The 72,089-nt window shown below is 42.2% G+C and overlaps 1 protein-coding gene across 1 annotated transcript; it reads left to right on the top strand.

Annotated features, from left to right (window-relative positions):
* Positions 1-14,531: 14,531 nt before the first annotated feature.
* RYBP (RING1 and YY1 binding protein) lies at positions 14,532-69,549 on the top strand. The gene is made up of 5 exons (XM_035106631.2): positions 14,532-14,980; positions 16,295-16,420; positions 54,027-54,209; positions 54,660-54,758; positions 58,596-69,549. The coding sequence occupies exons 1-5, from the start codon at positions 14,949-14,951 to the stop codon at positions 58,846-58,848; spliced, it is 693 nt and encodes a 230-aa protein (XP_034962522.1). The 5' UTR covers positions 14,532-14,948; the 3' UTR covers positions 58,849-69,549.
* The last annotated feature ends 2,540 nt before the right edge of the window (positions 69,550-72,089 follow it).

Here is a 72,089-nt window from a genome sequence, read left to right as displayed (position 1 = left end):
CTTGCCAGTGCAGTTCCAACAATTGTAGCAATGTTTCCAGGGGCACTGGGGGAATGTCTACCTTTCCCACCCCCTACAGTTTTTAATTTTATTTTATGTTTGTCCTCTTCCTCTTCCAGCTGAGCTTGCATTAGATGTGGTGGCAGTTCCACCAGCATAGCAGTGGCACAATCTCCGGCCCCTGCGTAATGAAAACGTAGGATTGCTCTACCTGTTATTGGGATTGCTTTACATATAGGAAAAATTTATGCAATTGGTGTCCCTATATTCCACTTCCAAAATATTGGATTAGCCTCTACAAGGTCATGAATGTAGTCACTTGTTTGTTTTCTACATGGAAGTTAATATAAATTGATGTAAAACCATCTAAAAACACACATAGTTAAAAATGAAATACAGCCACTTTCACTTGCCAAAGTTCCAGCAGAAATTCAGTGCAGACGTAAAAGCAAAGATAGGGTTTCAGGTTGCAATCCTAATCCTATGCACAGTTATGTGAGAGTAAATCCCATTGGACACATACATGTCTGAGTGGACATGTATAGGAATGTGCGGCTAGTTGCAATTAACCTTAGCTAGATCAGGGCTTTTTAATATTTGTTGCTAATTAAAAAGCACAATGATATTGATCTCCTATCTTCTAAAATTTCAGCAGCGCTTTATGTCATCTTAATAATGTTACTATTTTCAGTTATTATTATCCACATTTTAGACATGGTTAGCCAAGGCTGCGAAATTCTTGCTAGGAACATAGGAAGCTACTTTATACTGAGTCAGACCATTGGTCCATCTAGCTCAGTATTGTCTACACTGAACGGCAGCAGCTCTCCAGGGTTTCAGGCAGCTCAGCCTGGAGATGCCAAGGATTGAATTTGAGACCTTCCGTATTCATTCTTCCAATCATTTTATTGGTATGCTGCTTTTCCACACCCACACCATACTCAAAGCAGCTTACAAGAAAGAAACAGGGATGCATCATTTCAAGCAGACATTACAAAAACAGCTTCATAATAACATACCAAAACAATAACATAGCAAAAAAGTGATAACAAAGCTAAACAATAATAACAATGATTTCATAATAACAGAGCAGAACAGTAGCATATATAACAACACACCGAAAAACCACATCCCAATACTGTAACAAGATTACTTAAACAACACGCAGCATCCAATAGCAAAAATAACGGTGGAGCGTCACGCTTTCACCTTATATGCAAAGCAGATGCTCTACTACTACTAGGGCCCTTCTGCAGTGTGAGACCAACCTATTAAGGAGATGACATGCCTGATATTTGCTTGCCTGAGGTTCCAATTTCCAGAGCCTGGATTGCTTAGCAGCCTGCTCTCTTGCTTTTCTTTTTATGGCTGGATATGCAGGGTCAGTCTTTGAAGAAAGGATCACAATCATTAAGGAGGGCTCTGTGATGCAAGATCTGAACACCTGAAAGATAGAAGCAGCATAATATCGAGGGAACGTCTGCAGCTCAGTGGCAGAGCACCTGCTTGTATGCAGAAGGTCCCTGTTTCAGCCCCCAGCATCTTCAGTTAGGAATGGGAAGAGAATAGTTTCTCCTGCGTTGGAGACAGTACTGAGCTCAGCGGACCAATGGTCTGGCTCAGTACGAGGCAGCTTCCCACGTTCCTAATTGGTGTGATGCCCCTCCCCACTGCTATTTTTATGGAAGATTCCATTCGTATTTTTTAAAAAATATTTTTTATTCATTTTACAAAATAAATCTCAGATTTAACACACTGATATTCTGAAATTAAACAAGATTCTTCTGAATCCTAGGACTTCCCTCCTCCCCTCCGTGGGTCCCTAGTATATCTAAGTCAACTGCATATTATAATTTCTCTACATAAAAAATTCCTCCAAAATATCCAAAGTCTCTGTAACACTGCAGGAGTTATTAAAAGCCCGCCAAAGGGCTCAAGTGATTACAGTGTTCCTTTAAATACATTTTGTATTTGTCCCATTCCCTATTGAAGTTCTGATTTTCCCGGTCAATCTCGCCATCTCTGCATAGTCTAATAGTTTCACCTGCCAGCCTGCTTTTGTTGGCATCTTCTCCTCTTTCCATCACTGGGCAAGTAACATCCTTGCAGCTGTAGTTGCGTACATGAATAGTCTTCTTGTGTCCTTTTGTATGTCTGCACCTAAAATTCCTAAAAGGAAAGCTCCTGGTCTTTTGACAAATGTTATTTTAAACAAATTTTTTTTAGTTCATTATATATCATTTCCCAGAATTCCTTAATCTTTTTACAATTCCACCACATATGGTAAAAAGTGCCCTCTTTTTCCTTACATTTCCAACCTACATTCAAATTAGTCCTATACGTTTTTGCTAACCTACTGGGTGTTAGATACAAGCGGTACATCATCTTCACATAATTTTCTTTCAGCATATAGCACTTTGTAAATTTTAGATCGCCTTTCCATATTTTCCCCCATGCTGCTAACTGTATATGGAAGATTACATTCATATCCCACCTTTCCCCCAAGGACCTTATGGCAGTACAGTCATACCGGTAGGTACCTCAGTTTAAGTACGCCTCGGTTTGAGTATTTTCAGTTTAAGTACTCCGCGGACCCATCAGGAACGGATTAATCCACTTTCCATTACTTTCAATGGGAAAGTACGCTTCAGGTTAAGTATGCTTCAGGTTAAGTACAGACTTCCGGAACCAATTACACTCATACCTCAGGTTAAGTACGCTTCAGGTTGAGTACTCCATGGGCCCGTCTGGAACAGATTAATCCACTTTCCATTACTTTCAATGGGAAAGTTCGCTTCAGGTTAAGTACACTTCAGTTTAAGTACTCCGCGGACCGTCTGGAACGGATTAATTCACTTTCCATTACTTTCAATGGGAAAGTTCGCTTCAGGTTAAGTACAGACTTCTGGAACCAATTGTGTACTTAAACCAAGGTACCACTGTATACTAGCCATGATGGCTCTGCTCTGCCTCCACAGTTGGAGGCAGTAATGCTTCTGAATACCAGTTCCTGGAAACTGCAGGAGGAGAGAATGTTTTTGTGGTCAGATCCGGCTTCTGGGTTTCCCACAGGCATTTTGTTGGCCACTGAGAAAAGAGGATGTGGGCTAGATAGGCTGTTGGCCTGATCCATCAGGCTCCTCTTGCGCTCTTACATTCTTTATATTGTACGGTAAATTGCCCTGTGATTCTCAGATGAAGGGTGGTATGGAAATTTAATAATTAAGATAAATAAAAATAAAAAAATAAAAAAATTCCTTCCAGCAGCACCTTGGAGACCAACTAAGTTTGCCATTGGTGTGAGCTTTCGTGTGCATGCACACTTCTTCAGATCCATGCACATGAAAGCTCATACCAATGACAAACTTAGTTGGTGTCTAAGGTGCTGCTGGAAGGATTTTTTTTATTTTGTTTCAACTATGTCAGACCAACACGGCTACCTGTTGTTGTTGTTGTTGTTTAGTCGTGTCCGACTCTTCGTGACCCCATGAACCAGAGCGCACCAGGCACTCCTGTCTTCCACTGCCTCCCGCAGCTTGGTCAGACTCATGTTGGTAGCTTCAAGAACACTGTCCAACCATCTTGTCCTCTGTCGTCCCCTTCTCCTTGTGCCCTCCATCAGCTACCTACCTGTAACTAAAAATAAATAAATGCTCTTGTGTCTTTATGCAATGTATGGTACACGATTCTCCCTCTCATTTTTTCCTCGCTGCAATCCTTTGAAGATGATTAGGCTCAGAGACAGTGTCAGACCCAAGCTTATCCAAGGCATGTCACAGCTGAATGGGGATCTGAACCCAGGTCTCACTGGGCTTAGTCCATCACTTCACCACACTGGCTGTCCAGTGATGAGGAAAACCAAGTTCCTGGATAGATCCTCAAATTTCATTTAAGCAAACGTTTAGTGAGAATACTCACCTGCCAAATCCCTCATTAGCAGCTAGAAAGATGGTGTTTCTAAGAACGCGTGACAGTCTAAGGCAAACATGGAAGTGGGGCTCATATTAACCACATTGGCCAATGAAGCAAAGCGTTCCGAGCTAACATTTATAGTTGGCACCAAACTGCTTGCACAAATACTGGCATTGATTCCTTATATTTCATAGGAGTTTAAAATAGCCTGTGTGGGCAGTCCAGGTGCAGGTAAATAATCCTCGGATCTCTGCAGTCCTGTGCTGGTGAGAATCCAGACACAACACAGAAGCAATTAGCTTGATGTTTGCTTTGAGGAAAGCATGTTTTGATGGCAAAGAGAAGCCCCCTGCCAGCTGCATTTTCCAGAGCCACATACATTAGACTTGGGTTTTATTCCATCTACTTAGCAGAAGAAAAGAAGCTGTAGCAAGTGCTATCAGGTGAAGGGACATGAAATTTTGGGGTAGTGGTGAGGGAGAATCTCAGTGGTCACTACCAAGGGACACTTCCATATGTCCACATGGATCATGTGGATTCACATGGCAACATATTTACTAAATACTAAATTGTAAATGTGTCAGATGCTGCCCTTCTAGTTTGTCTGGAAGGTTGTTATGGCATTATTATTATTTTAAATCTCTTTATTAGAGCTGGGTTTTGTTTAGATACAATGTGAGGGTGGGGGTGCATTGTAAGAATGAAATTAAATTCTATGCCACTCAAGTCTGATTGGTTGAAGGGTAGTTACAGGTAGGTAGCCGTGTTGGTCTGAGTCAAAGCAAAATAAAAAAATTCCTTCAGTAGCACCTTAAAGACCAACTAAGTTTTTATTTTGGTGTGAGCTTTCGTGTGTGCATGCACACGAAAGCTCATACCAAAATAAAAACTTAGTTGGTCTTTAAGGTGCTACTGAAGGAATTTTTTTATTTTGGTTGAAGGGTAGGCTGGCTGGGATATAAATAAGCCTCTTCTGCTACTGTTAGGAGAGACCAGGGGATGGAGGGAGCCAGAGATGACAAAGTAGAGTGAGCATGGCTAGGAATAAGGTGAGGGAGAAGATTGGTGCTGGAGAAGAAGCAAAATGGGCAAAAGGCTATTTGAGGCTAGGGAAAAGAGCGAAATTGCTGACTTAAGCTCCAGATTAGTAGTGAAGCCATATAAGGGTGTTGAGCAGTGATGAGAATTCACTAAGAAGCTTCTAAAGCTGACAAGAGTGAGAATTGCCTAGAAGTTTAGCTCCAAGAAAACCAGCTGAGCTCCACAGTACTTGGTAGTGAGATTATCATAGAATCATAGAATTGCAGAGTTAGAAGAGACCCTAAGAGTTGTCTAGACCAACCCCCTGCAATACAGGAATCTAAACTAAATCATCCATGACAGGTGGCCATCCAATCTCTGCTTAAAAACCTCCAAGGAAGGAGAATCCACAACCCCCTGAGGGAGCCCCTTCCCCTGGGAAGAAGGACTAAGGATAACTGGCATATAAATTAAATAGGGTTAGGGACTAAGTTTTATCAGCCAGCCTTATATAAACCTTTGTGACTGTCATTTAAAGTTACAGTAACCTTATTATAGTATATCCAAGTAAGGCTCATATAATCAGTAAAAAATAGAAGTATAGTGTTCACCTTATCATACCCTTATTGTTTATAATAAAGAATGTATTGTTACCTTTAATTAAGCCTGGCTGGCTGCCTAAATTGCAGCAGCTACTCAGATATAGCTAAATACATTGGTAAACAAAAAAGTACATTGGTGGTAGTAGTTAGATGGTGAATCAGCTGTGATAAATAAATGCTGGCTCTCCATGTCTAAAATAAAAGGTGGACTTGCTGCAGCCCTAGATGTGGCAGAAATCTTACAAGCAGTGACCAGGGTGTCTAAATTTCAAAATTAATCTTTAATAGGTAGCCCAGTGAGGAAGAAAAATATGAGACTCCTGCACCTTTAATACATGTGTAAAGAGGAAATTTCAGCATGCATAGCTTATATGATAAGAAACACCTGCTGAAATTACCTCTTCTACACATATATTAAAGGTGCAGTAACTCTGTCATTTTTCACCTGGTCTTTCTACTTGAGGCAGTATTCACTAATTGATTTATTTATAACCTATCTCAGCCCCATATGTTAATTGTTGAAATTAACTATAGCTATGGTTGCCAGACTCAATAGAGGACAGGACTTCTGTGCCTTTAATTGCCCTGCTCTCTTTTGAGTCTGGAAACCTTAAAGAGAAACCAGCAGACCCTTTGTTTAATTTCCAAGCAAAGGGTCTGCTGGTTTCTCTTTAAGGTTTCCAGACTCAAAAGAGAGCAGGACAATTAAAGGCACAGAAGTCCTGTCCTCTATTGAGTCTGGCAACCCTAACTATAGCTGAATGTTAAAACCTTCCATTACACTGATTATGCCCAGCTTCTCCTATAGTGCTGTATCTCTGGCCACTGAAAGCCAAATATAAACATATTACACTGCTCTCAGAGTGTAAGGGTTGGAGGGTAGCGATTAAGAATGCCACTCTGTTCTCCGCTTGTCCTGACTAGGTACAAAAATAATAAACTTAAGCAACTGTTCTATATCAGTCATAGCGGATCATATGTGCATTGAACACTTGTGCATTGAACAATACATGCTGAAACAAGGAGTTCCTCTTTGGCTAGGAAGACAAGAAAGGAGATTCCGACTGAACATCAGGAATAACTTTCTGATGGAAAGAGCTGTTCAACAGTGAAACAGACTCCCTCGGAAAATGGTGGACTCTCCTTCATGGGAGGTTTTTAAGTGGAGTTTGGATGGTCAACTGTCATGTGTTCTTTAGTTGAGATATCCATATTTCAGGGGGTTGGACTAGATGACCCCGGGGTCCCTTCCAACTCTACAATTCTATGATTATTTTGTCAGTGGTGTTGTGAACTGACCCAGAAGTGCAGCTGCACGGTTAGCGCTGCTCATGGGCCACCGTCACCACTTCCAGAAATAATATTGCATAATGCTGTTGCACGATTTGAAATGGGACAGACAAAAAAGAAGCTGTTGTGGAGTTAAGCCTGGAGATAGCTCACTTCTGATACATTCTGAAAGCATTTTGGTGACTGCCAGGAATCTGCGAGGAGGGTGCAATCTATGTGCCCAATACTGCAATATCTGACATCATGTATGGATGGACTTGCACTAAACATAGATGCTAGTATCCATATCAGTGCAAGCTATTCCATTAAGCATATCTTTAGGAGTTAGGTGCCCAACCAAGATCTTGTCGGTCCTTTTTCATGCTTGTATGATTCCATCACACCCTGTTAGTATCCTTGTATTTATTTTTTACGTTAAGATTACCCCCAGCAAGTAAGGAAAAGCAATTGCATGAACTTTGGCAGAATAGGGGAAGGGTTTAAAAGGTCAGCATAAATCAACAGGAATGGCAGCACTTTATAGTATCCTGTAGTAACTGAAAACCACTGATGCAGAAGTGTGACCTTTGATAACAGCCACATGAGATCACAACAGACCACCTTATACCAGTCTAACGTCTGTTCTACGATTGCTGGACTTAAACTTACCTGATCAAGCTACCAGTTAAGAAAACAATACTCAGATGGAATGTGCTAATTCCACATTTAAAAAGAGCATTACATAAACAGGAAAATTGCCGTATTATGCGCATGTTTTAACATTACACGAAATCAGACTGGTGGGATGGCTTGGCAAGCTTTCTGTGTGCGACATTACAGTATTTGCTAAGAAACCAAGAGGTCCAGGGAAACTACATAATTCAACTTGCAGATTCAGGAGAGGAAAAAGAAAGCTGAATTTTGTAGGAGAAAACATCAACTTTTGAGAGAATAATTTTTTCTTCAAAGAGCATGTAGGGCATCTTAGAGCTTATTACAGTTGCATTGTTTTTGTACAGACTGTCATTGAATATAAAGGAGAGTGTGAGTTACTTTTTTAGCTAGCTTCCACCCCCTCATTTGAACAAACAACTTGACATTTTTATTGTTAGAGTGATTCTATCCAGATCAATTACTGGCTGTGCATTCTCATTGCTGTTTTTCTCTGTATTATTTAGGGAATTTCTTTCTTCTGGTGAGAAAGTCAGTGGACCTTATCGGGGGTCAGTATTCTTTAGAAGACAGACCTGTGGTATCTTGTGAAAATATGTTTGTTTGTTTTTTACATCTTTATGGGCCACTGAAAATAACATTGGGGTAGCAGCCAAAGTACTATCTCCAAAGCACAATTAGTACATGCCTCGGATAGTTCCAAGGTCTGTTTATTTCAAACTCCAAATTCTGTTTCATACAGTGGCTTGGCCACCCAAATGCCCATGAAAATCTTATAAGCAGGACACGATCAACCGTCTCCTGTTATTGGTTGCAAGTATCTAGCTGAAGTGTCCTGCCTCCAAATGTGGCTTGAATAGTTTGCTAGAATTTCTGCATGTTTGTTCTAACGCACTATTTGTCCTAACTCCAGAATTTGTATTGGGGGGGGGGGAGAATAGAAGTGCTAGACTCAGTGCAAACCATCTGTTGCAAGTGATGCCTTCTATTTGCTCATTTATGGCAACCACTGCTGCAGTACTACCCAGACAAAAGCTCTCTTTCAAGGTTCATCTTCATCTTTTCCACTTCTAGCACTTTCTCTGCCTCTCCTTCCCGACTGCTCTGGCAAACAACCCTCACCCTGACTGTTAGGTCCAATTGCGGACGACTCTGGGGGTGCGGTGCTCATCTCGCTTCACTGGCTGAGGGAGCCGGCGTACAGCTTCCGGGTCATGTGACCAGCATGACTAAGCTGCTTCTGGCGAAACCAGAGCAGCACACAGAAACACCATTTACCTTCCCACCGGAGCGGTACCTATTTATCTACTTGCACTTTGACATGCTTTCGAACTGCTAGGTTGGCAGGAGCAGGGACCGAGCAACAGGAGCTCACCCCGTCGCAGGGATTCGAACCACCAACCTTCTGATTGGCAAGCCCTAGGCTTTGTGGTTTAGGCCACAGCGCCACCCACATCCCTAATTAGCTGCATAGATATGGATAATAACTCAGCTTCATATACATAGCAGGAACATTGTGCTTCCAAATGATTTAAAACATTTGATTGATTTACAGTGCAAACTACTTGCAGTGTTTCTAGTAGAGGTCTCCAACAAGTTTTTTCTGCTGGGCCAATCCACCAGAATTGTTCTGTTCTCCCCTCCCGGCTCCATCTCTTGTCTTGGATGACCCAACCCCTCTCTTACCCCTGTCTTCCCTTTTCTTGCCCCACACCATCTACTCTTTGATAGGTCTGCCACCTTTACTTTTTTCCACCACTATAATGTTCCTAGACTCCAGGAGCCCATGTGAGAAACCAGGTCCTCTGAGGATCAGTCAGAAGAACTAGCTATATTTAGCCTGGAGAAAGGAAGATTAAGGGCTCTTTGTTGCCCCAGAGGGGCAGAACTAAAATGAGTGGGTAGAAATTGCAAGGGGAAAGCTTTGGGGTTGAATTTTAGGAGAAACTTCCTAACTTCCCAAGAACTGCTTGACAGGGAAAGGGAAACACAGTGCTTTGGGAGGTGGTGGGCTTTTCTTTGCTGTAGGTACTTAAGCAGAAACTGGATGTCCACCTATCAAGAATGCTGCAGTTGCAAGATTCCTGCACTGAGAGCAGGTGATTGGACCAGGTGACCTCCAGTGTCCCAACTCTAAAATGGTGTGAATCTAGGACTTTGACTTGCCTGCACTCGTCTGCAGCATAAGTGAGCAAGCAGGCCAAGGGTTGCCTAGAATGTTTCTTACAAGCAGGTGCGGTGAATGAGTAAACAGGTTCTGCTGTTCCTCATGTGCACTTTCTCTCCCTCCCCCCATCTTACTATACCTCTCTTCTCTCTTTCCTCCTTACTCATCACCATGAAGACACTTGTGTTATTGCATGCCAGGGCTGTAGCAAGCCAAGCAGCCTTTAGAACTGTGCTAGAAACCAAATAAAATTTCATCACGGGAGGCTCAGAAGAGAGGCTTTGTTTTGTACTCTAGCTAGTTCTCATTTTTGTGGGTAGGAATAAAATTTTTCACAGATCAGATAGGTTAGTGTGTGGTTTGTTCCATTTCTTTGCATCATGAGGCCTATTATTAAATTTGAATCAGGAAGGTACTTCTAATATGAGGCATAATTGTTTACTCTTTCTCTGTGCTAGGAAAGTGCATGTGGCTTTTGAGAAATGTAAATGCACAAACTGAGTCATTTCAGATTCAGATGCGAGCTTGTTTTTGAAGGGAGGTATAGACTGAGCTTGTTAGCCAGCAACTGCCCTATACAGTACTTATTTATTACATTTCTGAGTCACATTTTCCAAATCTTTTCCAAGAGTGCTCAAGGCAACCTGGGCATCTTAGGATGGAAAGGGATAAATGCAATGAAGCTAACTACCTTATTTCTTCCATACTTTCACTTTAAAAAATAGGAAAAGCAAGATACTACAGCTGTAACATCTGAGTTTGGGTCTGCCTTTCTTCCTGACTGGTTACATTAATTATTTCAAGAGGTTCAGGAAGGGGAGGAAATGATTCAAGCTTCTTCTTAAAGAAGTTCTTGAAACATCCTTTGAAAAATGGGATCATCCAGTTTTGGGACAAAAGTGGCTCCTGTCCTGTTAGCACTTCAAACAGGATGCCTTCCCCCCCCCATATGCTCATTCTCCTCAAAATTCTGCAGGTAGAGGGTGGGTCCCGTGGAGAGCGAGAGTTCATTGGTAGGTGTCACCTGCCTCCCTTCCCCTCGCTCCCTGTCACTGTCCTCATCACTACTGTATTATCCTCCCCAACCCCAGGAGCAGCCCCTCCATTCCTTGACACAATTGGGCGTGAGAAGGAGGCAGTCAGCTCCAAATGGTGGGTGGGTCACTGTTGGTGTGACTGACGAGGAGCCCAGCCAAGTGTGAGTGACAATAGAGAGAAAGGGGAAGAAGCAACTTCCTCTCCTTCCCTCGCCATCTCCTTCCTTCTCTCTCGCTAGTTCCTCCTCAGCCACCACTGGTGCTGGTCTAGCATGGCATAGGTCCACCACTGCTTGACCCCCTCCGCTACCCTGACCTGACCTCTCCTCCCTCCTCCTCCACGCTTGAGACTCTTCTGCCGCCAGCATGGGCAACCCGGCCCATCTATGTGAGTCAAGGAGAAGAGTAGGGCTGGGGTGGTGAGGGATGCTGAATGTGGGGAACCCCCCTCCACAAAGGGAGAGGTGGGGATTTGGTGTCATGAGTGTGTGTGTGCCCTCCAATCTCCACCCCCTTTGACCTATCCTGTATTTTGCCCGACCAAAGGTGGCAACCCTAATTCACTACTATTTTTTTGACCTGGTTGAGAAGCCCATTTTAGGCTTCTTTCATAAATAAAGTTTCTTAGTTTGGAGTCCTACACACACAACTGTTTTGTAGTAAGTCCCACTGAATTCTGTGAGATCATATTTAGCATTGGGGTGCAATGAGTTATTTGAGAGGGAGGGAGATTCTATTGCATTTTTGTTTTACTTGAGGGGAGCAGGTAGAAGGTATACAGAAGATAGACCTGTAAAAATAATAAAATGGTTATTTCTCCCTTGGCCATCCAAGTAACAATTTTTCTTTTTCTTCCCAAAAGATGCGAGTCAGTGAGGGAGACATGTCTGCCTGTACATATCTGCTACTGAATCCCACTTAAAGCAACATTTGGCTGTGGATCAGTGGTCTCAGCCTGCAGCAGAAGCAGACTGAAACTTGAACTAGCCACTCAAACCAAAGCCAATGGGTTCTTTGGCAGCCTCAAAAGGTTACCATGGTGTAGGCCACATCAGATATGCACAGAAGCCACATATACTGGAATGATAAAGATAACATGTCACGCTGGCTCAAGAGGCTGTGGGCAGTCTACAGCAGTGAATAGTGTCCAGAGCTCCTGGAACACAGTGGGATCTGGCAATTTCTGGATATGTTGCTGGTGAAACTCTGACGTTTGGTGGCCTTACAGGTGCCCTTTGGATTAATCAAGCCTTTGTGCAGCAGGGGTATGGAGCCATGTGGTTCCTCCTACCTCCTCTTGATTTGTGGCAGAGTATCAACCATTGCTTTGTGTAAGTTGCGTACCAACAAGACATATTTTCTTCTCCACAGGAAGAGGATTGTCTCCAGGGTGCTTCAATATGTCTCCAGTGGGCCTGTGCTTCTCTTCTTCTAGAGGAGAATAATGAAAACCGTATTAACATTGGAATGGGAAGCGTATTCCTGTCACTGGGACTTTCAGAGGATGAATGCACTCTGCTGCCATTTTCTGTAGTGTCTACTTTCCCTCTGCTTGTGATGAGTTTATTTTTGGGGTGGTGGTGGTCACAACTTCTCTGAATGGTTTATTTTCAAAACATGGAATGAGCAGTGATGTTCATTATTTCAGCTTCTGGTGATTGAATCAACCTACACAACTAAAAGGAACACAGGCTAGCAGAGCAATCATGTGCTACACCTTTCACTGTCTTTTGCTGAAGGGAAAAACAATTTTAGGATGTAAAAAGGAAGTGCACTGGGGGAGTGGGTATCTGCACCGGGAGAATGTCTGGAATAGTATTTTCTTCTGGGGATGTGTAGCTCACTAAGAAAACATGACACTTGGTGATAATGCTCATTTCCTGTTAGGTATGAAATATACCCAGTGAGTATATCACATTCTCTACTTGCATGTACTGGCAGAAAGGCAGTACAGTGGTACCTCGTGTTAAGAACTTAATTCGTTCTAGAGGTCCGTTCTTAACCTGAAACTGTTCTTAACCTGAGGTACCACTTTAGCTAATGGGGCCTCCCGCTGCCACAGCAGCGTGAATTCTGTTCTCATCCTGAAGCAAAGTTCTTCAGGAGTCTGTAACCTGAAGCGTCTGTAACCTGAAGTGTCTGTAACCCGAGGTACCACTGTATATAAATGTAAATAAATACCCATATATATATTTAAGAGATGTGGCCCAAATGCTCTGGGAAATGGAGAAGCATGCTGTTCATGTGAGATGCTAGCTTGATGACACTCTTTTTTTATTTCATGTGTTATTTTATGAGGGTTAATTAAGGAATGCATGTAAGTGGCACATTCCTCCTGCAGTAGGTGGCAGACTGAAGGGGTTCTACAAGATTATATTTTGGGCATGGGGCAAGTCTCTCACTTACACCTACTTGGTGTAAAGAGACATTTCCTATGTCCAAAGTATCATCATCTTGTGTTAACAAATCTATAATAATTACTGCACCCTGGTACCATCTTCAAAATCACTAGTCATGGTTAGAATCCACTCTTCACCTATAGGCATTAGTCTGAGTAGGCACATGTGATCTCCTTGCTTGGGGCAATCCTATTTTGGGGGCCCAAAATAGCTCCCTGGTCATGACGACAAGGTTGTTTGACTTGTTTGTCCAGAATAGGGCTTGTAATTTTGAACGCCACCACACAACCTTCATCTGAAGCAGCTTGCAGTGGTGTGTTAAAGTGCAGGTTTTGCTCAGGATGATGTCCACAGGTTTTGCAGGCAGAATGGAGAAAATATTCCTGTTAAGTGCAGTGATCATACAAACTGAAGTCGGGCAGGGTAGAGATTTATAACCCTTTAACCACTTCCGACAAGATGCTTCAGTGGTAATTATTCCACATGTCTGGCACACAATCCTGAGAGGGTTTATTTAGAAGCGAGTTCCGCAGTACATTCAATAGTGTTTGCTCCCAAAGTGTGTTCAGGATTGCAGCCCAAGTAACCTTGAGTGTGCAGCCTCCTGAGAGTGACACACAGAAGGGCAAATGTTGACACATTCTTCTTGCACTTGATAAGTGGCTGAAGAGACATAGGCTGCCCCTTTGGGTGGCTAATAGACCCCCCTACACCTGAGCATCGCGACCTCTCTCCCACTTCTTTGTGGGCGACTGTCTTAGGGGAGGAAGCAAGAGGCCTGCAGGCGGACCCAAGTTTCACATCGCACACCCTCCCCGTAGTCTGTGTTCTCTTTCCCTCTCCGAAGGGGAGCTGGGAGAGGGGGGGACTCAAATGTACACGGGCCATTTCCTACTGCAGTGTGGGTGACGTTATTCTCTTTATTGGACCCCCCCCCCAAGCCGCCTCGCTGTTCAGGGGGCGAGTTTATCCCCCCCAGAAAAAAAACCAACCAGGGGGTGACACACTCTGCGGTTGACAAGGGCGAAGCAGACACGGGGCCAGATTTCGCACTCCACGCGAGTGGGCGAGCGGCAACTCGGGCGGCGCGTCATGCTTCTCGCTCGCCCACCGCACCCCACCCCCGCGTGACTAATCCACTTATATGCGTGTGCGTGTATACACGCACACGTCTGAAAGGGGGGCCGCGCTCGACGCGAGCGGCTGCGACCGAGGCGGGGTCACACGCTGGCCTTGTGGGTGGCCAGGCGCCGCCCAGCGACGGCGACACGCTTCCCTCGCTCGCTGGCTTCTTCCACCGCCAAGCCTTGGGAGGGAGCGGCGTCCCCGCAGCCTTGCCCTCGTCGCCGAGGGAGCCGTTCCTCCTCCCGGGACGGAGCGGGGTGTGCGTGCGCTGTGTGCACCGAGGGGCTCGGTGGGTGGGTGGTGGGTGCTTGGAGGAGTGTGTGCGTGTTTGGGTTGTGGGGTGTGGGGGGGTGTGGGGAGAGAAGAGAAGCTGCACGTTCCCCTTCCCTCGCCCCAGCGGAGCCCAAGGCCGGGCTGCCCGGATTGGCCGCGGAGGGCCGCCAGCTCCGCCCGCTGTAGCCGTGCTCGCCTTGGCTGGGAGGAGGAGGAGCAGTGGCAGCAGCGGCGGGGGGAAGAGAGGCCGAGGAGCCGAGGCTGCGCTCCGCGCGCTGCCTAGTCTGGAGCGGGGGAGCCTGGCAGCGTCAGGAGCGGCGGCGGTTCAGGAGCAGCGGCGGCAGCAGCAGCAGCAGCAGGAGCAGCCCGGATCCTGCTGGTCTTGAGGAGGAGCCAGCCCTGCGAACCCTCTGCTCCTTGCGCGCGAGGCAGAAGAGGGGGCCACCCCCCCCGCCGGCGCCCCAACCGATCCATGACCATGGGCGACAAGAAGAGCCCGACCAGGTAGGAGAAAGCGGGGCCAGCGAAAGGGGGGGGGGAGTCGGCAGAGGAGGTCGGGGGGGGGGAAGGCTCCCTTCCCTAAGATGGAGACGAGCGTGGCGGTGGGGACAGGAAGGAGCGCGCCGCGCGGGTGCCAGCCGAAAGCACCCACCACCCACCCCGCTTTCTTAGGCTCAGGGGAGGCGCTCGGAGTGGGGTGGGGGGTGGGGACGGCTAGGCCCCGGGGTGGCGGAGGTGGTGGTGGTTGTAGTAGTAGTGGTGGGAGTCGTGGTGGAGGGAGGGGGCTTTTTAAGATGGAGGAAGTAGGTAAAGAAGGGGAGAGAGAGAGCTTGTTTGCCTTGCCTGCCTCCCAGCCAGGTACAGAAAACTCCTTGTTTTTCCAATTGTGCTGGGAGGCGAAGCTATAGGGGCAGGAAAGCCAGAGAGAGCTCCTTGTGTGGCTAACTGCTGGAAGGAGGGGGGGACGGACGGACGGGAGGTGTGTGTGTGTGTGTGTTGGAGGGGCTTGCTCTGTTTTGTGCCCAGGGTGGCTCTTAAGATGGAGGGAGTGTGTAGAAGCAAAGAGGAGGAGGAGGGCGAAGTGTTTGTGTTTCTCTCTCTGTTGGTGCCAGGGCTAATCTGGTGTTGGAGCAGCTATGGCGGCTGCTTCTCTCTCGCACACACACATACAGCTCCTCGTCTCCTCACACTGACTTCTTCCAGACAAAGGGAGATTTAACAAGGTAAAGGAGACAGACAGACAGACGAAGGGGGCGCAGGGAGGGACACGCCTACAATCCTTTAAAGTACAATCAAGCACACACACACACACCCCTCACTCACACAAGCACACCCCAAGAGGGAGGGTAACAAGCTCAGATACCTTCCACCATCTCCTTTTCCCTGCCCTTCCAGATTCAGTGGGTAGTTGTTGTTGTGTGAAAATTGATTGCCTTGAGATTGAAGGTTGGAGGGGGAAATGTTCCCCTTTCCTCTCTTACTACTACAGGGGTATGTATGGTATGGTATGGTATGGTGTTGGGGAAGGTTGGGGGGGAAGGCATGAGAAACGTGTGTGGTGAGAAGAGAGAACAAAGTGGGATTTTTGGCTTGATGGGTGCTTTGTACGCTTTCCTCACTGCTCCATCGAAAATTTGATTACTTTTTAGGCAAGGAGCAAAAAATATATATAAAAAAATCAGGCAGGCAAAGCAAAGCGGAGCATAGTATGAAACAGCTTTGCTTTATGATCTCGTTTCTAACATGTTTTATTCTTTACTTTCCTCCTCCTCCTTCTCCTCTCCCCCCTCCCCTTTCTTCCTACACATACTTCTCAAGGCCAAAAAGGCAAGCAAAACCTGCAGCGGATGAAGGTTTTTGGGATTGTAGTGTCTGCACCTTTAGGAACAGTGCTGAAGCCTTTAAATGCAGCATATGTGATGTCAGGAAAGGCACCTCTACAAGGTACATTGTTCATATTCTAATATGCTAGTCGTCCCTTCTCCTCCTGTAACTAACTGTAATGCTGCTGACTTGTTGATTTACCATGGCGGTGGGAACGAGAAATGACTCCCTTTGAAAGAATGTTTAAACCTGTGTTTTGTGTTACAAGTGTTTATGTACACATTAAAAACAAGTGTTTGTAGGTACTGTATAAGAATTATTTGATGCTATTTGCTGTATGTCATGTTTGTAGGTAAAAAGAGGGCTCTGGGACTTTAAGATCCTTCAGGTTTGATTGGAAGCTGGGTATTTTTCTATGTCATAGCCTTTTGGCTGTAGTCTGAGGAGTGCCTTTTTTGTTTTCTGAAGAGACACAACCGAAGTACAACTTGAAAGTTCTGCTTTGTTCTAATAATAATGACTTATTTTATGTAAAATAAAGGAACTTTGGAAAACCATTTTCCTGCAGAATAATACTATGGTTATGCATACTTGCAGAGACATTCAAGTTATGTGTAGGAGTGCTGCCATATGACATCTAACAAAGGCATTTATGTCACAGAAACATAACAATAATGCAGATTTATGAGATATTGAGATAGCTTTTTTGATTACGGTAACTTGTATGTATTAGTGATGGATTTTCCCCCCCAAAATGTTGAAAGTGTTAAGTATGAGTTAGGTAATTCTTTCAAAGTTTTAGGCTGACAAATAATCTTAACTGAATTGGGTGTTCTATTTTGTATGCTCTCCTTAGTACTTTTGGAAAGTTAATCAGCTTTGTCATGTGTTGCCTGCTTTTTATGTTAGAAAAATCACAAAATTTTACCATGAATAGACTTTCTAATGTGAAGACTGCAGAATGGCAGACAGCAGGTTGTGTTGTTGATTGGGAGCAGTTGGTAATGTATTCCTTTAGTATTTTGAGCATGGCAGAGTTAAAGCTGAAAATGCATGCTTTCAATAAGAAAACCTTTCTGGATCATTGAGGCTTCTTGTGGCATAGGTGAGTTAGGTAGGTGTCAAACATCCACTCGTGTACATAACGTGCATGTCTTTTGAGTATTTCTACACTTTGTACTGTTTTGAAGGACACTGATTTTAAGTCTAATATATATCACGGTCTAGAACATATGTGTGTGTGTGTGTGTGTGTGTGTGTATGTATGTATGTAGACTTCAGTCATGTTCATTTAGGCTTTAGTATTGTCAGTGAATCCACTTGTGGCTCTTGCATACAAACCTGTTGATTTCTTTTGGGGTTGTATTGTTCTGTACCTACCAGGGTACTTGCAGCATCAGCATATTGTAGATTGTGTTTTATAAGGCTGGGCAACTGGAAGTTTGTGAGCTAGATGTACTTCCTGTGTCGAATTTAATTTTAAGGTGTAGTAAAAAGTTTCCCACCAGTTTCATTCTTGCAGACTAGAGCAATGTTTTTAAGTTGTATGAAATAAGCTTTGAACGTCAATATTAGATCTCTTTCTGATTTGTGTATATATAACATTTATGTTGTATATAGTGCTTGAGATCTGTAATTGGGAAGGCCTGACTGTTAAGAGTAGACTTTATTGGGGAGCTGTTGTAGTGCTCATGTGGGAGTCAGTTTTGTGAGGCAAAATTTACTCCAAGCCTTCATTGTACAGTTTGCAGAACAATCCTCACAATGGATACAGACGTTGTGCATCCCCTTTTGTGTAGCGTAATTTGAATAGTATCCTTATTTGTTAAAAAGCATATTTTTGTCTCTTAAGGAAAAACAACCTGTCCTGTAACATGCCTGGGGAGGGGAAGAGACAATAATTTTAATATGGAAACCTTATCCCATTCAATTACATATTAAATTAAATTATTCAATTAATAATGTAAAACTTTCAACTTAGGCATAGTTGTCAAGTGAGCATTAGAATTAGAAAAATGTTTCGGTACTTTCTCTTTATGTGTTCTCTGCAGCAGAAAGCTTATGTTGACTTATGTTGAACGGCTTAGGGAGCTGGGTATGTTGAACGGCTTAGGGAGCCTGGAGAAGAGAAGGTTAAGGGGGGATATGATAGCCATGTTCAAATATATAAAAGGATGTCATATAGAGGAGGGAGAAAGGTTGTTTTCTGCTACTCCAGAGAAGCGGACACGGAGCAATGGATTCAAACTACAAGAAAGAAGATTCCACCTAAACATTAGGAAGAACTTCCTGACAGTAAGAGCTGTTTGGCAGTGGAATTTGCTGCCAAAGAGTGTGGTGGAGTCTCCTTCTTTGGAGGTCTTTAAGCAGAGGCTTGACAGGCATATGTCAAGAATGCTTTGATGGTGTTTCCTGCTTGGCAGGGGGTTGGACTGGATGGCCCTTGTGGTCTCTTCCAACTCTACGATTCTATGATTCTATGACTTCTTGTTAGGTTTCTAGCTATATTTCTGCCTGTATGAGTGCGGTTTCACCAAAGTCAGTATGATTGCATGCACTTAAGATATGGATGGGAAACTTGTTGCTCTCCAATACTGTATGTTGGACCATAGCTCTCATCAAGGCCAGCCAGGGAGACGGGAGTTTAAATTCAACAACATATGGAGGGCTACTAGTTCCCCACGCCATATTTAAAGTACGCTTTCAGTATGTCACTATATGCTTTTAAAGTAAGTGTTTATCAATGATATTTATGATATTTTATAATAAATGTATAATAAAAATGCATATTTAAGTATTATTTATAAACCAACTCAATATTGGACATAAATTTGTAAATAACTCAAATGCTAGTAACTGAACACTATCTCTGCAGTGAGTTTTGGTTGTGGCTTGGGAGTTACTGTATATGACGCATGTTGGTGTTTCAGGAAACTGCTTTTTTTTCATTGACACTTAATGTACAACAATGCTATGGTTTATGGTTTGCTATTACTCAGAATATTTGTATCTGATGATACAATCTGTGTGCATGCTTGTATTGTAGAAAATCTCAGTTGCAAATATCTACTAGGCTTGCTTAAGGACCAGTAAGTCATTCCTCCAGAATATCAGCAGCAAGATACCTGTTTTTGAGTGATACTGCTAGGGATAGAGACATGAGCTGGAATGTCCAACAACGGAAATCATTTATTATTTATCTAAATACTTGAATAGGGAAGGTAAGCGCTCTGAAAAAAAGATGATTTGCACCACCTTCTATAGTCCAGGGCATCTAAATATTCTAAGAGTATTGAAGGATTTAAGCGCTCATTCTGCATTATTTTCTAAGCTAACCATATGAAATTGTTAGGATAGGATGGTAGCAGTAGCCTTGGTGGCTAGGTTTATTTTTGATCTGGGGTTCAGAATATGTCTTTTGTGCACCAGCTAATAGATTTTGGATTCAGTTATAAAGGTTACTGTGGATTGTGAGCTGATTAATTTTTGAGATATTGTGTTTTGGGGAAGGAGGTAGGTGGTCATGACCGAAAGTGAAAGTCTCACTTGGTTTTCTCACTCAAGAAATGATTCTGCTGTTTCTGAGTTATTTTCACATGAAATAATGAATGATGTGGCAGAGGAGTAAAATTTACTTGAAGCTGCACCTGGGAATAGTTTACTGAATGTACCTGATGCACTTTAAATTTCAGAAGCATGGCTTGCCATGTGAAAAGGATCTTGGGATTGTAGTCAAGCACAACCTGAACATGAGTCAGCAGTGTGGTGCAGCTGCAATAAAAGCTAATGCAATTTTAGTCTGCATTAATAGACTCGCAGTTTTCAAGTCATGGGAAGAAATAGTTCCATTTTGTTTATTAATTACACTTGTATGCTAACTAGCGTTGCCAGACTCAATAGAGGACAGGACTTCTGTGCCTTTAATTGCCCTGCTCTCTTTTGAGTGTGGAAACCTTAAAGAGAAACCAGCAGACCCCTTGCTTGGAAATTAAATAAACGGTCTGCTGGTTTCTCTTTAAGGTTTCCAGACTCAAAAGAGAGCAGGGAAATTAAAGGCACAGAAATCCTGTCCTCTATTGAGTCTGGCAACCCTAATGCTAACCCATAACATAAAGAGATCATGGCCGTTTACAATAATTAAGAATAAAAACAAATTATATACAAAAACCCCATGAAATCAAAAGTAACATTATTTTGCACTAGTCAGATCTCATATAGAGTGCTGCCCATTTCTGCATACTGTCTAGGCAAATAGGAATGAGTAAAGAGGAAATCAAGATGGTCAGTGGTATGGAAAGTAAGTCCTATGAGGCAAAATTAAAGGAACTGAAAGGTGATACAAAGAACTTTTCAAATACTTAATGGTCTGTCCCATAGAACAGGACAAAAACTTTTACTCTGCTGTTCCAGAGGGCAGGACTGTATCATAACAGGCTCAAGTTGCAGGGGGGTAGATTTTGGTTCAACTTTGGGAGAAACTTTGTGATGGTAAGAACATTTCGAACAATAGAACCAGTTACAGTGGCATGGAAGGCTCTGAATAGCTGAGTCAAGGAGCAAATTCGTAAAAAACTAAAACAAGCAACATTAAAGGTGTGACTTGCGTAAACTCAACAACTCAGTCAGTTTTAACAATAGTTCACATCATTCAAGGAAAGGTAGGCTCTCTATGGAGTTACCCCAATAATTTTTATTGTTTTTCATGTATTTTGTTTTGCCTTTTCGTACAGTATTTTCTGTACAGCTGCATGCAGTCCAGAAAAGTTCTACTGCAGTTCTATACCACAGATCTGGAAAGAAGCTCTACTGATCTCAGTGGAACTTATTTCTGAGTAAACACATACAGGAGTGCTATTTGTGGCTAAACCTTTGCTTCTATTTTTTCAGCATCCAGTTCTTGTTTTCTTTAAACTCCTTTATTGACCACATTCCTATTGTTATCGAGAACTGCAAATTGTTTTCTGTGATTAGTTTTAATAGTGTCGGCTTGCTTTTTGTGCAGTGTGTATGTTCTTGCTTTTTGTGTGATGTGCGTGTTCTTGCTGTCAGCTTGTCTTTTTCCTTGCAATCTTATCTTTTGAGCTATCTTGTTTGTAAATCCAGCTTAGTGGTTCTCTGTTGACACAATCAGTAAACTGAATGGGATTCTTGTGTTCATAATTAGTTTCATGTTGCTATAACTATACCAGGAAAAGTGGCACTTTGCAGTTGTTTTTAACTCTGTAGCCCATCCAGATGCAACATCAGTGGACATGTTTATTCAAACCAGGGGTAGGCACCTTGCCTGGGCTGGTTTGCTACCCCTGATTTAAATCCAGGTCTGCCCCAGTCATATAAAAAAACAAGGGGCAAGAGCCCAAATTCTTTGAAAAATGGTGTGATTGAGAGAGAGACAGACAGTATGTGTGCTTATCCATCTGCTGTCTGCAGCTTGCCTTTCCACAGTCTTCTCTTTCTCATCATACTTTCCCCCCCAATACCAAAACTGAATTTCAATTCCAAGTGTTATTTCAGGACAGACAAAAGTGCTTGGGGGAAGAGAGGTGGCTGTGAATAGGTGAGCAGTGTACTTTAGAAGGGGTCACCTCCACTCATCTGTGTCATAGTTTTGATCCAGAAGTCAGATTTCCCACCCCCTTGCATTGCCCATGATTGAAGCAGATAGTTTAACTAAAGCAGGAGTAAGGGACCTCTAGTCTGCTGGCAAATTGCTAACTGTTTGTTCCTTAGGATTCTCCCCAGGCAATGCCCCATATCATTCTGCACTTGCCTGAAGTGCTTTGGCCTAGCCTGCAAAACTGGACAGAGCAACAGATGTGATTCTTACCTTTTACATTCCAGCCATGCAGAAGCTACAAGTTTCTATACACCCCCTCCATTTTTCCATCTTTCTTAAAAGAGAAGCAAAGAGACAGAATAAAAATTCGAGCGCACATTCCAGTTTGTAACAAATGAGACCTATTTTCCATTTTCCTTCTCCTACATCTTAACCACCTTTTGTCTTTGAACTGGAATGGTCAGGCATTAATTTCCATTGAGTGAATTAAGATTTTTATTGAAGCTGATCAAATATGCTAAGGAACCTGACCTTAAAATGGTTGTGACCAACTTCCTTGATAAGCACAATGTAAGTAAAAGTAAGGTACAGTGCTGCTTTAACAATCCTGTCCTTTTTATATAGTGCTATCAATATACTTAGCATTGCAAAGAATAATATTTGGAAAAAAGAAAGTTCACTCCCCCAAAGAAGTTCCAATTCATGTGCCAGTAGTTAGGTTAGAGCTAGCAGGAAAAAGAGGATGAAGAGGTAGAACATAAAAATGGATATATACCGATAATTGATTGCGGCACAGTTGCCTGTACAGTTGAAAGCAGAGAACTCAAGTTATTCCCAAGTTCTTGGTGTATCTTGCATTTTTTTTATCTCTATAATCAAGACTTTCTGATTATCTTATGTGCACATAAGCTAGCTGTGTGAACAACTATCTTGGAAATAAAAATTCAAAGGTGGAAAAGCATGGAAAAGCAAAGAAATGGATTTTTAAGCATGTGGATTTATTTAAAAGGAATAATATTCCTTTTATAATATTCCTTCTATATTCTTAATAATTAGTAGGCAAGAATGTCCTTTTTGTTTACAGCCTATCTCTGCAAAGCTTGCATGCTTTTTTTTACTTTAGTAAAATGTAAGAGCATTCCTCTATGAATAAAATAATTTTTAGAATTGGTCCATAACTTGACTTAGGGAAAGTAGGCAGGAAACCTTCTGCCTGTTTCTAGAATCCTTATGCCTCTTTTATGTATTTCTTTTTCTAATGAATTTCCCTACACCTTAGAATAGTTCAGTATTAGAAACTTCCATTATTCTAGGTGCATTTTGTGGCAGAGAATTTAATTAGCGTGAGCAGTTTTTGAGCTCTGGGCGCAGTACTGCGCCTAAGATTTCAGGTTAAAACTGCAGAGTGGAAAGGAAAAGGAGCACCTTTTTCTGCCTCCCCACTTCTAGCTACTGTCTGAAGACTGGAGAATAGACCTTCTGAAGAATATTATGGGGGTGGGCAGGGGAAGGACTAGACCATGTGAAAAATGAATATAATAGTTTAGCTGCAGTTCATTCATTTTCAGCTTTGTATTCTTGTTATTAAAAAGTGTTGTTGCGCCTGTTACCTAGGTTTAAGGTGCCATTTAGCTCCTAGCTTTCATATCCCCTTTCCGAACACTGCCTTAGATGGGGCAGTGCTGGAAAGGGGAGGGGGAACTACCTCAAACAACACCTTGGTGTCCCGAGAGGCTGCACTGTTGTGTGCAGGAGGTTGGCAGAATGAGTATCCAGAACTACATAGCTCTCTTGGAAGTTATAAAGGGGTGTGTGTTTGACATTTTGCCCCTTCAGATAGCTTTGGAAATAAATGAAAACGAGCTCCTGTGTGTTTCTTCCTTTCACTGTTCTGACAGTTTCATTGTTCAGTAGGCTACTCAGAAAGCCATAAAATTCACCTGTGGAGAACTTAGGTCTAAATAGTCTTTCACTTCAATCCTTTTTTTAAAAAAAAAAGAAAAGAAAAATGGAAGCCGGTCATGTGACTTAGAAGATAATAGCTTTTTGCTATGCAATTTGGTTTAAAAAAACTGCTATATCACTGCATGTGGAGATCCCCTGTGATGTGCATTTGTCTTTAGATTTAGTCACTGTGTGTCTCTTTCAAAGTGTAATGCTTAAAAACAGTGAAACCCAGTGACCTACTTTATGAGCTTTCATATGGTTCTGTAGGTCAGTGGGTCTCTTTGCAGAATGTAGGTCATTTGGAAAGGTGTGTGTTCCTTCCATAACAAGTAGCTTTTGACCTGCCGTGAAATTTACACAGGTTACATGTGCAGCTTCAGGGTTCTCTCCTCCCCCACCCCTCCCCATAGATTTGTTTTTTTTACTATCTGGTCCTGACATGTTACTCTGCTGTATAGCAAATAGCTGGGATGTAATCAAATGTATTTTTAAAAGGTGGCATGTTTTAGACAAACCAAGAGAACCTTTGTGTGTGTATATTTTGCTCAATAATAAACATAAACGATATAGTGTCTGTTATACAATATCCTAAGCAAATGCCCAATGTATCTGAGAAAGGGGGGGTGTCCTATGATGTTTGTATTGTTAGGTTTTCAAACTTCCTGAACAAATAAACATTGAATCAAATTTATTATAATCTTCAAAGCAGTTTTCAAGAAAGCATAAAAATGTTAATTCAGTTTAAACAAAACCTGATCGGTAAAACATCAATAAAAATTAACAATAAAACCTCAGAGCAGTAAAAATATAAATAATCAAGGAATAGATAACCAGCTTCTAACGAGATTTAGGAATGCCTGAAAAAAAAAGTTTTCCTTCGTGCTGAAAAGATGCAGAATTGGCCTCACTGAAAGGCCAAAAACAGAGCACCACATCGGAAAAGGTTTCTTCCTTCAAGTCTCATATCTGATATCTAAAGGGAGGGCACCAAAATCATAGTATATAGGCAGGCTCTTTAGTTCAGCTTCTTGATGAGCTTATTTTGTATTGGAAAAAATTAACACCTACCACCCTTTCTAGTGGTTTAAAAAAGTTGAAGAAATATGATATTGTTTCTTTATGATTATTTGGTGTCTTCATCCTTTATGGATCTGGAATTATACCCTATAAGTCAGGTGAAGAAGCCCAGGACATGAATGTAAGCACAGTATAGTTTAGTTATCAAAGAAAAGCTCCTGTTGAACTTTGCTGTAGTTCTTATTTGACTGGAACCCCCCCCCCCCCCCCAGTATATTTGTATGCTGTGTTTCTGGGCTAAGTTTCATAAGTTCCTGTATAATATTTGATAAGACCTGGAGAAGTCCTAATCATTAGGCCTTGATTTTGCTTACTATAGTCATAGGTTTCATGTAAGAGACACCAGGACCTGAACTGGAAAACTTAACCTTGGCAGTGTTTGCTGGATTTGGCAGCTCGATTGCAGGTTAGGTTTGACTCTAGCAAGAGGGTCTGATGTGGTGACTTTTATAATTGGCATGGCTCTGCCGCCAAAGCAAGCCGCCGGTCCTTGCTATTACTCTTGCTAGATATAAACTTCAGCAACAGCAGTTTGGAGATCCTTGCCTAAACAGTACAGTAACTTGGATTCTGGCTGCCACTGTTTATTGCCTTTTTGCACCAATCTCAGTCCATCTTCTGTTTGTGTTTTTGGCTTATCTATGCCTACCTCCAATTCCTTGCTTCATCCTTCTTTTTGACAGATTCTTTATCTATGCTTTCATTTTTTGATTCCTGCTTCACATCCCAAATGAACCTATGGTTATTGGTTTTGGTTCACCCCAACAGTCTCCTCATCTGTTGTTAACAGACCGTTTGGCATCTGACTCCTAACTACATGGATCACATCTTGCTCCTCTCCTCATGTGTTCTAGAACAGCTCAGTTCTCAGATTTTTGTTGACAAGCATGTAATAGGTTTTAGTGGAATTTAGTGCCATGGATTCAGTCTGAGAAATTCAATGGGACAGTCTTCCTTCCTTCCCTCCTGCACGCTGCTCTAGGGGTTTTCCTGACCCACTTGGTGGAAAGCCTTGTTGCGCTAGTGGAAGTCCTTGCATGGCTTCATTGAACCTGGCTCCCTTCTTAGAACTCCATGTTTCTGCGTACTTTGGGCTGACAATGTCTCAGTTCTTGGCAGCCTTCTCAACTGTGTGATTTAGATTTTTACAGGCTTGATGCAACTCTTATTGGCATCTTCCTTTCCATTGTACAGAATGGAAAGTGCTTCATTAGACTGACGTTACCTTTTAAAGATATATCTGCATTGCCCCCTCCCAAATACTTTTGAGTTGTATTCAGCATAGTGCTAACCATGTAATTCTGCTTGCCCAACAGAGCTTCCCCTCTTCCCCTTGCAGGTCCTCTGAATCTGTTCCAGGGATTTCTCCAAGTTATGCTGTTAACTTGGAACATAGTGCAGTATAGATTGAATAGTTTGAGTGATAGCCATTGATGGTCATATCGATATTTCAGTGAGTAAATGTGATGAAACATTGGGTGTCACCCTTTGTGTTGTTCGTTTGAGGGCTGCTTATAATTCTGTAAAGCTCAGGGGTCCAAAAACTTAGACACATTTTTCTTAGATTGAATGTACAGTTGTACCTTGGCTCCCGAATGCCTTGGGAGTCGAAACGTTCTGTCTCCCAAACGATCGAAAACTGGAAGTGAGTGTTCTTGTTTTCGAACGTTCTTTTGGAAGCCATACGTCCGACGGGGCTTCTGTGGCTTCAGATTGGCTGCGGGAGCTTCCTGCAGCCAATCAGAAGCCACACTTTGGTTTCTGAACGTTTTGGAAGTCAAACGGATTCCGTTCGACTTCTGACGTACAACTGTATATGACTTCTGTGCATGGCTGCCAAAGGTAAGTTTTCTGTTTATTCACTTATTCTGTTTATACTGCTTATGTTGTCTGGCCAGCTGCATTGTGACATTATTAATTTTGAAAGTGCTTGCCTAGCTGAGGACTTTCTCTTCCTAAGATTTCAATAGAAGGGGCAATACATTGATGGACGATGGCCCTGTGATGGAGTCAATCAGCCGGCACAGTCTCTTGTCCCTTGGGCACACTTGTATGGAGTACATCATTAGCTGAAGAAGGGGAGGCTTTCCTCTGTAATGTTAATGCCGTGTATTAGCTCTCTTGTCCCTGTGCTACTATTACAGAGCCATTGCAGCTCCATTGGGGACAGGGAAGGAGAGCAAGTACATAACTTCATCTGGTGTCATGATTATTTTTAGTGTTTTATTTAACTGTACATCAGCAAACCTTATATAAGTTGCTGTTATCTTCCAGACTCTTTAAGCAGAATGGAACAAAGTGAAAAACTTAAATTAAATTGATCAGAGATGTTGTTGCGTGGTAGGCAACATTTGCATGTTTCAGTGGCATTTTGAGCAATATTTTATTTGTCCAAATGTTGCAGGATAAAATAAAAGTGTAAGCCAAGGAAGAGAAATGTTGCCAGCACACTTGTGTGCATTGAATGTTGTCTTGAGAGGCGAGACTGGCAAGCTATTTGCCTGGAAGGACTTGTTATACATTAATTAAGTTGGCAAGGTGCTAGCTAGCTGCAAGACTCGACTGGGCTGTTTTTTAAGAGTAACCACTGCCTTTTAATTTTTTATACTCAAAATATCTATTTCAAGACAATGAATTTTTTTTAAAAAAACCCTACCTAATTCATTTAAGAGCAAGAGAGTAAATATCCTGATTATTTAGAACCAGTTGACAGCCTCATAAGTAAATAGGTTTTAAAGTATTGCATAAGATGATAGGTTTTTCTATTATCTAACTTGTTGAAATGGCCATAGATTAAGGATTCAAATTGACCTTGTATGAATGTATTAAATCAGTTTATCTTCCAAAATGGGATAAATACCATGTGCCCACTACCAGAGTTTGAAATTATCCAGGTGCCATTCATGTTTTGCTACTGGTGCAGTCCAATTGCACATGGAGGTTTCTGGGCACCAGGTTAGTGACCACAGTTCAAAAATGTCTGCCTTACTCCATAGTTAGTAGCATTTCCATTTCCACTATGTGGGTTTCTCCTCCCTGCATACTGGGACATGTGAATTGTTGTAAGAGCAAGCTACAGTCAAGCAGTGTAGTTGAGATCATAGAATTGTAGCTTTGAAAGGTATCCTGGGGGTCATTTAGTCCAACCCCTTGAATTCCAGTGTGGCAACCTAGCACCAAGGAATCATTTGGTGCCTAGCATATATACCTGAGTTCCTAACACTGCCCACTACAAAATTTCAGTACGTATACCTTCCAGGTGTGTGTAGACAGCAACAGAATAAACCAGTTTGGTGAGTGGTAACAGCAAGGGGGTTTGGTGGATAGGAATTCAGTCATTCATTTAATGAGAAAACAGTTGCTTGAGAACAAATGCTGCTTAGCTCGTAGCTGTTTGGTTGTGGATGAACTTGCCGGACCAGGCTGATGACAGATTTAGCATTTATCCTGAGGAAAACTTAGTTTCAGATAATACATGCAACTTTTTCCTCATTATTATTTTTTAAACCTGGGTTTCTAAAAAGCAAAACATTTAAAAATACATTAATCTAAAGCAGCTGTTGTGAATCTGTGACCTTCTGGTCACAGTTGGGACTGCAGCACTCATAATCCCTGATGACTGAACATGCTGACTAGGGCTATGGGGAGCTGGTTTAATGTACCTCTGTGGCAGGAACATGTAAAAGTGAGCTCCTTCACACTTCAGAGAGCAGCAAGCAAAACCATCATAAAGATTACTATTTGTTCTAGTTACAGGTAGGTAGCCGTGTTGGTCTGAGTCGAAGCAAAATAAAAAAAAATTCCTTCAGTAGCACCTTAAAGACCAACTAAGTTTTTATTTTGGTATGAGTGCATGCACATGAAAGCTCATACCAAAATAAAAACTTAGTTGGTCTTTAAGGTGCTACTGAAGGAATTACTATTTGTTGTGTGACTTAATACTACATTTTAAAATGCCTCAGTATTTGGGTTGCATTTCAAAAAATAGTTCAGAACAGTAAAAATCATTCTTTATCTGGGATGCGAGAATCCATGGCTCTCCAAATACTTCTGGAGTGTATGGGAGAGCTTATTCCCAACTCTGGCTAGTTCAACATCGGGGGGGGGGGGGGGAAGCCATTTTGGCTCCTTGGGGTAGATTGCCTTTTGAGTACAGTCTGGAGGCTGCAGTTCACATTGTGCCTAGGGTGCTTATATATACTGCTTATAACCATAAATCTGAACGAATTGCACAGGTTACCTGTTACCTTCCAGCCTTAATTCAAGGTGCTTATAGTGATAGATAAAGCCATGGGGCTCCAAATATCTGAAAGAATGCCTCTTCCTGGAACAACTTGCCCATGCATTAAGATCTGCCGAAGGGACCCTTTTTGTGGTTGTCCCACTGTAATAAAAGGGGTGTGTATGTCTGCGAGAGGGTCTTCTCTGCTATGGCACCAGGCCTGACCCCCCTTCAGATGTGTGACATGCTTTATCCTTACTTTCATTTCAGGCAAGCACACTGTAGATTGAGACACTTGTGTTGTGTCCTGCTACCAAGTTAACTTCATTGACAGCAAATATGTGTATTCATATGCTCCTAGTTTTGAATATTGTTCAGCAGTTGATTTGAATATTTTGGTATTTCCTTCCCTGGGAACTCTGGGGGGAAATGGTTTATAAATAATTATAAACCATATATTATTTAAAAAATAATAAACATGTGAGTGACTGATAATCCCATTTTTATATATAGGAAGTGGGACTTGAGACAGTGACTTGTTTAGAGCTATGCAGTGAGTCATTTGAAGATGTGGGGCTTGAATATGTCTCTCTCACTTTATTTTGTACTACTTTTCATAATTAGTATATGATGCTTTTAATTTTTCTTGAAAATACTAAGGTCCCAAACTAGGGCTAATTAGCTTTCCCTTTTGGGAAAAGATAATTAATGGCTCCAGCTGTGCTAGCCAGTTCTGCCTCCGTTGTTGGTATCAATGTACCTCTGAAAATAAGTTGTTGGGAATCACAAGTGGGGAAAGTGCTGTTGCACTCAAGTTCTGCTTGTGGAATTATTATTGTCATTGTCATTATCATTATCATTATTGTTTTCATTTGAATTTGTATACTGCCATTCATCTGAGGATCACAGGGTGAGTTACCAATATAAAACCCAAAAATACATAACATAGTACAGTGGTACCTTGGTTTATGAACACAATTGGTTCCGGAAGTCTGTTCATAAACTGAAGCATTCATAAACTGAAGCGAACTTTCCCATTGAAAGTAATGGAAAGTGGATTAATCTGTTCCAGACAGTCCGCGGAGTACTTAAACTGAAGCGTTCATAAACTGAAGCGAACTTTCCCATTGAAAGTAATGGAAAGTGAATTAATCCGTTCCAGATGGGTCTGCAGCATTCGTAAACTGAAAATTTGTAAACTGAGGTGTTCGTAAACCGAGGTTCCACTGTAACAAACACACACACACCCCAGTTTAAAAGGCTATTGGTTGTTTAATTAACCAAAGGGCTGGGAGAAGAGGAATGTTTTTGCCTGGTGCCTAAAGGTATGTAACAAAGGAGCTAGGTGAGCATCCACGGGGAGAGCATTTTGTAAGCAGAGAGCCACCACAGAAAAGGCCCATTCTCAAGTTGCTGTCTTCTGGGCCTCTTCCAGAGGAGGCGCATGAAGAAGGCTCTCAAATTATCATTGCAGGGTCTGGGACAGTTCATATGGGAAGAGGAGGTCCTTGAAGTAATTGGCAGCCAATGACAGAATTGGTATTATATGTGCAAATTATCTTACACCAGTGAGAAACCTGGCCGCTGAATTCTTCACCTGCTGAAGTTTCTTCAGAGGCAGCCCCACATATATAGTGCGTAGCAGTACTGGAAATTTAACCTAGAGGTGGCCAGAGCATAGGTGACAGATATAACCTATCCCTTTCCTATAGGCACTTGTTTGGCCACTGTGAGAACAGGATGTTGGACTAGATGGACCTTTGGCCTGGTCCTGTAGGGTTCCTCTTGTGTTCTTAATATAAAGCAAGGGTGGTGAGCTTCCAGTCTGCAGGTTAATTTTGGCCTGCCAGGAGGTGCAGTCTAGCCTGTGATGAAATTCTCCTAAACCCTGCTCACCTTGCAACCAGCTGTTGTCAGAACAATGGTTAAGTGATATTAGCTGATGGGTAGGGTTAATTTTTGTTGTTGGCTGTGCCCTCCCCATGGGGAACTGGTACATGCAGCCAAAGTAGCACAATTGAACTCAACAGTTCAATCCAGCTCAGTGCTGCTTTGTCAGTTACCACTATTACCACCTTCCCCACATCTCAAATTTCACAGGTGGGTGGGATCCCCTGCACACCTATCAGTGTCAAAACGTTATGATGCCCAAAGGTTGACAGGTTAGTGGCCCTGCCTGTGTATCAGAGTAGGCCTGTGCAGAAGGGGTGGGGGTGTCATGCCAATGCAGTGATGCTTCCTTCATTTTTGCAGCCAGCAGGAGGCTGCTTAGCCGGTGGAGTTGAGTGGAAGGAGGCGTCTGCTCAAACAAGCACCCCTCCCCAGTGCAAGGTGTTGTTTTTTCCCCCCTTGCTTTGTTAGCTTTATTAATTTTTCATTTTATAAAATGTATATTCAGTGCCAGTTGGCATTCATGGGGCAGCTAAAAATATATACAAGAAGGTGGTAAGCGTATTGCTTCAAGCATTGATTTAATTATTTATTTTGGCACAAAGCTTTAGCACATCTACTTTCATTGTCTGTGGAAACTTCTTCAAAGTATTAGGACAATTGTTCTGTGAGAAACGATGCAGTCAGCTGGTGTTGATTTATATTATAATTGCTACTCAAGTCTAACAGTTCAGCGGTAGAGAAACTTACAGTGACAGATTGTGGCATAGCGTAATTCATTGGTCCCCTTCCCCCAACAAATGCTGGAGAATATCATGCACGGAATTACTGTGCTTCTCATGGCTGGTTCTCAGAGTTGCAGCCAAGTCACTATTGCAGTTGTGATACATTCTGTAACCATTATGTCAGGATAGGTGTGGGGTTTTCAGTTCTTGTCAAAAGTGTCCTTGTTGCATGATAGGAAAACATCATGTCATGTCATATAGTGTGATGTGAAACAATCGTGTCACAGTATGGCACCTTCTATAGCTAATCTATTACAGTACAATATCGGCTAAAGCTCTTGACATCTATTTCTTCCTTGTAATACTTGAAAAGAGATTTCTAAATATTTGCTCATGAGGTACAAGCCTCTCCCCCCCCCCCACCGCTTAATACCCATGAAACCCTCTTTTTTGTTTATTTTAGAGAGTGCTGGAGGGTTTCCTATGTCACACTGCACTTTTTGTGCAGGCTTCCTGGCTCATTCTGCTTTTCTCTCCTCCCACCCACTCAAAGAGGGGAATTTCATATTGAACTAGACTTTGAAGCAGGCATGTTCTTGCTTCAAAGTTCAGAGCAACAGGACAGACAGACAGACAGACAGACACACACCCACACCCACACACCCCGCTAGGTATCCACAAAGGTTTAGAGGAAGGAAGGTCTTGACAGCAACCACAAAACTGTTACTACCTAGTAAGTAAGTCAAGCCAAATTTTTGTGGACCACTCTTTGCCAACAGTGGTAGAAAGTTAAACGTGTGCTATTCACACAGGTAAGTTGGATGTCTTAAGAATCCTTCGCAAAATAGCTCCCAAGTATGTATGCAGATCCTTTACTGGATAATACAAGGTCATGATACTTGATTAGTATATAATTTGCGATTCTAAATAGCTTTTGGGCTGGCTACAAAAACATAATAAACAGCATTGACCACTGCTGTCATGCTTTGTAAGACTAAAGATGGCATTGCATTTAAAAAACTTTGCTTAATGTGTCTGATAGGGTTTTAATATCTAATCAATGAAACTACGATAATTTCCAAACTTGAATCTGTTTTACAGTATTAGATTTCAGTATCTTTATATTAATCCACATGAAGCAGTTGGAGCTAAGGCTTCAGTCAGTTGTATTAATATAATGCGTAATTTCTTCTGATGTGTAATTTACAAGTTTCCCTTGGATTATGATCTGAACATTTGTTACTGTTAGAAGGCTTGATTACTCAAAATGCTGAAAAGCCAACAGAAGTAATCTATAGAACTTAATAAAATCATTTTGAATCTTGAACTATGAGCTATTGCACCATCACTTAGCTTAATTCCAGAGAGAACCGTGCTATTTTTAGCCTGCTTATGTCTATAGGCTAAAATCCTACCAGCTTTCTCTTCTGGCTCCTAGTAATTTTGAACATGAAGTAAATTACTGTCATACTGCCCCCCCCCCCCAAATAAGGTCAATCTCTGTGGTACAATCTAAACAACAACTACTGGATGCCGTTGCAACTTCTTCTCTGCTGAGCTTGTTTGATTCTACCTTTGGGTGAGATATATAGGCAGTAATGTGCCATGAACAAGCAAGAGGCAAGGCCCAGCTGATGAAGTGTTTCTGGCCCACTGACAAAGAGTCAAGGTAACAAGGAATGGAGTGAGTTCAGTGGGATGCCAGGGCAAACTGCTCTGCCCCTCCCCTTAGTTTATTTTGGACCTTTGAATTTGTTAGGTCACCACTTCAATAAACTACAGAGATGCATGGAGCAAGCTAGAAGGGGTGTGGGCACTATTCAGTGTACTTCATGGAATGTCACTCGTACAATTATCTACCAGTCGGACAGAAGTTGTGAGTGTGTGTTCATGGCATTGAGCTCCTGGAACAAGGAAGAAGACCTTAGGCTCATAGTGGATAGTTCAATGAATATGTTGACCCAGTGTGGGATAGCTGTGAAAAAGATGAATTTCATGTTAGGGAACCTTAAGGGTTGGATTGAAAACAACTGCCAATATAATGCCATTATGCCTATTGAGTGTGATTGCATGGTTGGATACTGTATACAGTTCTGGTCACCTCCCTGCAAAAAGGGCATTGTAGAGCTGGGGAAAATTCAGAAATGGGAAACCATAAACGATTGAGGGATTTGAGCAACTCCCCTTTGATGGAAAGGTTACAGCTAGTTTATAAAGCCCCGAACTTTAATAAAAGATAGTCTATTTGGTTTCTGATACATGAACAGTTAGGAATACAGTGATGATTTAGAGAGCCTTAGATTTAGACATCTGGTTGGCCACTGTGAGAATAGGATGCTGGACTAAAAGGGCCTTTGGCTTGATCCAGCAAGGTTTCTCTCAGGTTCTTCTCGGTGCAAGAAGACATTTTATGCGTGGCCTGAATGGAAGAAACATCTGGTGGATCTTTTATTTGTTGTATAGAACAGTATGGCCTAGATTTTGTTTATCATGAAAACTTCTCCTTTACCTTCCTTTCTTTACAAACAATGAAAACATAATGAGTAATGTGATATTAAAGCAGTCGTTTCAATAAGCCCACACAGTATAAGGGGGACTTCAGTTCTTTTGCATTATTTTTAACGTGCCTTTTGCAAATAGTAAGATATCACATTCTTCCTGACTTTTCATCTGTTGCATAACACAGGAGGGAAAATTCATGTTTGCTCACATTTTTTTAAAAACCCAAACAAACTAATTTTAATGGAACTTACAAAAACTGCAAGTTTTGTAAGCCTGGAGCTCTTGCTAAGACGGCAACATTTAGTTACGCTTCCCATCAAGGCTCTCCAGATGACATATTTAGGCTGACAATTCCACACGTGTTGTGGGTCAGGCACACTGCCAAGTGCTTAGCACTTAGCCAGCAGGAGAGGAAAAAATAGGAATCCCAATAATCCACACATCAGCCTGTGCTTTATTCCTTGGTCAGGCAGAGCAAGTGAACTGCGGAGAGATTGTGGGTATTAAGTGGGTTGGATAATGAAAGGCTACACTGGCATTGATGTGAGATTCTTTAAATAGAAAATGTCTCTAACTGATGGTGCCAGGATGGTTGGCATGAATTTACAGTTGGCACAGCCTCACAGCAGAACTGCGAGTTCTTAGCGAGAAATCGTCAACTTGGTTTCTAACACTCGTATTGTTAGAACGGAAGAGTGGTATGGTTTTCCATTAGGTTTATACATATATTGTACCTTGTTGAAAAAGGGTTTCAAAAAGTGCTAATGTAACAGAAATAAAGCATCTTATGTGCTAAGCTGTGCTGCAGATTCATAATTAGAGGACAGAAACTGAGAAGTTCCAGATGATATATTCAATTAAGAAGAAGGAAATTCAGTTGATGTTGTGTTAATGGCTTTTTGTGTTCACTTGAGCTCCAAAATGCTGGGAGATTTGCAACTGTTAAGTGCCCATGCCCCTAATAGATGCATTATTCAGGCAGTATGTGTAAAATATGGTATCTTACATTGAAGGTAGTTCAGTCTTCACTGTTGCCTCAAGAGCTTGATGGATGTCACTGGCAGAAGGATAAATTGGTCTGTCTACTGGAATAGAAACATGGAGTCTATGCAACTGAAACTACCATTCTGTATGACCAGTGCCCAAATGACAATCAAACCACCCACACAAAATAATGGGAAATAGAAGGGACCTTGAAGGTCAAATAGTTCAACCCCCTGATAAAGCACTGAACTTCTGGTTTTATTGTTTTAACTATAATGATTTTTAATTGTTTTATTGCCTGTATTATTATTTTTTTAAAAAAATAAGGATGCTTTAATGCCTCAATGGAATTGCTGTGTATTTTCTCCTAAATGTGTCACCAGAACACTCAGTGGAGTAAGTTTTCATTTTAAAGCTTTGTACCTCCTTGCAAGGTTCCCAGTCCCCAAAAGTGCCTGCTGTTTTTAGAGAGCAGATATGCTAAGTAATTATAGAGAATCAATTCTGATGGACCACTGTTCATTTCTCATAGCTTGTCATAGAAATTGTTCCTCTCTGAACTCTCTTGCCCCTTCCTCAGGCTTTTTCCTTCCCCCAATGAGGGCAACATTTTGATGGGAGTTCAGGTTTACAACAAAAGTTACGGAAAGAGAAATGCTTACTACTAATATACTACTAAGTTTGTGCAGTTGTTCAGAATTCTAACCCCAGTCCTTACACATAGCTTGCATTTTACTAAGTTTGCATATAGTTACAGTGCAATTCAGTAACCTAAAACTTAAATCCTTCCTGTGGCATAAACATAGTACAGTGGTACCTTGGGTTACAAATGCTTCTGGTTACAGACTCCACTAACCCAGAAGTAGTACCTCGGGTTAAGAACTTTACCTTAGGATGAGAACAGAAATTGTATGTCAGTGGTGCGGCGGCAGCAAGGGGCTCCATTAGCTAAAGTGGTGCTTCAGGTTAAGAACGGACCTCCGGAACGAATTAAGTTCTTAACCAGAGGTACCACTGTACTTAAAAGTAGCTGACAGTACAGGATTTTACCCTGTGTGAGATGTACAGATGGAGTTAAGAGGAATGTTTTACTTGTAGCCCTGCACTAGGCAGGGGGTTGTGCTAGGTGATCTTGAAGGACCTTCCCATTCTTGCCAATCTCTGTGGATAATATTGTTTGCCAGTTGGGTACTTTTAGTGTGGAATTGTAGTTTTTGTTGTGTAGACTCCATAAGTCTATTCGGACCAATTTAGGACTTAAGTCTAGACCTCTTTGACACTGACAGGCATCTACCCCCAAAGTAGTGGTGAAGCTTGAACTAACCACAACACAGGATGTTGTGTCATATCCATATTACATAAACAATTTGTAGAATTTCTGCCTGGGTTACCATTACATGTTGCTGTGGTGAAAGGAGCACAATGTTCTTCAGATGCATCAGACTGACATTTTTAGTGAAAATAGTGTATTTTATTGGCATGTCAGGCAGAAATCCTTAGTTGTTTACATTTCGAATGTTTCTGAAAGCTGTACCTGTAGAATTATGGGTTTCCTGTTAAATACACATTTTAGTTGTACGGGTATTCTGATTCAGCTCCTCATTTTAGAAAGAATTCGTGGTCATAAACAAAGAGGGCATTTTGTTTTATATTTTTCTCTTACCCTGTGCCTCTTCTCCTGCAATTTCCCTTACCCTTTTCATTTTATGCTTATCTTCCCCTAAATTGCAATTTTCTATCATCCCTCCTATTACATTCACTTCAGTTTACAGTACTTAAAAAACCCCAACATTTTATTTATCAGTCTAATTCCCTTCAACACCTCCCCTGGTGACTTTCCCTCAGAGGGAGGGAGCCACCCCCCTCCACAACCTCTTACGGTATATCTCTTGGCCACCTTTGCTCACCATGCCGAATTGCTGTTCATGGCACTGGGTCAGAACCAATAGGCTACTGCTTAGCCAGAAAGTTCCTTTCGTTTCCCTTCTTCCCCTACTTAACCTTATCACAAAATAGGTTCATACTGAGCGTGTGCAGGGGACACCCTTATGAATTGTCGCTGATTATCAATCATAAAAATCCATTTTCAGTAAAAACTCCAAACATGTTAGACAAAAGTGCATACTAGATATTTTTTTGACCTAACACAACAACTTAGTTCTCACCGCATGCAGCACAAATGGAGAAGTCTATCCAGAAAAAACCACTCGTAACAAAGTTTTGCGAAGGCGCACCACCTGTCAGCTTCCAAAGTCTCTCATCAAACATATAACTCATTCAAAACAAGCCATTTCTTACCCTTTCTGCCCCAAATTTGGCATGACAATGCCATCGTCGAGAGTACCCTTGCCTACTCTGCCAAAATTCAGATTGGACTATTGAACTGATTTCTAACTATGAGCTGCAGAAACTAGTCCTCTCCCATTTCTCATGATAGTGGCAGTATGCAAATTCAGCTAACTCACCCTTCACAATGACTATGCTCATACAGTTGCAGTGAAATTAAGAGATTAAATCTGCAAAAAAAATTGAGTCAGAAGTCTTCTAGACTTGCACATTTTGAGAACATATTGCAACTTTCTGTTCTGTTAACTTTTCCTAGCATGTGCTCTGTAGTCTATGACTATGTTGTGTTTTATATTTGACCCTGTTTGAATATCACCCCCCTAAAGTCTCCCCATTGACCTACCCCCAACTGCCGTGGACCAGAATTGCATTCCCTTTCTGCTCATTTTCAACCCAATCCCTTAACTGAGGAAAAACATGAGGGCAAGGCCTGTTCCCAGGTTTCTCCTATGAATAATCCATATGAAGTGTGGATTGGGGGTTGACAGGTCTTGTTGCTGAATATATTTATATCAGCATTCTCACAAATTGATTTGAGAATCTTCTTAAGAAGCAATATGTATAAATTTAAGACTTATTTTTTAAAAACCTACTATAGAAAACTTGAGATTCAAAGAATACAGGAGAAATTGAATGTTACACTACTTGTTTATGCTTGTTTCCCTTCTATTTGGCAATTGTTGAAGCTTTGCTTTTATATTTAAGGATCATGCTACTGATTATAATTGGTCGTGAATTGCATTACCTAAATTGCTTGAAAAGAAATGTCTTTGTAGCATGATTTGCAAGTGGCGTCCCAAGAGATTTAGACATTGTCTTTTCTGAAAAGGTAGGCTCCTCAGTCTTTCATCTTAATAAATTTAGCCACCAACAATGAATAACAGAGGAAAGGCAAGCATTGTCTCTGCATATCTCTGCAGGCATTGTCCTCATGTTTTGTAATCACAATAATACTGGTGGGATCCGCCTATGTATTACAGTATGAATCAATCTGCAGGTTTCATTTATTAGTCAGGTAAAGCAAGGAGGTGTGCTTGTAGTGACATAACATGTTTGCTGTATGTAGCAACACTGGTATGTGAAATGTTCAAGGAGAAGATTTTAGTGGCAAATAAATGGTACCGGTAATTCAGTAGCCTAGCTTGGGGGGAATTCCCAGAACGTATGTGAAGCAGTAGTGGCCAGTGAGGAGAGCAGGTGCTGCACACCTTGTCTTCTGCCAGCAAAGTTTCTACAGTTACTAAGAGACAGAGAGGTGAGCCAGTGGGAAGATTGGCACAGGCCTTCTGGCCACCTGGCCCCTGCCCTGTCAGTAAGTGGCAACAGCTCTGCTGACAGGAGGCCAGGTGGGTGGTCCTTCCCCCCCCCCCCAAATGCTGTGCAGATACTGACTTTCCTCTTTACTTTGGCGTCCGGTAATTTTGTTGCTCATAAAACAACTGGAGGCTCTTGGACTCGAGAGATGACGTTCTTTCCCCTGCCCACCAACCGTTGCTACCCTTGTGATGAAACAGAACTTTTCTGGCAGATCACTTTAAGAGATTTAGGCTGAAGCACAGCCCCACCACAATCTCCACAAAGTGGGCCATCAAGAAAACCTAGTTAATGACCCGTTTAACCACTTGCATTAGAATGGCATTCTGTGGAAGCTCTCTTTGCCTCGAGTTATAGCAAAACTGTTGGTAAGAATGATGGAGTATGTAGTGCTGCCAGTTGTTTGCAACCCAATTCATAAATCGATTAAAGGCTATCACAACCTTTCTTAGAATCATAGAAGCATAGAGTTGGAAGAGACCACAAGGGCCATCCAGTCCAACCCCCTGCCAAGCAGGAAACACCATCAAAGCATTCCTGACAGATGGCTGATTTGCTGGTACTGTTTGCCCGGGAACAACGGTGGCAGTACTCAGTGAGCGTGTGGATACCTAAGGAAGAGTGAATGAATTTTACCCTATTCTCTCAATGAAAACCTGGCTTTGGAAGACAGCAGCCTGCTTGGGAGTAGGGCTGTGTAGGCGACTGGGTGCCTTACACTACAGTTTGTAGGCATTTCTTTTGGATCAGGACTCTCTGTTTGCTTTTATGAATTGAGGAGAGTGAATAATTATTGAACTTGTGGGTTGGGGGAGAGTGAATGTAATAATGTTTAGCTGGCATTTTGTTAGTATTCTTTTATTGAAGATTTAGGAATTGTGTTGTTTAACCTGCAATTATTATGATCTATGGGTGGTGCTGTGGGTTAAACCACAGAGCCCAGGGCTTGCCAATCAAAAGGTTGGTGGTTCGAATCCCCGCAATGGGGTGAGCTCCCGTTGCTTGGTCCCAGCTCCTGCCAACCTAGCAGTTAGGAAGCACATCAAAAGTGTAAGTAGATAAATAGGTACCGCTACAGCGGGAAGGTAAACGGCGTTTCTGTGTGCTGCTCTGGTTTGCCAGAAGCGGCTTTGTCATGCTGGCCACGCCAGCTCCCTCGGCCAATAACGCGAGATGAGCGCCGCAACCCCAGAGTCGGTCACGACTGGACCTAATGATCAGGGGTCCCTTTACCCTATTCCTTTATTATTTTGTTTTCATCGTTCGCAGTGGAGGCTGGTCCTCTGGGGCACAGCCCTCCCACTGGAAATGTCAAGTAATTTCTAAACATTTCCTCCTCAGAATCTCCAAGCCATACAGTCTTTCCTGTCCTACAAACTTATAACTGTGGATCACTCAGCAGATCCTAATGCAGTAGTATGGCTATCGCAAAGAAGTTCGTTTTCTTTACCTGGCCCAATATGTCTCCACTTCTTTCACCAAATCTGGAAGATAGTCTCCCAAAACTCAGACATAATAGAGGTTGACTATGCTTAGTCTGGTGTGATGAACTCTGCACATGAGCAGAGATTATTATTTCACATTTTCAGGACTGAACCATGCATTGCAGATATGTTCTGCTATGCTCTGGTGTACCCTGCCTCAAATGAAAAAGCAAACATTTTTTGTCCGTTGATTGGAATACTCAGTTCTTTTAATTTAGAGAAAATTTGTTCAGGATAATGAATAGCTCAATTGATTTTTTTTTTGGGGGGGGAGGAAAATTGTATGTAACTGGAAGCAAGTTTTACTCACATTTTAAAAGTTTTCAGTTTTTTTGCAATGGATGTGTAGATGTAAACAATACATGAATTCAGAAATTTACGTCATGTGGTATGACTTAATTTCTAAATTAGAGGTATGGAGTCGGTTTTGTCTGAAAATCATACTTAGGCCCTCTGTAAATGGAAGCTTTTTCCCTGCCCACAGATGAGAACAATTGTGTTGTTTGTTCTTTAGAGAGGAGGAGACAATGACACTTTGCACATGTGCCATGCAAATCATATTGTGATGAAAACAATAAGGTTTCTGTTTTTGTTTTTTGTTTATATCCCGCCCATCTCTAGCCACTCTGGGCGGCTTACAACACATCAAACATTTCAAAAAAAATCCTCTACAAGCAACAAACAAACCAATAAATCAATAAACCACCACCACCACCAACAGTTTACAGTTATACCCAAATTACAATAACTGCCAACCCCAATTAAACATTTATCCAACACCAACCTGACAAAAATAAAAAAGAACCAAAATTAGAACCATTTAAAATATTTTTAAACATTTTAGCCAGTTGCCCCAACCCAAGAGTTGTTCCAGCAACGTCCCAATGGCCTCCCAGGACTTTTAGCTGTTCAAAGTCAGTGTGGGCCCTGGCCCCTCAGCCAGGTAAAAAGTGAGCAGTCTTTCTTCCAACACTCAGGCGGTAGCAGCAGGTTAAAAACATCTCACCCTACCAAGTCAAAATGTTACCAGCTACCACTTGTAAACCACTTTGGGATTCACTTGAATGGAAAGTAGCACAGAAATACACTTAGTCTGAAATACTAAATGAATGTGAGTGTTGGAAGAGTCAGGCTAAAAGTATTTCTTTACACAGTGCATGGTTAAATCATGGGATTAGTTCCTGCAAAAGGTGCTGATGACCACCAACTTGGACGGATTTAACATAGGATTAGACACATTCATGAAGCATGAAGCTATGAATGGCTGCTAGCCATGATGGCTGTGTTCTTACCTCCAAATGCAGTATGCTTCTCAATACCAGTTGCTGGGAATTGCAGGTGGGGAGAGTTCTCTTGTTCTCAGGTCCTGCCTGTGGCTGGTTGGCCATTGTGAGAACAGGGTACTGGACTAGAAGGGCTTTTGGAGCCCTTATATAGGTCTTCCTATATTTTTGCTCTGCTTGGCAATGAAAAGGGTTTCCCAGAATGATTTGGAACCCCCTAAGCAAAGGAATGAGAGGGCAAAAGATGCAGGATAAAGCAAACAGTTCTCAAGGTTCCCTCTTTTTATGTTCTGGTTTAGTTGCCATTGACTGTTTACTCCTTTCTCTCCTCTTACACCTGCTACCGCCGTGTCTAGCTAGACAGAGACAGCCACTTACTGCTCGGTTGCAGAGAACTGGCAGTGTTCATTGGTGGCAGTTTGGGCAGGGCTGCATGTGCTGTAATGACTGTGATGAATGCTGTGGGAGCAGAGAAGAAAAGCTTGGCAGGCTGCTGTCAGAGCCTGTGGCGCACATGTGAAATTCTCCAGCAGCAGTCTCTATTGGAGCAGCTGTGAAATCATGGAGAGAAGCCAGACAGCTTGGAAACAGCCATTCACCACTTAACCCTCAGCCGTGGGAGCCCATTTACAGAGGGGATAAATAAGGCAACATGCTACTCCTACCCCCTGCAATGTCTCCCTCCTGTTTCTAAACATCTCTTTCCTGATCTATCGAAGCCCCTTGAAGCACCCTTGGAACACTTGAGGAACCTAAAGCAAAGTAATGCGGTTAATAAAATGGACTTAGTTTTCTTATAGAAATGGCTAGAATTTTTGTGACATGCCTTCAGAAGATGACTGTTCAAAAGAAAAATAGGCGACAATCCAATTAAAGCTATTTCTTTTAACTTGATGCGTTTTCAAGCTCTGAATTCTCATCATAGAAATTATTGTCCGAATTGTGGTAATAGAGCTACCAGTAATTATTTCATTGATTGTGGCATATACACAGTCTCTGAATCAGCTCTACCTGTAGCTTTCATTCTGCATGGGAGCTATAGCTGCAGAGCTAGAATTAGCCTACAGATGGAATTACTTATTTTTCACTAATTTTTAGCTGATAGAAATGTGAGGTGCTATTGAACACATCTGTATTTGCTTGTAGCAGTGACTTCTGTTACGGATTGGCTGAGCTGGTGTAATGTCATGAAATGTTCATTTGATGAGTTGATAAAGCAGTTCAGCATCTGGGAAAGAAGGAAGAGTTCAATTAAAACACATGAGGTGGGGTCTGGAAAGAGAGAATAGGGTTTCTGAGGATCAGAGAGCCCAAAGAAAATGAGGCTAAAAAGTGTGCAGAGTAGGCAGTACAGTCATACCTCTGGATACGAATGCTGCGGGTTGCGTACAACACGGGTTATAAACTTGCTGAACCCGGAAGTAACGGAACTGGTTACTTCCGGGTTTGGAGGTTCACACATGCGCAGAAGCGTCGAATAACGTCATGTGCAGAAGCGCCGAATCGCAACCCCCGTGTGCACAGAAGCACTGATGCAGGTTGCGTACTGCTCATGTTGCAAATGGAGCTGCAGAACCGATCCCGTTCGCAAACAGAGGTACCACTGTAGATGGAAGAAGCTTGGGGAAAGAGGCATACAGCTAAGTGGGGCTAGGTACATAATTAACAGCACTCCCAATAACTTTAAGAAAAAAAGTGAGACAAACATGACCAGTTTGAGAGTGGGTAATTTGGAGTAGCAAGGGAAAGGGCATTTGATTATTTCCACAGCTACAATTTTCCGTGTTTCTTTACCTACTCCCAAATATGCTCAAACCCTAAGCCTCAAGATTCATTACAGAATGTTCACACCATATACTGCTCATATACTGCAAACACTTGGTGAAGTACTAATCAAGCTCTTGTCGTAGAAAGAAGTGGAAGTGTTGTGGGATAAGGAGCTGAAAAAGGACCCACGCTCTTATGGTAATTCCAGAGAAAGATGAAGCATTAGGACATGGGTAGGCAAACTAAGGTCCGCAGGCCGGATCAGGCCCAATTTCCTTCTGGATCTGGCCCGCGGACAGTCTGGGAATCAGGTTGATCGCCAGCATGCACGTTCTTTCCCCCTCCCTCTTCCTCACATAGCGGTGGCGGCAGCGCCTCCTACCTCCCTCCTCCTGGCTTCTCCCCACCCTGCCTAGAGGAGGAAGGGGGCTGGGCTTTGTTGGTGCCAGCAGCAGCAGTGCTCAAGCGGCTGCCTTTTTAAGCCGCCCCTCTCTGGAACCCTTTCACTTGTTGCTTATCGTCCCGCTGCCACCACTAGCCCCTGCTGCTTGCAAGACACAGGTAACCAGCCACTGGGGCTTGTGGTGCTCTTGCATCATTTATTTATTTTTTTCAAAATATAGTCCGCCCCCCCCCCCCAAGGTCTGAGAGACAGTGGACCGGCCCCCTGCTGAAAATGTTTGCTGACCCCTGCATTAGGACTTAAGAGATGAGAAGTAGAAGCTGGAATAAGCACCGTAGGAGAAAGAGAATTTCACAATGATGCCAGGTAAACTGCCCCACCCACCCAACATGGTCTCAAATCAAACTCTGCGGGCAAAGGCACACCCTGCAAGGCTCCAAGAATTGACATAGAATCATAACATCTTAGAGTTGGAAGGTCCCCCAAGGGTCATCTATTCCAACCCCCTGCAATGCAGGACTCTCAGCTAAAGCATCCATGATAGATGATCATCCAACCTCTGTTTAAAAACCTCCAAGGAAGGAGAGTCCACCACCTCTCATGGGAGTCTGTTCCACTGCTGAACAGCTCTTACTGTCAGAAAGTTTTTCCGAATGTTCAGTTGGAATCTCGTTTCTTGTAACTTGAAGCCATTGGTTCGAGTCCTACCCTCCAGAGCAAGAGAAAACAAGCATGTTCCTTCTTCCATGTGACAGCCCTTAAGATATTTGAAGATGGCTGTCATATCTCCTCTCAGTCTCCTCTTTTCCAGGCTTAACATACCCAGCTTCTTCAAGCCGCCTCATAAGGCTTAGTTTCCAGACCCTTTATCTTCTTGGTGCCCAGAATTGGACACATCATTCAAAGTGTGGTCTGACTAAGGCAGAATAGAGTGGTACTATTACTTCCCTTGATCTGGACACTAGACTTCTGTTGATGCAGCTAGAATAGCATTAGCTTTTGTTGCTGCTGCATCACACTGTTGACTCATGTGGTCCACCAATACCCCTAGATCCTTTTCACATGTACTGCTAGTAAGCCAGATGTCCCCCATCCTATATTTGTGCATCTGGTTCTTCCTGCCTAAGTGCAGAACCTTACATTTGTCCCTTTTGAAATTCATTCTGTTAAGGTCATTTTGACCTGCATATTTTCTCAATATGCAGACTGGACTATAGGTATAATAATAGCAGCATATAAGTCAGGATTCATGCATTTTTGAAACTTTTGGTCATCTTCCTTTTTTGAATAACACAGCTGTGAGGGAAATGTACTTTTTGTACAGGGTATTTGTAATACAAGATGCTTGGCCAATCACAAGCAGGTAAGGGGTGGCTCACCAGGGCCTAGCACTCCTTTTTGCCACGTGCATTTTCTTGGAGCAACCCTGGTTTGTTTCTGGTGGGAGAGGGTGATCGCTGACGCTCCCATTTTGACCAGTAGGGTAATTTTGGATAAATTACAAAAAATATAAATAAAACATGTTTTATTTGCAAACAAAACATTCAAATGACTACCTTTCTACTGGTAGGATGGGGGCATGGGTGTAGCCAGGATTTTTGTTCGGGGGGGATAGGCTTTTGGGGGGGCAGAATCTCAGATTTGTATTGATTTTTACTTGGGGGGGGAAGGAAGGGGGCCACGGTTGGGAAAAAGTTCGGAAACACTGGGCTAATCTATTTTGTGTCCTAAGATGAGAAGTTAATGTAGAATTTCAGTTTTCAAGATTGTGCTAGAGCTGTAGAATGCACAGTTCTTTACTCAAACATAAATCAGTGTTTGCTGGAGCTCTGTCCACTATTACTAAGCAGCCTTTGTGTTTTCTCCTTTGTAAAATATATATAAAATATTATGTGTTTAATTGGCATATATGACAAATATTAGCTTTTTCTCTATTGTGCAAAATGTCCTAACAGTTTTGAGACCAAAGTAAGCAAGACCCAAGTGCATACTTCATAATAAAAGGTAAAGGGACCCCTGACCGTTAGGTCCAGTCACGGACGACTCTGGGGTTGCGGCGCTCATCTCGCTTTACTGGCCGAGGGAGCCGACGTTTGTCCGCAGATAGCTTCCGGGTCATGTGGCTAGCATGACAAAGCCACTTCTGGTGAACCAGAGCAGCGCACGGAAACGCTGTTGACCTTCTCGCTGGAGCAGTACCTATTTATCTACTTGCACTTTGACGTACTTTCAAACTGCTAGGTGGGCAGGAGCAGGGACCGAGCAATGGGAGCTCACCCCGTTGCGGGGATTCGAACCGCCAACCTTCTGATCAGCAAGCCCAAGAGGCTCAGTGGTTTAGACCACAGCGTCACCCGCGTCCAACTCATTTGCCCAGTTTTATCCAAATCACACCTGAGAGAAAGCAAAGGCCCTTTATACAAGAAAGCAATTTCCTAGAAAGAATAACTATTTTTGGCTGAGATTTTCCTGTGTGAGCAGTGCTAAGTTTTTCTGCGCTCTTATGATGTACTGGAAAAGGCTGGCTGGGTCAGAGAACTCGCATAGGAGAATAGCATACTATTTGGTTAGGTGTACAGTAATTAAACTCTTTTGAGTGGAATCAGTTTGCTTTTTTAAAAGGTTTAGAATCCTATTTGTTGAATTAAGTATTTTTCTGTGTTTAATGTGTATCAATTTAGATTTTGTGAGTTCAGCTCAGTTGTTTCAAGGAGATGACATGATTAATTGGGCTCTAAATAATATAATATAGATCATTAATTGGGCTTTAAATAATCCAATACAGATCATGTTTATCATTCTCACTACTTAATGCGGCTAGTAATTCTGTCAAATTTTCATTGACATGGGAAGGAAGTTGAAACCTGCAGACTGGTACACATTTAACTGTAGAGATCCTGTAGGGGGTATGTCTTTCTGTTAGTCTAAAAGCATTAAGAAATAACAGATACTATCAACTTTTTTGAGCATTTGAATAATGCTAAATTATTGCTGATACTCATTCCGTTCTGTCAGATATATGCGAATTTCTGCATATCATGATTTTTCTGGGTTTTGTTTTAAAAACAGGGTTTTGCATGAAATGGCAGGTGAAGACAAAATTTTGACAAGAAATGCCCGTATTGTACAGTAGTATTTAAAGTAGCACCTGCTAGGGATTCTTCAGTGGCACATCACTTGCATCAAAGATAGAATGAAGTGAAGTTTAGAGTCTCATATCAAAACATGATTGTATCCCTAGGTGTTGAAATTAATGCTAATTTATATTATCTAATGTGCTGTACAGTTTTGAAACAAGCAGCATTAAAAAAATTACACCGACTTTTTTCTGAGCAACAGATCCATTTTGACTGCAGCAATTGAAAGATAAACAAAATATTGTATTTCTTATGGTAGATGAGTGTCTTTATGTTAGGGCGGGGAGGGAACTCTCAAAATTGGTTTGTTTCTTTCTGGTTTGGCTTTTACAGAGTATTTTATTGAACATGCTTTGTCTGGTAATTTTTATTAGGCCATTCATAATTACAAATAAGAAATAAAGTTTACTTTTCAAGCACAGGGCAAAAGTTTATCTGGTTGTGTAGTACACAATTGCATTGAAACAGTTCTTCATGTGGAGCACAAAGTTGAACAATGTCGTTCAATTTTCCAATGCCAATAGGTAACCTTTTGATTTGCCTTGTGCTTTGCTTTACAGGAAGTGAATCGCGTTCATAAATGTTTAGGGACCCTTCTTACTAAAATTTGTTAATAAGTAGTAGTTTGGCAGCTCTGTGTTTTCATGTTTTGTTGCTTCATCTCCGAGAAAGGTTATATCTGTAACATTGCCATTCTGTCTGGTTATACCCTGTTTGGTGGCTTTTGAACTCTTAGATGAGTGCTGGAACTATCCAGATCTGTGAAAAGAAAAGTTTATAACCATACTTTAAAACATACAGGTACAGAAGTTAAAATACTAAAACAAATCCCCTTTAGACGAAGCTAAGCAGAAACCAGAGGATTTTCCTCTGACTCTCAGAAATGGCTCCTAGGATTCTCTGTGATGTTCTTTATAACATACCTAGGAGATGCTGCTGGACTCCAACCCATATCAGTCGCAGCCAGCATGGCAAATAGGGATTATGGCAGTTGCAGCCCAACAACACCTGGAAGGTACCAGGTTAACCTTTCCTAGAGGAGATTGTCCTATGGTCTGAAATGGGTTGGGCAGCAGCAGCAGCAGCAGCAGGAGGGATTCCCTTCTAAGGCTTTGCAATCTAATAGCCACTCCAGGAAAGAGGCATCAACAGCCCTCAAACAAAATGCTCTTTATAATTAATTCATTATCATTAATCAGCACTATTATTTATATAATGTTCAATGCCAAAACAAACCTCCAAACAGATTTCAAGTAGTAGACACACATTTTTACATAAGGCAACTAAATTGATAAAGCCTACCTGTTTAATGTGAGGACAGCTTAATGAACTTGGGGAAGTGTGTGCATAATGTTCAAAATATGGCAGGAGTTATTCTAAAATTAAATGTATGGGGAAAGAGGCAAAAGACCTGGTAAATTGTATAGGTTGAAAGTATGCCTGCATTGTATAGGGTGGAATATAATAGAGGGTTATTATGAGATGGTGTCCTGCCCCATTATTAGGAGCATCTGGTTTGGAACAAATTATCCCCTGGGGATGCAGGGGAAATGTATATTATTGCTCAAATGAGGAGGATAGAATTAGGCATTGAGAGTTCAGGGACACATAATAGTAATTCAGAGAGGTCATAGCACCATAGGGTAAAACATGTGCCAAAGACATTTGAAGAGATACAACATATACAAGTTATCTATATGCTAATGCTAGAAGCTTCTGAGTCAAGATGGATTTTTGGTCTTAGAGGACTGCACAGATACAGTGGGGATAATGAAAACCTGGTAGACAGAGTGGGGATGAAAGCCCTTTGAAGCTGCTCACTATTCTCCTTTCAGCCTCAAGCTAGTGGCACCAGGGTTGGGGAGAGAACTCTCCTGCACTCCTCCACTGCCTCTGCCTCTTCACTTAAAGGACAAGTATAAGCTGCTTCAGACTAGACTTTTGCAAAGCACATTAAGGCAGCCTCCAGCACTAAGCAGGACACAAACACACACCCCAATTGGCCAATGCAATGGAAGGGGGAGCCAGCTTGTTCTGGGCACGTGCCTGAGCTTACTGCATGGAGGTCTCTGGCACACCCAAACCCAGCACTCAGCAGGATCATACCATGTCCCCCTGGGCACCAGCTGATGTGACAAGGATCCTGCTTGGTGCAAGTGTACAAGAGAGTTCTCTCTACAGGGAGTTCTCTCTCACGCACATGAACCTGGCCAGTTTGGAAGAGCATGTAAACAGACAGTAAGGCTTCTTCCTTTGAAAGGAAGTGGGGGGAGGGTTCCCATTAGTAGCACCTTGCTGCCTGCTACCTGCCTTGAAGTCCTGACTTTGGGACTTCAAAGCACCAAATCCCCTGAATTCATTTGTGACCCACCCCCTGTCAAATTTGGCCCGTGAGACAGATTATGATAAGGATCTGGCCTATGGAGCCGGAAAGGTTCCCTATCCCCAATGTATCCCATCTATCTAATTCAATATATACAATAACTAGTGGCCTTGTAACTGGTGTTTAGAAATTGCAAGACACCAAGGAATACAGTTTGAAATTGGTAAATAAAATCAGTGCAGTTTTGAAAGTTGTACATTTGTTATGTTTTCTAAGAACTGCAGCCATCTACCATAAATTTTTTATCACATGACTTTTTTTTACAATTTTTGGCTAAAACTTGAATTTACATTTACTTTGGATAATAAGGATTTTTATGCAGTGTATTCACTTGGAATTAATTTCTTCTTTGGAACTTTGCTAGAAATTTGGGTTAGGTTTTTAAACCTTTACTTAGTTTTCTAGAGGGGGTCATAGTACTGCCATTTCATTTTAAAATCTACTTTTCTAGTAAAGTGCCCTAGCAGAATCATGGTGCACAAAGCAGAAGTAGGGGAGACCATAGCCTGACTCTATCCTTTGGTAGACCATGAGACTCTTCATCTCAGGATCATGGGTTTGAGCCTCACATTGGGCAAAAGATTCCTGCATTGCAGGGGATTGGGCTAGATGACCCTCATGGTTCCTTCGAGCTCTACAATTCTATGATTCCTCAGTACTGAAGTAGTTTTCAAAGTCCACAGATGTTATTACCCCGTGAAAACATTTGTCAATAACGGTTTTCCATGCTAAGTAAATATTTATTTTCGGTGTTTTCTCCAGTAAGCATTGGCCTCATATTGTTGTTGCATATTGTTTCTGTCACGTTTTGATGTTTAAAAAGAAAGCACATGTTGTGCTAGGCATTCTGTACACCTAAGCAGATTAGACTGGTTTCAAATTATATAGCAAAAGCATTGCAAACTGGGTAACACCAGCAAAAGGAAATCAAGGTCCTGTGAAGTGATGAAAATTGTTTTGGTCAGCAAAGGAGTGGAAGATTCACACCTTACTTTTCTGCTGATACTTTCACAGTTCATATCTGCGTCCTTTACTGGAAGCTCCCATTTTAAATAAGTACAGTACTAAAAATAGCCAAGGCTCTGTAAGTTTGGGTAGGATAATCTAAAAAATGTGGTGTCAGCTTTGCAAGGATATAGTGTTTTGTGGGTGATTTCTCCTTTATTATACAATACTTTATTGTAAAGAACAAGGCTGTGAAAGATCAAACTAGTAATGTCCAGGTAATCCATTTTGCAAAATATGAGGGATGTTGCAAATGCTGAGAGCAAATGAGATATTTGCATACTGCTATTTCTTTGACAGTGGAAATCTATATGCTTTGTATATACATGGCACTTCAGGTGATAAATGTTTAGCAAGGCTCCTAACACAGTGGCAAGTGAAACCTCATCCAGGACTCAGGAAATCAGTAGCAATAGTCTTCTCTTAATTGTAATTGGCCCTGTCATTTTTGAATATCAAGCAAATGAAGTGGCTTATTATTAGCTCTTGTTCCACACTTCTCTGAAGTCTCTCAGCCTCTTTCACCTCACAGAGTGTTTGTTGTGGGGGAGGAAGGGAAAGGAGATTGTTAGCCGCTTTGAGACTCCTTAGGGTACTGATAGAGCAGGATATCAAATCCAAACTCTTCTTCAATTACACCCTGCTTCAGGTTAAGTACGCTTCAGGTTGAGTACTCCGCGGACCCATCTTCTTCTTTATACTTAGAAGAGTAACTTTTTTACTGTTTATTTAAGTGGAATTTACTTATTTAATTGGGGGGGGGGGAGAGGTCACTCCAGGTTTGAGGATACACCCTCTCCAAATGACCATGCCCCTAGTAGACATATCAGAAGAAGAGCAGAAGGAGAAGTGCTGATATAGGTGAGGAAGATGCTACTTCAATTCCCTCAGTCTCCCTCACTGAAAAGGATTAAACAGGAAAAAAAACATTCTGAAAGGGGCCATCCAGTGTAGTGCAGCTGCCTTCATAGGCTTCGCACTGTGAAAATAGCTATGAGGCACTGCTGCAAGCAAGGGAGCCTTCACCAATGCTCCCACCCTTGTAGTGTTGTTCTTCAGTGACTCTTCTCAGAGGCATTGCTTACTCAGGCGTCGGAGCTCCTCTGGATGCTTTGCCCTTGCTGCCTGGTGCCTAAGAGGAGTGCTAGAGCCCATTTTAATCCTCCCCAATGTCCTTAATGCAGTGTTGCTCTGGAGAGAGGCTGCACTGAGGAATTTGGGAATGGGTTAAAATGACTGCTTACTTTGCTGCTGCAAGCTTCTTTGCAGCCCTCTCATCACAGCTAAGTTTTGAGATTTAGATACCCTATTTTAGTTACTTAATGATCCAGAATTAGCCTCCACAGTCACTTACGGACTCATTGTTAAATCCGTGTTTATGGAAGACAATCTTACTCAGCTACAAGTGATTGCCAAAAGAAGAAAAGAAGGTATTAAATTATGTATAAATCTGATAAATCCCCTAAAGGACATGTGCCATGTCATGCAATCTTCATTTTCATCCAGGAAAACTAAAAAAAACTGATGAAGACAGTTCTAGGGATAGTTTTCTACCCCAAGATACCTTCCAGTGTATCTTGAAGTAGTAGTAGAAGAAGAAGGAGAAGAAAAGTTTGGATTTGATATCCCGCTTTATCACTACCCTAAGGAGTCTCAAAGTGGCTAACAATTTCCTTTTCCCTTCCTCCCGCACAACAAGACTTCAGAGAAGCATGACTAGCCCAATGTCACCCAGCAGCTGCATGTGGAGGAGCGGGGGCGGGAACCCGGTTCACCAGATTACAAGTCCACCACTCTTAACCACTACATCACGCTGGCTCTCTAGTAGAATGCGCCAAACAGAGCTATGTGTGTTGTGTCAGGAGAATAGCACTTTAATCTCCTCCCCTGGATCAATTTCAGAGATATTTTTCTACCCAAGCATAATTCAAATGTGTCACGGGTCTAGTAAAATGTTCCAATATAAAGCCATGTATAGAATATCAGAAGGAGGGCCTTTTGGCTGGGTTTTGGTTGAAAAAACACATGGGATTCCCCCCCCCCCAAACACACATTATGTTAACAATGAGGAAGAATACCTATTTCTATGTAAATCTTGCAATGAAACGGGCATCTGAGGTGGATTTTAACCCATTCTTTTTCTTTTTTTTACATACAAAGGCAAAGTTTTATGCAATTCACCAGATCCATTTCCATTACACACTGCCAGAATGATATCTCACACTGCTTCACCTACTGGAGTCTGTAGATGCCTGTGGTTGTAAATAAAAACCACACCATCACCTCCAAGTATTTTGGCTTGAAAGTATGTTGGATCTATAGACTGAAAGATTGCTAGCTGTTATTACAGCAGCTACTTATTAGTCTACAACTATACAACAACAGGCTTCTATCAACTTCAGGACATCTTTTATGTGCAGAACCTGCTAAAAATGCCTTTCATATTTGTTGCTTTCTTGTTGGCCATGCAGGTTTACATGTCAATATGTTATAATGATCATGGAAGTTTGCAAGAAATAGTGTTAAGACACAGTGCCAGTTGGAGGCTGGCAGAGACAAGACTGCTAATGGCACACTCAATTTACCATTTGTTTTAGATTTGCTCTGATTGACAATCACTGTGTTGTGGTTGTCAGGCTTGTAGCTTTAGGGAAGAAGGATTTATTCTGAATAATTACTGTTGAGTGAGACATTACTAACTCTGCTTTATATGTTTAACAAATTGCTAGTGTCCATTTAATGAAACAATACAAGCAGTCTGAAAGCTGTCTGTTGGCATAGCACTTCACCAAACTTCTGAAGTGGCAGATTTTCAGAAACCATGATGGCAAGAAATTTCCTAAAGAAGGAAGACAGTGGGGGGGGGGTTCAGGTTCCAGGGCTGCTTCTGTTTGGGCACATAATGTGCAGGGTTTCATTCACTTATATTCTGTAGAGGGATTTTCACTAAAATCAATGATGACAAGGATCCTCAATTTTATATACAGTGGTACCTCGGTTTACAAACACAATTGGTTCCGGAAGTCTGTACAGTGGAACCTCGGTTTACAACTACCTCTGTTTATGAACGCCTCCGTTTACGAACGCTGCAGACCCGGAAGTGTTTACATCCGGGTTCCGCGGTGTAGGATGCGCAGATAGCGCATGTGCAGAAGCGATCAGTGCAGCGTGTGTGTGCGCAGAAGCTCTATCGGTGTTTCACGCACGCGCAGAAGCGTGCCTTCGGGGAGCGAATGCCTCCATTTACGAACGCCTCCCTGGAACAGATTGCGTTCGTAAACCAAGGTTCCACTGTAATCTATTCCAGACGGGTCCGTGGAGTACTCAACCTGAAGCATACTTAACCCGAGGTATGAGTGTAATTGGTTCCGGAAGTCCGTACTTAACCTGAAGCATACTTAACCTGAAGCGAACTTTCCCATTGAAAGTAATGGAAAGTGGATTAATCCGTTCCAGACAGGTGCATGGAGTACTTAAACTGAAAATAGTCAAACCGAGACATACTTTAACCAAGGTATGACTTACAGGGAATATTCAGAAAGTTAAGTACCATGAACCATACCTTTAACATGTGAATGTACCACTTAGAAATACTGTTTGTTTTGATATGTTTGTTTTTATTGATGTTTGGTTACAGTCTAACTCACCCTTTTTATAAATAAAGTCACTGACTCCCCCCCCCCAATATCTCACCTCTTAGGAAACCTAGGATAAATTCTCAGCTTGTGGCACAACAAGTTGCTCAGCAATATGCTACACCACCACCTCCTAAAAAGGAGAAGAAAGAGAAGGTGGAAAAGCAGGAAGAGAAAAAACCAGAAAAAGAAAAAGAAAAAGAAATTAGTCAAAGTGTTATAAAGAAGAGTACCAGCAAGAAGACCAAGTATGTTTCTGGACCTTCCCCCCCCCCCCTCTCTGTATCCTCATGCAAATGATCTCATCAAATATGTATCCTTAATTCCTAGAAATGTACACTTTTGTTCTCTCAGCCTTGAAATCCCACTCAGATCCAGAGTACCTTTAATTTCCAGGCACATTTCCTCTGACGCTCAGATGATTTTATTCAGTCATTCTTCCCTTGCCCGTGTCACCACAATCTCTTGATTCACTTGACATGTTTTGTCCTTTTCCAGGGTAGGTGGAGAGGAAAGTATATTATTATCTTCTGTAACTGTAGCCTGTAGCTTTATTGACTAGTGGGAGAGTTGCATGCGTTCATTGCGTTGTGGCTGGGGGTGTGAAGGCGCACTCTGGCACAAGTTGTCAAAGTTTCAAAGTTGATATTATTACAGGATAAAGCCCTTTAGCATTTCTTCTTGTCTCCTTCTTTCAGGCCAAAGTCCGATATTGTGAAAGATCCCCCAAGTGAAGCAAACAGTATACAGTCTGGGAATATGACAACAAAGACCAGTGACTCAAATCATACCTCAAGGTAACTGTTTTAAAGTAAAGAACTGCATGATTATAGGCTTGCTGAATTAGCGTTTCTATTTGGAGTGGGAAAATATTTAGGTTCCATGCTACTGAATTGGGGGTGTGTGTGTGTAATTTTTCCTTGCAACCCATGCATTAGCTTACTTCCTTGAATTGTACCTCAAATTATTATTATTATTACTTTGCACTGCCATTTTCTGATAGTTGTGGCGTTATAATTAGGGATAACTTCAGCTCACCAATTCAGATACTGTATACTAGATTGTGGACACTGAATGTTGGGTCATTCTATAACTTGTGTGTGCTGGGACCTGCAGGTTGTCGGGCAGGCTAAAACCTATATACTGGTAATAGCAGTGTCCCTTTCACAAGATCACCCCCACAGTAGAGACTGCGGCCTTCTTTGCGAGGTCTGATTCCATTGCCCATCAATAGGGCTCTCATCAAAATGGGAAGGAAAGGGTAGTTCCTTTGAGGCTTGGGTGTCAGTACCCCAGAACAAAATGCACATGTGGAAGCCAAACACCATTCCTTCTTAAAAGAGCTGCCACAGGTGACTCGGAATGTCAATCCGTTTTTCAGTCCTTCCTTTGCCTTCTACCAAAGCCCCCCTCCCAACCCACTACTTATACTTACTATCATAATACCTGCTTTTTCCCAGAAAAAAATAAGAAAAATACCACAATGTCTAGTTTTCTTTTAATTGTTCTTGAATGCAGTTGAGAGCGGGGGGAATCTTTGCCGGAGAGAACAAGGTAGCAAATCCAGATTCTATGGCTACTTCTTTTTCTGGCAGTATTATGAGTTATCTTGTTAAGATAACATGTGAAATGACCATTAATGCCATCTAAATGTTGTTTCTTTCATTATAAAACATGCAGACAGAATATCTTCCAGACAGTTGTAGCACCTTAGCTGATGTGATTTGAACCATTTAAAGCTTTATTTCAGTTGGTAAATTGAGTTTTCCTTTCTCTGATTTGTTCTTTGGGTGGAGGGGCAACTACCGTCAAGTTTGCCTTTAATGGAAAGCTACTGTGTTGGCAGTTGTAGAGTAATAGGATGAAAATGTTTTTAGTGCTATGCAGCACTGGATATTCCTTTTTGTTTTAAATCCTTTAAAAACTGAGTAGCTCCCGCAAGAACTTCAAGCTCTACTCATCTAGAAACGGTATTTGCATTTTTTTCACAATATTTTGTTTCCTTGTTTAGGGTTGTGGCTACTACTTGATGGCATATTTTTAACTTTGACTTTTTAAATACCCTATGTGCTTAAAGTACACAAACAAGCAGGTAGCAAGCAAAATTACTGAGAGATGTTAAACCTAGATTTGAGCCATTCAAACCCTGACCTGAAATTCCTTTTCCTCTGCATGAGTAAAAGTAGGGCGCCACGAGGGTGTTCCTCAGCATGGTGCGTCATCAAGCATAAGCACATTGGAATTAGGAAAGATGGGCTGTGGAAAGATGTTATGTGGCGCTCTGCTTTATTAAAGCATCCCAGCCTGCCTAAAGTTATATGGCAGGGTGGGGAACATCCTACCTGCGAGTCAAATGTGGCTCGCCAGGCCTCATTTTGCCTGCTAGGCTGTTCGGGGCAAGCCACACCCACCTACAGGTGGCAAGTAAGAGTGGGTCTTGGCTAAAAGGGGCTTAGCAGACACTCCTAATTAGCAGCGTCTGCAAAGCCCCTTTTGCAGCACTTCCCAAGCATCCAACAACTAGCTGATTTCTGGGTGGTTTGCAAATGCTGTGCAAGGGGCTTTGCAAGCCCTATGCTTGATGCTTTGGTTTGCTTGGCAACCGGCTGAGTCCCACCAGTGGAAGCTCTGTGCAAGGACTTCTGCTTGAGCAGCAGGGCTTTCCCCCGGCACCCCATTGACTTGGGGTGGGCAGGTGAGAAGAACCTCCAGAGCAGGCCAGCAGAGAGGAGACAGAACTATTTCCATATGCATTTGCTTTATTGTTGGAGACTGTGGGTCTAGGAGATGGTTTTCTGTAGAGTTGAGAATTTCAGGAAGGGGGAAGCGACCACTTAGTTACCTTGGCACAAAAAGCAAGCTTTTGTTCCCTTGGCACTAGGAGATAGGCTTATTTGAAGATGACATATTTCCCCCATCATCTCAGTGACTTCTTTGTATTATTAATTTTATTATATAATAAGATACTCATTTTTGAATCACTTCCTATGAAGCACCTCAAAGCAATTTAGCAGTACAATAAAAAGAAATTTAGAGCAATTGCATATATAAAAACAATTTCAAATCCAATACAGATATGAACTGGGAATACTAAGAATTGATAAGGGTAAAAGGAGGTTCAGGGTCAATATCCTTATTGTTGCTGGCATAGTTAGATAAGGTACTCCAAACTGTGGGCTACTTGGAGTAGATACATTGAAATTCTTGGCCATGGGTTAGATCAATTAATTTCAAAGGGTCTACTCTGAGTAGAACTTGGTTGTATACAAACCCTCATTTGCAGATTAAAGTTTTGTGGTGCTGACTGTGTTCCTATGTGTAAGGATTATTGTCCACAACCCATACTTCCCAGCAGGAGATTGACCTCATATCTTTAGCTTAAATGGTCATATATTTAAATTAAGGTCTGGGTGTTGCAAAATCACCAAACTAGGAGAAGAGTCTGCATTGGACTAAATTTGGCATCCCTATAAAAATAACTCCTTTAAAACTGCTACTGGTTCTAGTTGTATTAACTCTTCTTACCTTGAGTCAGCTATTTAAGATTTGAACTCCTCCCAAATCTCCCCATAGAGTACATTTTTTAGCTGCTGCAAAGCAGCCACTCACGGTTTCTTAAGATCTTAATTACAGAAGTTAAAAATGCAGGACTGCCTTCAAATGAATCCACTTCTTTGTACTGTGTTGTTGTTACAGGATGAATGCACTGCAGCCACATGTAATGTAAGCGGATGCCTTATGAGTTGGCATGTTGATTGCATGATAGCGTGAACTTGCTAAGGTTCATGAGCTATAAACTGCCAACTTTCTATTTCTAGACAGGACAGAACTAACGATTTGCATGATGATTGTGAATTTTTCAAACCTTGTTTTCTCCAGGCATATTCAGAGGGGACTATTGAGCAATTTTCTACATGGCTTATTTGGGTTGCTTCTCTGTATAAATTCCCAGCAGGTGGAAAGGAATGCCAAGTTGTGCTGGTGCCTGTGGTGTTTGTAGCGGGAGAGATCCCCTTTGCAAATGACTTCACCACTCACAGGTGCTTTCTTGTGGTTTTGTATTGCAAAATCACGGCTTTGGGGCACTTTACAAGATAACAAATTCTAAGCACAGAATCCTTGTATTCCGGAAGGGAGCCGTGAGGCTTTCTTGATACCTAGATTGCTCTTGTCATATTTCCGTTCTTTCTGGCCAAGCTCCCAAAATTGATTCCCCAGCTATGTGTGCTCACTGGGGATTGAGCATGCTTTGGCAAGGCCTTTCTGGACTCATCATTTAGAGCAGGCATCCCCAAACCTCCGGCCCTCCAGATGTTTTGGACTACAATTCCCACCTTCCCCGACCACTGGTCCTGTTAGCTAGGGATCATGGGAGTTGTAGGCCAAAACATCTGGAGGGCCGCAGTTTGGGGATGCCTGATTTAGAGAGAGCAAAAGGTCAGGTGTTGAGTGGGAGGAGGGGCAGCAGTTGATTCGTTTAATGCATAGCCATTCATCAGTGGGCTGATACCTTTGCTGTCTTTAGACCTGTTCCTTGTAAGTTAGCTGAGAAAAAACAACACATTTTAACAGAAGGCTCATCTGTTGTCTATAATTGGTATTCTTTTTTACGATTATTCTTTATTATTTTTAAGGCCCAGACTGAAAAATGTGGACAGAAGTACCGCTCAGCAGCTGGCAGTCACAGTGGGAAACGTCACAGTAATTATCACAGACTTTAAAGAAAAGACTCGTTCCTCCTCCACATCTTCATCGACAGTGACCTCCAGTGCAGGATCAGAACAGCAGAATCAGAGCAGCTCAGGCTCAGAGAGCACAGACAAGGGCTCGTCCCGCTCCTCCACGCCAAAGGGCGACCTGTCCGTAGTCAACGATGAAACCTTCTGAGAATTGCACATGGAATTGTGGGGAACTCAATGAAATCAGGGTATGAAATTCTAATATTCCATCTGTCCACTAGGCTATGGTCCTGGGAAAGCTGCCAATGCCACTTTTTCTCTTCCTCTTCCTGTGCTTCAACGTACTTTATGGACACCGTCCCCTTAAACTGATGATACCAGGATTGTTTGAGAAGGCTATGGGGCATCTGGCCACCGATGAATTTCGCACCCTGACAATTACTTTTTGACACTTACGTATTCCATTGTTTTATATGATTTTCCTAACAATCATTTATAATTGGATGTGCTCCTGACTCTACTTTTTTATAAATCTGCTGTGCACAGTCCCCCCCTCCCCCATGAACATTGCAAGCTTTTTTTTGTTTGTTTTTGTTTTGGGTGAGGGGATGTGATGCAGGTGGGAAGGGAGGGCTGCAGGAGGATTTTTATTTATTTTATTCACAAACTACATCCTCTCATTCTTCTCCCCCACCCCCACCCCAGCATATCTTGTTGAGTTCAGTTCTCCCTATTCTTCCAGTTATACTGTGTACTATCAGTTTTGATATAAATTATATATAAATATATATATAAATAAATATATATATATATATAAATAAAAAATATATATAGGGTTATTTGAAACCAATACATGGAAACGCTGGTGCTTGGAAACACTGTGAAGTGAAACAATTTAAGATCTGGGACGGTGAGTGCCCTTTGGAAAGTGCTGAAACAAAACCGGAACCAGTTTTAGATTAACAGAGTGTTCCTGGAGGTTCAAATGGAGGTAGGACCTGGCTTTCTTCTTGTGCTTTGGCTGAAGAGTACTGGACAAAGATAGATGTCTATTTTCTTATTTTCTGTTCCTTTTTTAAAAATCCAAACGGTGCTCCAGGTAACTTGCATTCCCAGTAGGATGTCTACAAAACAATAAAATTCCAGCCTTTTCCTACAGTAGCGTACAAATTTTAAAAACTGCAGTCTACACTGTTTTCAGAATACCTAGTATTAATGTACATGATGGCTGCACATTAACGTTGCCTAGTTCTTGCATAACTGATCTCACTTTAACTGTTTCACAACTTTTTATCTAGCCATTGTCCAGATCTGTATCGGTTATGGGGGGTAACATTGAATATCTACGGGGCAGGGGATATCTGCTAGCATTTGTGATTTAAGGCAGCCAACAGCCTAATATTGAGGGTGCCACCCTTGCCCCTGCTATCATAACCAGGCCACTATGCCACACAGCTTATTCTCGATGCAAATATTTTATGTCTGACTCTGCTCTTTCATTTCTAATTAATTCATTGTGTATCCTGAGAGATCTCTTTTTAAAAACAACAACAACAGTCGTTGGGTTTATTGGTGTTTAAACATGTCTAGATAAAATAAACTGCTATGGGAGCTAAAGTTGAGAAGAACTTGCAATATTGGCAAGCTAGGAGCAGAATGGCCAAATAGCTTCTTATTCTTTCTAGAAAGGTTTTTCTGTGTGTAAGCTGCTTTCCAGTTTCAGATTGTGTTGCCGTTTTTTCCTTGCTCACATGTTACCCTGCTTAAAACACTAGAATGAAGTGATGGAACACTGTTTTAGAAAATTCATTGTGTGTGTGCTTTTTTAGGCGACCCGGAGTGCTTTGCTGTAATTTCAGTAGCCCCTTTTCCAATTATCAAAATGGATATCCGGTGGGCCACTTGGCAGAACTTGGTGCTAGAAAAATTGCTGTGCTAATTTCTTGCTTGAAATATATAAATTATTTCTGTTGTATAGAGTTGCATTTTTATCAGATTAGTTTTAAGTACCAACAAACACAAGCTCCTCTCATATCAATCTTAAAGTTTAACCTATGCTTAACTGAATAAAAGCCGCTCTGCTCAAAAGAGGTAAGATTAGCAGAGCAGTGCCTTTGCAGCTGCAGTTCAATTCTGAACATGGTGGGTTTCTCACTGTTCATATATCGAATTATTCTTTTTTGAACTCTTACTCTTAAAAGTATTTATTAAAAAGAAAAAAAGAAACAAGAACCAAAGGAAAACCAGATGATTCTCGTAAGCTCTGAAATACAATAGGTGTAGTTTTTAATAGTCCACATCGATCCACATTTTTTAGTATTGGTATGATATTGTAAAGACATTCCTTTTCCAAGTTTTCCTATTCCTTTAAAGGATCTCAGGGAGGTAAATTGGTCAGCCATAATTTATTTTTGGAGAAAGAAAAAATAATAATTTTTAAAGAGATGTTTTGAACTTAAGTCCCAGATGTGTGTATTTTGCACAGCTTTTTTAAAAATGAACAAACCAGAAAGAATTAGGCCTATATGCATTTGGCCCCTTCCCAGCATAAACCTGATCTATGGGCAATGGGAGTGCATCTTCAGTGGCTTCCTAGAATAAGGCCTTTGGAGTAGAAAAAAACTGTGTGTGTTGAATAAAATTGCTTAATATGGTGAGCACCACCCACCAAGTGCTGCTACTCCAGTCATTTTAGTGCGGCTTTTTGTGGGCCGTCATTCAAATAGTCCATAGCAGCAGGAGTTGGTGGGTTCTGCCTGGTGGAATATGCCCTTTAGGTTAGGTAACAAAAGCTTTAACAGTAACAAACTGCTTATTGGCTTACCAATTCAATTAAATCCTCTTTGGGTTTTCTTTAGTTTTCTCCCTTTTAAAAATAAAATAAAATAAAATAATGTGCCTCTGGCATATTAGCCTGTTAGAATAAAGTATGCAAATCTATCTTTGGCACAAGTGGTGTGACTGAAACTGCATTTGGCTGAAATTGTCAGCTTAAGCATTCAAACTTTTTTGGGGGCCGCATTTTTAGCTGTTGCGTTGCGAACTCTGCAACAGATAACAACAACCCCTCCCTTTTCTTTTAAAGAAAAGCATGTTTAAAAATGGAATTTCCTTCACTTTTCTGCATTTCAGTTAACCATACAGTAGTTTTGAGAGCATGTTTTTAAAATACTAGTGTAGAAGAAAGGCCAGAAACGCTTGGTAGCAAGTGGCACAGAAAGCAGGCGAGGACAAAGCACAGTGTTAACATTTGCAAGTTTCAATTTTTACACTTTATATATACACACAGACACACACACACACACACACACACACACACGTACGTGCACACCACACGCACAACAGCTTGCTTGGCTTGCTCAGTTTGAAATAGTCATGCAAAGAGAACAATTAGAATAAGAAGAAAACCAATTGGATAGACAGTTTTAATTGAAAATCTTTTGATTGTTAAAAAATCAGTTAGATTTAAAAATTGGGCAGTAGTTGTATTCATTGAGACACTTCCATCTGCCTTATCAGTACCATTTTCAGTCTACTTTTTTAAAAAAACGACAACAACCGTAAACGTAAATTATTGAAAATTTATTACTTGCTGACTATAATAACCTTTGCTTGTATGTAACCGAAAAAAAATGGTTTTAAGAGCCAACATTTAGAATATGACAATGGAGCTGAACAGTTTTTAATGCGCAAGCAGTTCTGTTCTTGTGTATGACTTGTAACCTTAATTTACTGTGTAAAGATGGTTACATTATTTCTTTAGCTTTGTTTGTTTGGAGACAAATAGAGAATGCTTGTTTAAGTATGTCAATACATAATTTTATCTTGTGGATTTTTACGTTAATGTATTATACGAGCTATATTTTTCATTTGCCCAGAAAGACAGCTTGTATAACGCTTTTGAAAGTTTTCTGCTCTGTAAAGTCTTTAGAGCTGACAGTCCTGTTAAGTTTGTTTAATCTTCATGCTAAAAGTGTCAATGGTGGTTTTGTGAACTGGTCAGAAAAATTCACAGGTCTTAAATGTTTTCGGAAAATTTATATTGGACACTGCTCTTTGTCTAGCAAATAAAAGATGTTAATATATTCCTGTTACCGGCATGTGCACGACTGTTATTAGAAGCCACTTTATCATTTTCCTGCTTTAAATAGAAATGTCTATTTATGAATTCTGCTTGTAGTTTTTTCACAAATAAAATAGTAACATTTAATTAAACCTGCATTTCTATTCTTTGGTGTTGAGGAAAGGACTAGTCAGTTTGCTGGGCTAGCATTTTTCTAGACCATGTTTGATTTTTGGTATTGCTTAATTGACTTTGTTTGCTTGCAAAAAAAGTGTATATTTATTGATATTTCAATTAAGCAAATCTGTGTAGACAGCTGATCTTGTTAGACTGGATCGTGTGTCATGCTTAGTGAAACTATGTTTTAGTGTGAACACATAAGCTTGTGAACTACTAGGGCAGGGGTAGGCAACCTAAGGCCCGTGGGCCGGATGCGGCCCAACCGTCTTCTAAATCTGGCCCGCGGATGGTCCAGGAATCAGCATGTTTTTACATGAGTAGAATGTGTGCTTTTATTAAAAATGCATCTCTGGGTTATTTACGGGGCATAGGAATTCGTTAATCCCCCCCCCCAAAAAATATAGTCCGGCCCACCACATGGTGTGAGGGACGGTGGACCGGCCCATGGCTGAAAAAGGTTGCTGACCCCTGTACTAGGGTGTAGAAGGTTTCCTGCACTGTACTGAATTAAGCCACAGCTGGGCTTAGTTTGCTGGATGATGGCTGTTATGCCAACCAAGGCTCATGGTTCTGCACTCTCCAGACTTACCACAAGTTGTGATGGAAGGATTATTTATGATTTTTGGCCCATTCTTAGTCTGGAAAGAGCTACACCATGAGCCCTGGTTCAGTCTTATTTGCTAAGCCAAGTGCGGCTTAGTATGATGCAATGGCAAAAGGACCCAGGAGAAGAGAAGCAAGATGGTTGTGCTCTCTGTCCTGTGAGTTCACATGTTTGTGCTAAGCCTTGGTTTAGCTTAGCCTGATGTCCAAACCAGGTGACTTTGTTTTTTGTACTTAATCCTACGAGTGACAGTCTGTCTTCAGAATCCCAAAGACAGTTAGATAGCTGATCAGGTCCAGTGCCAAGGGCCTTCTGGCGGTTCCCTCGCTACAAGAAGCTTAGGTTACAGGGAACAAGGCAGAGGGCCTTCTCGGTAGTGGCACCCGCCCTGTGGAACGCCCTCCCACCAGATGTCAAGGAGAAAAACAACTACCAGACTTTTAAGAGACATCTGAAGGCAGCCCTGTTTAGGGAAGCTTTTAATGTTTAATAGATCATTGTATTTTAATGTCTTGTTGGAAGCCGCCCAGAGTGGCTGGGGAAACCCAGCCAGATGGGCGGAGTATAAATAATAATTTATTATTATTATTATTATTATTATTATTATTAGAAACGTTTTAAGGTGGCATCATGATACACTGACAGTTTCGTTCTCTGAAATACTGCTTTGTGACCATGTAGTTCATCAGTTTGTTTGTTTTTAATTCTTTGTGCTTTTCTGGCTCTTTCAAGTAGTGGAAACGGGTTTAAAGAGCAGCAGTAAAAGGTAGCTTTAAACACTAGTGACTGGAAGAGCAAAGCCACATATTGGTTAGGCAAATTTTTCCTGCCCTTTAGTACCTGTCAAGGGTGGCAATTCAACCTTTCTGTTGAAAGGGAATTGCTATGTCTCCATTCAGTAATAGAGTTGTGTTATCTTTTCAGCAACCAGAGTTTGAGTGTGGGTATAGAGTACTAATATGATATATCTGAATCTGACATGCAATACAACTCTCCATGTCATGTGGCAAGTTTATGAAAGTGACCAGCAGCACAATCCTATACAAGTGTATCATAGAATTGTAGAGCTGGAAGGGGTTACAAGGGCCATCTAGCCCAGCTCCCTTCAGTGCAGCAATCTTTTGCCCAACGTGGGGCTCATGCTCTACTGACTGAGCTATCCCATTGAGGAACATGCTCCTATTTAAGAGGAATCACCCATAGTTCGGTCTTTCTATATGGGCTAAGGCAGGCATAGGCAAACTTGGCTCTCCAGAAGTTTTGGGACTACAATTCCCATCATCCCTGACCACTGGTCCTGTTAGCTAGAGATCATAGGAGATGTAGTCCCAAAACATCTGGAGGGCAGAGTTTGCCTATGCCTGGGCTAAGGTAACCAGTTACATGTAAATTACTGCTGGGTAAAAATGGTTGTCTGAATCCAACCTGAACCTGCTTTTTTATAGAGAAAAGCCACGGAACCAGGGCTGCTCTCCCAGGCTACATAACCCAGGCAGACTTTAATCATTACAACTGGTTATCAAGTGTGACTTTGAGTCAGGAGCAAGGAGCCAATGTTAACTAATTAGTCTTTGCCTCATTTATAGGAAAGGACAATTGTCAAAAAGTTCACAATCTGTTATAAAGCTTCAGCTGATAATATCCATAAAACTACTAACTCAAGATTCTACAGTGGGTGAGAACCAGCGTACATAGAAATTGCTTCAAAGAGCTGTAGAGGCAATGCTTAAAGGAGCAGTGTAAGCCATTACATGCTTTAATCTCAGTTGGAAGCTTGTCAAAATTTGTGCCAAGAATAAGGAGCTAGCTATTCCTCTAGGGAGCCCAAAGCACATGTTAGACACATCCTGGAACACGCCTTACACAGATGACAGGAAAGAAAGGGAACAATTTGTATTAAATGAGCAAGATCTTAGTAATACGTTTTTTCTTGAGATCATAGGTTCTCGCAAACTTTTATTGCACACATGGTAACTCCCACCTGGCTTTGTTATACAGTGGTACCTCGGGTTAAGAACTTAATTCGTTCTGGAGGTCCGTTTTTAACCTGAAACTGTTCATAACCTGAGGTACCACTTTAGCTAATGGGGCCTCCTGCTGCCACCACGCGATTTCTGTTCTCATTCTGAAGCAAAGTTCTTAACCCGAGGTACTATTTCTGGGTTAGCAGAGTCTGTAACCTGAAGTGTCTGTAACCTGAAGCGTCTGTAACCCGAGGTACCACTGTATATTTTTTAGCTGGGAAGCAATGGCAGGCAAAGTGACTTCTAGATGAAAGTTATTGCTCCCATTGCAGCAAATGTGTGTTCATATTTGTGTGTCACATGGACTGCCTAGAAAGGGATAGGAAACCTATGGCCCTCCAGATGTTACAGTTCCCATCATCCTTCACAGTTCGCCTTGCTGACTGGGACTGATTGGAGTTGGAGTCCAGCAGCATTCGGAGAGCCAGAGGTTCCCCACTCCCAGTCTAGCTTCTTAGTGGAAGATTGGTTTCTGTAGGAACTGCAGGCTTTGGAATTGCTCTCCAAACTAAGAGGGTCACAACCCCAGTTATTCTCTGTGACTTCATAACTGTGTGTATATGCAATGTTTTGCCTTTCCAACCCTACAGACATATTTTTGGGGCAGGGCACTAAAATAGCCAGTTTTCTAAAATTATTGCCCCATAAATTCTTCTAAATGGAACAATTCTAACTAGTCCTACAATCCCTTCAAAAATGGGCAACTACATTTTGGATGAACTTGGTGATTTTGATTACGGTATCTGTTGATATTTACAGATCTCCTATATGTCCATTAAAGTTAGGTATTGAAAATTGTGTGGATGGGCTGTGACCCACAGAGTCACCATAGATTTCCAGTTTAGCTTCTTGCCGTGAACAACTTGCTCGTCTGTTCATTCAAAGGATTATAAATGCAGCCCCCAACTGTATTTTGAAGAAGCATGCCCATAGATTTCCTGAAAATGAAAACACTCCCAAGAGATGCTTAACAAAATGATCCGGTCAGCATAGCCAAGGAACAGAAAATCCTGATCATTCTGCAAGTGCCATGCTTGCTTGGCCTTCATTTCCTCCTGCAGGCAGGTGAGTCACAAATATCTGAAGCGTGTAATGTGACAGATTTCACTAAAGTACTATGAAATTCCCTGTGTAATACACATTTGTGTGCCACACAACCGGTAGCATTTGGGAAGTATTAATTGGCTGCAGCTACCGGAGCTGGCTGGGATGTTGAGACAGGAAAACTGCAAACTCGTGGAATCCCAAGTTTACGCCAGACAAAGCTAGAAGGCAAAAAAAGTGGTTAGTTTTTTATTTGACTTTGAAAATGCAGTTCATTCTGAAGAAAAGTTCCTGTTACAGAGCTGAAAATGCCCATACCCTTATTGAAGGGTGGGGTTAATTTAAAATGTGTTGCTGTTGTTCCATGTTCTTCACATTGCCTACTGAGAGAGATGGTTGTGCGGTCAACCATTTTAATTCCTTTAGAGGAGTGCACTCAATTGGCTCCATGTAAACGTGGCTGAAACAACTTCCCTTCTTAATTTTACAACTGTCCAATGCTGGGGGTGGGAGAAATATCTGTATTGCACTGCACGTAACAGTGAAGTTTGTAACCTCTGTTCACTGAGCTGGGGTGACGGCGGAAGGATGTTCACAAACATTTCAATGACTCGGATAAGGAATGTTTGACAACGGCTCCTTCACAGAAGCTAGATTGCCATTTATCTGAGCCCTAGGGACAGAAGTAGCATTGTGGGGAGGGGATGCCAAGGAAGAAATCTGAGAGAGAGAGAGAACGCTGATATATTGATGCTAGAAGCCTCAGAACCAAGATGGGTGAGCAGGAGTACCTGGTTTTAAAGGGAGCAAAACTTCCAGACACCCTTGGGATTTCAGGAAACAAGTACTTTGTAGAGTCACGAAGAAAAGCAAGATAAGTAAATCGCTCCAAAAGTTTGCAAGAGTTACAGGAATAGGCTTATGAAGAAAGTAGAAAGGTAGAAGAGGTTTTCAGGACTGAGACTCTGTGCCAGTGGAGCTGCTATCAAGTTTAAACTGGCTGTGCTGGTGTGCCTTAAAAGTTATATAGCATTCGATGGGGTTCTGACCATTGTAGCACCTGCTTTCTCTCCAACACTGGAATCCAACACTAAAGAAACCATGAGTAAAGAAGTGGTGTTTAGCTGCGTTTAAGCACCTGTAAGCAATCCCAGTGTTTTTTTTCTATAGCTGTTTTTAGCACTTCATTTCTACTTACCCCACTGTAAGTATCATTTTGCCTTACTTGTTTTCATGGGCAAGTTGAATAACTTAAGGCGAATGGTGTTCTGCTGTTTTTCCGTACGTTTTTCCATTTTCTGCTGGCATTGTTTCCTGTAAAGAGGTGCGTAGCCTCTGTCGCTGTTTTATTCCTAAACACCAAGGGAAGGACATAAGGAGAGCCTGCTGGATCAGGCCAGTGACCCACCTAGTCCTGCACTCTGAGCTCATAAGGCACTGTGGAAGTCAAGACAGCAGAACTCTGCTGAAAGGGCGCAGACAACTGAGGGTCTTTACAAACTCTGTTCAGGGGGCCATGCCAAACGTCTGTTCATTTCAGGGATGTTTTGCGCAAAACATAACCCCACAGGACTGTGCTTGGATGTTGTAATCCAAGAACTGGTCATCTGACTTGTAGAACTTGAAAGAGGAGTCACTGTCAAGATGGCAACATGCCCCTCCCCCCAAAAAAACCCATTTGGATTTCAGAATAATTGGGAGCAGATAAGATTTCATCCCACCCTTGGCTGAATGAGAGAATGTGGGAGAGTTGGAGGTGGTTGGCCCCCATGATAGGAAAGGGAAGCTGTGAAAAGGCCATGGTCTCATGTTCTGCGTTGTTGGGGAGTTACATTGTTCCTTATTTCACAATTATGTACCTGAACTGTAAAACAAGATTTAAAAAAAGCAGTTTCCTGGCAAGTGCAATTCTTTAAATCCGGGGCCAGCAAATCTTCTTAGCAGCGGGGCGGTCCACTGTCCCTCAGATCTTGTGGCGGGCTGGAGAAGTGACACGGGGGGAGGGGGCAAGTAGTCCTCTCCAGCCCCAGCCACTGCGTTTACCTTCCCAGGGGCTGCCACCACCGCCGCTGCCGCTGCTGCTGCTGCTTGTGCGTAGGCAGAACAAGCTTGTCCGCTCCGCTCTCTGGCCCACAGGAGCACCAGGGATGGGGACAGGAGGAAGAGGCTGAGTGGCAACTGCTCTGCCGGCGACGGGAGGAAGAGGCCAAGCGGTGGCAGCTCTGCCAATCAAACGCTGCATCTGCTTTACCTCAACACAGTGTGGGGACGTCTCTGCCAATCAGACACCGCTGAGGTAAACCAGGTGTGGCATTTGAGTGGCAGAGCCGCCGTCGCTCAGCCTCTTCCTCCCGTTGCCATCGCCGGAAGTCTCAGCTTCGCGGCGGATTCCGGCTTCGCGGTGTGGCCAGATTTAGGACCCAGGTGGGCCTGATCCGGCCCCGGGGGCAGTAGTTTGCCGACCCCTGCTTTAAATGGTGGTAAGAGATTGCCAGAACTGCTTCTCTAGATGGGGTTGGTTATGCTCAATCTGGAGGCATGAAGCTGACATTTTGTGAGCTGCAGCTCTGAAGGAAGCTTGTGAGACCTGGTTTCTTTTTCACCTGGCCGTTACCTGCAGCCATAGCATTGGTGTGCTCATCGTTCCAGTTCAGCATGCTCTGCCAATGGACTCTTCTGATGTCACCCAGTTGGCATCAATGCTAGTTTAGTGTGGTCTCCTCACACGCCACTCATGTAATGTGTGAAGCCTAATGCTAGTACAGGAAAGGCTTCTTACTTGGCTACTCACACAAGCATAATCCCAGGTCCCACTGAGTGAATAATTTGTGGGTTGGTTGGATCCAGAACTTCCTTCAGAAGAGAGAACTTAGGCACTTGTTTGCATGAAAAGGTTACACTTCTTCATTTGTAACTGAACTGTAAAACAAGATTTTAAAAAAGCAGTTTCCTGGCAAGTGCAATTCTTTAAATCCGGGGTCGGCAGAAGTACTGTTTTGGGGGGACAGGGGGCGGGCGGGTGTGGGGGACTCCCTGGTCCTGAATGGGATAACTGCCCTTGAAGGACCAGGTGCGCAGCCTGGGAGTCATTTTGGACTCACAGCTGTCTATGGAGGCGCAGGTTAATTCTGTGTCCAGGGCGGCTGCCTACCAGCTCCATCTGGTACGCAGGCTGAGACCCTACCTGCCTGCAGACTGTCTCGCCAGAGTGGTGCATGCTCTAGTTATCTCCCGCTTGGACTACTGCAATGCGCTCTACGTGGGGCTACCTTTGAAGGTGACCCGGAAACTACAACTAACCCAGAATGCGGCAGCTAGACTGGTGACTTTGAGCGGCCGCTGAGACCACATAACACCGGTCCTAAGAGACCTACATTGGCTCCCAGTACATTTCCGAGCACAATTCAAAGTGTTGGTGCTGACCTTTAAAGCCCTAAACGGCCTCGGTCCTATATACCTGAAGGAGCGTCTCCACCCCCATTGTTCAACCCGGACACTGAGATCCAGCGCCAAGAGCCTTCTGGCGGTTCCCTCACTGCGAGAAGCAAAGCTACAGGAAACCAGGCAGAGGGCCTTCTCGGTGGTGGCGCCCGCCCTGTGGAACGCCCTTCCATCGGAGGTCAGGGAGATGAACAACTACCTGACATTTAGAAAACACCTAAAGGCAGCCCTGTTTAGGGAAGTTTTTAATCTGTGATATTTTAATGTATTTTTATATTTGTTGGAAGCCGCCCAGAGTGGCCGGGGAAACCCAGCCAGATGGGCGGGGTATAAATAATAAATAATAATAATAATATACATTGTGATCCTGTCCTTGTCTACTGAGAAGCAAGTCCCACTGCGTTCAAGGGGGTTTATTCTTAGGTAAGTGGGTTATGAGAATGCTGCTCAAATTGCCTGTTTTATGAATGCAGCTGGTGGGACATGCCATTAGCCAACGTCTAAAGAGCTGTTGCACATGCTCACAGCTGGGTGTGTGGATGAGGAAGTTTGTTTGTTAACAGAGCCTGGAGCTGTGTTTGTACCAGCTCCTTGTTGCAATATTTCTTTCATCAGCTCTTCCTCAGGTGAGGCCCTCACATAGCATGGGGTGTTGCCATATTGAAGCATTGTTGAAACAAACAAAAAGTCACGTGTTTTCAAAGTTCACTGAACAGCTGTTTCTGTTCCTGATCTCTATCAGGAAGAGAGTACAAGGCCTTTGCATTTTACTAAACTGCATTTGCAAAGAGACTTCTGCTCCAGGGAGTGACCATTGCCACATTTAGTATTGGGCTGTCAGCAGTGCTGCCCCCCCCCAATAAAAATAGCTTTAAAAGCTCAACAACTTGGTCAAAAAAATAGAGAAAAGCTCAACTTTTCTGTATGGATCTTCACTTTGAAATATGGCAACCCTAGTTAAGAAGGGATAATAGGGGCCAACTCCTAGGGGCTGGGATCCTTTTGTGGGGGGCCCTAAAATGTTTGAGGGGGTCAGGGCCTCCTAAAGTTGATGGGCACTGCCATTCAAATGGTTTCCATGTGTCTTGTGGTCGATTATGTGGGATGGCGCTTACTCGAGCTCCCCCAATATTTTATCTAATTTGGCATCCCTGGAAGGGATGGTCCCATTTTGTCCTTTCAACACTTTAAATCTGGCAGGACTGAATTATATTAAACTGCCCAAGGTCACATACTGAGCATCATGGCTGCGGAGAGATTTGGACTCATACTCTTCAGTTCCAATACTGATCATCTGTTTATACACAGGGTTAGTCATACAGTGGTACCTCAGTTTACAAACACAATTGGTTCCGGAGGTCTGTACTTAACCTGAAGCATACTTAACCTGAAGCGAACTTTCCCATTGAAAGTAATGGAAAGTGGATTAATCCATTCCAGACAGGTCCGCGGAGTACTTAAACTGAAAATACTCAAACCGAGGCGTACTTAAACTGAGGTATGACTGTATTTGTTCATTCCATGCATGTAAAATTCAATGTGCATACATGTATGCAACGGCTGCGGCAAGGACTTTACTAGCCCCCAAATGGAAATTACAGGAGATACCGACGATTGAGGAGTGGCAAACGAAGATGATGGACTATGCTGAACTGGCAAAGCTGACCTGCGGGATCCGAAATCAGGGCGAGACAAAGTTCCAGAGAGAATGGAGTAAATTTATTGATTATATAGGTAGTAACTGTAGAGGTTTGAAGACACTTGCGGGATTGAAATAAATCCTACGATGTGAACTTGATGTATAATAAGGAACTGTGATACTCAGATTGAGATACAAAGCTAAATGGCGGGAGGGAGGGAAGTCACAAGCTCGGCAGAGCGAATGGGATTGAGAAGGATGAATATATGTTTGAATGTAATTTGTTTTGTTTATTTGGAAATTTTAATAAAAATTATTATAGAGGAAAAGTAAAATTCAATGTGCAGCCCTGTACCCAAAAAAACGAATTTGGGATCCTTGCAGTTATGGAAGATGTACAGTCCAAATTATGCAAAACCTCACACACGGGGGGCTCCGAAGAAAGCAGGAGAAT

This window comes from Zootoca vivipara, chromosome 2 (assembly GCF_963506605.1).
Source record: "Zootoca vivipara chromosome 2, rZooViv1.1, whole genome shotgun sequence".
NCBI classification, from domain to species: Eukaryota; Metazoa; Chordata; class Lepidosauria; order Squamata; family Lacertidae; genus Zootoca; species Zootoca vivipara.
The sequence above is the reverse complement of the archived record's forward strand: the minus strand, read 5'-3'. Positions and strand labels throughout refer to the sequence as shown.

Coding starts and splice junctions, on each gene's coding strand:
- RYBP (XM_035106631.2), top strand. CDS start 14,949: ATGACCATGGGCGACAAGAAGAGCCCGACCAG. Junction 14,981..16,294: donor GACAAGAAGAGCCCGACCAG/GTAGGAGAAAGC, acceptor ATACTTCTCAAG/GCCAAAAAGGCAAGCAAAAC. Junction 16,421..54,026: donor AGGAAAGGCACCTCTACAAG/GTACATTGTTCA, acceptor CTCACCTCTTAG/GAAACCTAGGATAAATTCTC.